Genomic DNA, 70,398 nt, shown 5'->3' on the forward strand with positions numbered 1-70,398 from the left:
CCCTTTCTCTATCCCCCCTTCCTACCACCTGTTTCCACCACCACCCAGTCCCCCATCCTCCAGGGCCCCGGGGCGGTCAGGAGCTCTCAGGCTGTTCACCCCTAGCTGACTGGCTCGTGCCCGCTGCCCTCCCGGTGCCCAGCGTGTGATTGTCCCCAAAGCCGCTGGCCGGCCGAGCGCCCTCCTCAGAGCCCCGAGTCCCCCGGCTCCTGGCAGGTAAGCGGGGCTCCAGGAGGGAGGGGGGTCCTCCGGAGGAGGGAGGCGGGCAGGCGGGCGGGCGAGGGGGACCACCGCAGTGCAGCAGTGGCGTCTGCTAACACGTCAAGCCCCGGCTGGAAGTCCCGTCATAACATCTCCTGCAGCAGCTGCAACAGTTTCCTCCCTGGACTCCCTCCGCGATCCGCACCGCAGCGCAGCGCCGGGCCGCCCACCCTTAGCGCGGCAGACAGAGGCTGGGGGCAGGGGGCATACCTGCTCCCTGCGCTCCTTCCCCCGCCCCCCAAGAGCAACAGGCACCCCCTTCTCTGTTCCTGGTCTCCTTTCTTGCGTGCCTTTTCGGAAGAAGACTTGGAGGAGGCAGAGCGCTCTTCCTCTCCTCCACGCTGGCTCGGGAGCCTGTTTCCTGGGCTCCGCTGCCTGAGCCCAGCCAGGACGCGGCAGCCGGGCAGAGGCTCAGAGGGCACAGGGAACCCCAGGCCTCCTGCTCAGGGTGGAGGGCAGAGGGCACGGAGGCTCCCTTGGTTAGCTGGACAGGAGGGGGTGTCACTGAGTGCTTGGAAAGTGTCGGGCATGTGTGTGTAGGGGTGTGTCCCCGGAGGTGGTGACATGCATGGAGTGAGCCACATGAGATGGTAAGGAGGACATGTGTGAATGTACCGACATGTTTAGGGGTGCCTGTGTGGGATGCCCTGTGTCTGCGCCCATGTGAGCGCACACATGCACCTCTGCAGGCCATTGTAGATTGAACTTGACCTGGAGGTGGCTGGGCAGGCTCCCCAGGGCCTGGCGTGGCAGTTGCATGCAGTCCCCTCGTCGCCCAGCCTCGGATGGCTTCTCTCTCCAGGGACAGTGCTTTGGCTCTTTCCAATCCCGTCCCGCCCCGTGATGATCTCGGGCCCAAGGTGAGGTGGGTACTGTGCCCTGAGGAGTGGCCCGCAGACGCACTGCTTTTCTGTCGTGAGATAGGCCGAGGCTCCTGGGCTGGTGGCTGGGGTTCTGAGCATCCTCCCAGCCCCAGGGAACTTGGGGTTTGTGGAAGACCAGCCTCCAGTCCTGGCCAGAGGAACCTCCCAGGAGGGACGCCAGCCATTGGCCAGGGGCTTGCTCCCTGGTGGAATGCACTTGCTAGTGACGATGACCTGGGCCCGGAGGGAAGAGTGGCATTTCTGTCCCTCCCGGTTTCTTTCCTTGTGTTCAGCTCGGAGCGAGCACCTGCACCGGCCGGTGGCCTCTCCTTACCACACATACTGCTGATTGCGGTTCCACAGGACAAGGGACAGTCCTGGAGGAACGGGGGCAGTGGGAGAGGCACCCAGGGGCTTTAGGTCAGCGGCTCGTCTAGGACCCTGGCCTTGGTCTCTTGCTCGGGTTCAAGTTGTCCTGTCTGCTGGGTGAATGGGTCTCTCTTAGCACTCCCCGGCTGATTGCCTCCAACTACATGTCCTGAGCAACCACTGGCCAAGCTGACTTAGCTTTCTTATGGCCACACGAGTGTCCCCAGTCCAGCCAGATTGGAAAGGGGGCTTGGGCCATGCCAAGCAGAGGCGCTGGGGCCAGCATTTCACACACAGTACCTCCCTAGTAACCCTCACGATAGCCCTGGGAGGGAAACTACCACTTTACGTGCCCATTATGCAGAGGGCAAAACTGAGTTTCAAAGGTTTTCCAATGAGAAAGTGTTCGTTACGGAGGAGGCAAGGCAGGTCCCAGGAGCAGGAATCTGCTTCCTAGTCTCATTGTGCCACTCAGTGTCCAGGAGGGCATGGTACATGGGCCTCTCTGGTTCCCTAGGAGCCCCAGTGGAAGGGAGCCCTTCTGGAAGGGAAAGGCTACAGGCTGGGTTCCACAATAGCCCTCCCTTTGCGCCATCATCCCGCCAGCTCCTCAGCAGTCAGGGAGTGGCGGGCTGGAGATGCAGACGAGGCCAAGCCACGTAGAGAACCGTTTAGTGCCTTTCAATGGGGCCACAGGGATGATGGCAGCTCAGCCGGGGGACCTCATCTGGCAAGTGTACCCCTGGAAAGGTGGGTGTAAGCTGAGCTTGTGTAAATGGAGTCCGATTTTCCCCGCGATGGGGGGCTCGTTTCTCAGGGACCCTCAGAGGGCAGAGACTCCAGCGCTGGAACCTCATTGCCCCCCAGGGAACCCACATTCGTCCACCTATCAGCCAGCACCATTTATGTTTATTTAAACCACCTTCTCCTTAATGTTATACAACAAAGTCTCTCTTCAGAAACCCTATAGACAGCCCTTAATTATCTGGAGTTTTCAAAGTTGGATGTGGCTCTTTCTCCCTCCTTCAGCGGGTCCCGACGCAGCCTCCCAGCTACCTCAGAAGCCAGGGGTGGCTTCGGCTGACTGTCCTCAATGTCCCCACTGGCCGGCCTCCAGGTGTCTCAGGCCATGTGGGCACACTAAAAACTGAGAGACCTGGGCATTTCCTGTTCTGATCATCCCCCCAGTTCCCCAGCCAAAAGGGGACTACAGCTATCGCTAGGATGGAATCCTACAGGCTTTGGGCTGAAATAGAGGCATTTTGTCCATTACTAGATTCTTTAACTGAACCCACAGCCAAGGCCTATTCCCATCCCTGACACATCCCATCCTATTCATTCCTCCATTCACCAACTCATCCATTCATTCAGCAAGTGAGCCCCTGCCGCTCACCCATTCAGTTCATTGTTGAGCACGAGCTATGGACCAGACAGCGGAGAAACAGAGCTCTGGTCTGGAGTTCTAGGAGTGGACAGCCTAGCTGGGTGGTGGGGAATAGGACCAACACAAGGCCTCAGGGCAGGGTCCTTGTCCCTCTGTTGACCTCTGTGGCCCGGCCTAACAAGTGTCTGGCACACAGTAGGTGCCCCATATACTGTTGAATGGACATACCACACATGGATAATGAGATGGCTGACCTCAGAGATGCCAACTGTGCTAGTGGGGGCAATCGTACCTAGCACGGGACTCTGAGAAGGCTCCAAGGAGTTGGTGGCATTTGAGCTAGGCCTTGAAGGATGGAAAAGAGCTCCTCCAGAGAGGGGTTTTGGGGTGGGGGTGGCATTCCTGGCAGAGCCAGCAGCATCAAAAGAGATATGGAAGCAGGGAAGCCAGGCTTGTCTAGAGAAAAAACAAGTGGTCTTGGCTGGCTGGAGCATGGGGTCGGGGGGTGTCAGGAACATGGATTTGTTAGCTATATCAGCTGGGTATGGGCCCAAGGGGAAGAGCTGTGGAAGAAGGAACCAGAATGTGAGAACTTCAGGATTCTAGAAGCCTAGAACAATCGGACCATCAGACCGGATCCAGAGATCCTGCCCCCATTTTAATGGGGGTGCTGGTACAGGTCAGTGAGTGAATGGTCCTTGGAGAACAGGCTCCCAGTGGGGGCGTGATAGCATGGACTTCCAGTAGGGTCGGCGACAGGGAAAAGGATGAGGACCCCTAGCCCAAGGTAAGAGGGCAAAGCATCAGAGTAAATGAGCCAGAATTGCTTGGTGGGCTCAGTCTGCATCTGGTCCAGGCCTGGCTGAGCCCACTCAGCCCCTCAACTCTATGGAATCAATCTGGGGGGATCTGGACAGGATGAGGGTGAGAGGTCTCCAGTGGAGGGAGGAGGTCTGCCATACTGTCTCTTGGACAACATTGAACTGGGGATGAAAGAGGACGAGGCAGCTTCCATCTCCAAGGGCAGAATCAGAGGGTTACTGATATGGACACTTCGGAAGAGAACCAAGGATCTTCCCAGCTCTGCTGACCTGGCAGCCTGCACAGGGGTCACGCAGCCCAGGAAGGCAGGGCTTATGGAAGAAGGCAGAGAAGAGAAGCCCTCAGCCCATCAGGATCCGCCCGGCTCCTGCCCACTCACTCAATAGGCGTTCTCGCCTTTATCCTCTCAGTTTCCTAGGAACTGGGCACCGTCTTGGTCCCATTTTACAGATGCAGAAGCCAAGGCACAGAGGTTAAGTAACTTGCTCAAGGTCACACAATATGCAAGTGGCAGAGCCCAGCCAAATAATTGACCCAAGGCCACCAGGAAGTGGCCATCGGGGACTCTGACGCCAGGCAGTACTCTAGATACAGGGACCAGGCCAGTTTACCCCTTTCCAATCTCTTTCTGAAGCAAATATTCCCTGGCAAGTGGGGAGAGGGAGGCCTTCTTCTTGACCCCAGAAGCCCTGATGCGGGCATTCCCCGCCGCCAGCATGACGACTAAAGAGAGGCAGGGCCCCAGCACTCGGTTTCCCCTGCTCCCTTTCCTGCATGTCCTTTATTGCATCTAAATCGGGTCCCACCACACCTGCTGCAGGTACCTGCTGGTCCAGTCTTTGTCCTCAGCCTAGAACACTGCACCCCAGGCAGTTGCAGGGCCCAAACTGCACCCCAGACAACAGGCCTCGCCAGTGGCCTCTTCTGGAGTTGGAGAGTGGGCAGGGGCTGAATGAGCTCAGGATGCAAACAGGAAGCCCCGTGTGCCTAAGACCCACAACCCCAGTTCGCCAGGCTCCTGGTTCTCCCACCACCTCATCTCCCTCCCCTCTCCTCTCCTCCCCTCCATCACTCTCTCCTGTGCTCAGCATAGACTGGGAAGCACCTGGGGAGGGCCAAGGACAAGCTTTGGAGGAAGCTGCTTCCTGTCTCATCGAGTCTGACTACTCACCAGCTGTGTAATACTGGGTGCTGGACTTCTCTGCATGTCAGTTGCCCCACCTGAAAAGTGAAAGTGGGCATGAGCATTGGCGATGACTGTAAAACATTAGAATCCGGAAGGTGCCCCCATTAAGGGTCCCTCCTCCGAGCTGCGCCCTGTTCAGGACGCTGGGATATGGGCCAAGAAGAAGGGGATGGGCCTGCTGTCCTCACGGAGCCAACAGCCCTGGGCAGTGGGGGAGACAAGCTGTTGTAGAAGGGCGGTTACGGAGCTTCATGATGTGGGATGTGACAGACAAGTGCTCATGGGCTGTGGAAGCCCTAGGAGGGTGTGTCTGATGGACTGGGGGATCAGGGGAGGCTTCATGGAGGAAGTGACAGTGGAACTGGGCCTTGAATGGTGAACAGGACTTTGTACAGTAGAGGAAGGCAACCATCATCCCGTAAAAGGCTCAAGGATGGGGAAGAACCTGACCTGTTCAGGGAGGTTGCTGACATCCATTCCTTTTTTATTTCACTTTATAAATATTTATTGAGCACCTACTACATGGCAGGCACTGTGCTGGGTAGTTTACACATTTAATTCAATTTAGTCTTCACAGTGCCTGTGAGATGGAAGCCAGTGGCCCCTGCCCTCACCCAGTTTTATAGATGAGGGGACTGGCATTCAGGAATTAAATGACTCAAGGTGAGTGAGTGAGGCAGTAAGTTATCCACCAGCATTTAAATCTGAGTTTGGGTCCCAAGAGGCCTGTCTGAAGGACAGCGATCATTTGGGATTTACAAGTTCTAGTCCATTAGGGAACAGTCTTGGTATTTAACATGGAACCTCCTAGAACCTGTGTAGCTCTCAGGGCTCAGGCTCAGCACAACATTTCATCCAAAGAAACACAGTCCGACACCCCACATCATTCAAAGCTTTCTTTTTGGCTCTTAACGAGTATTGAATGGGGCCCAATCTGTAAATCAGGCACCTCTTCCAAAGAATCCTCTTTTCTCCCCAGTTCTCCCCGTGGCTGCTCTAAGGCCTCTAGTGGCCCCTCCATCCCCATGGCCTTTCCCCTCCTTCCTCCCAACCCATTCAGTCCCCTTTCTGTTTTCTCTCTTCCTTCTAGCCCATTTTCCAGATTCAGCATCACATAAGTCAAGGACCTGGGTGAAGACAGGTTGGTGTGGCAGATTAGGGGAAGAAGGTGGGGAGGGGAACATGTTGGTCCTGACGCACTAAACTCAGTCCATATCACCACGTCGGACCCGCTCACACCATTCCTGAGGCTGAGCCCTCGCTTTTCACACTGTCCTGGACACAACGTCGGTGGTTTCTTCCCTGTCAAGTCTCTCCCAGGTGTTTCCTGTGGTCTGGTGCCCACTGGAGGCCCAGCTTGGGATGGTTGGAGGGTGGATGTTCCGCATTATTTGCTCTGGTCCCCATCTGTCACAGGGATGGCCCTGGGGGATCCTCCCAGGAGAAAGCCCTACACAAGCGCCCATTGTACCCCTATGTCCTTCAGACACCCCAAATTCATGTGCAAGCCAAACACATCTCTTTTGAGGCCTCAGTATCTTCATCTACAAGATAATACTGCACCTAAGATTGGTGTGGAGATTAAATGAGATAATATATGTGCCTGACAAGTTTTTAATGGTCAACAAAGTTCAGCTGCTCTTACAATTCTTCCCCCACTCCACAATCTCCTCTGCAGCTAGACTGTAAGCTCCTTAAGGACAGAGTTGTGGCAAATTTAGGGCCTGGAAGGTAGTCAGTGCTTATCAATGCTGGACGGATTGATGAAAATATGCATGAATTAGGCCCCAAAGAATTTCAAGTTTACTCTTCCCAAGAGGGCTGATATTGTTAAGGGGCCGGTTCCCAGGGCCTTCTCCCTGTATTATCGACATCGCTCATCCAAGCACCACTCCCCAGCTCAGGGACGCCCCCAGGAAGCCTGGGGTGGGCACCAGGCGTAGGAGGAGAAGACTGGGTTGGATAAGTTGCCCTTGGCAACACTCCACCCCAAGATGGACTGAACCTTATGTCCAAGTTCGCCCCACACCTGGGTGCTCGTTGCCTGCAGCTGCATTCCCCAATCAGCATCAGGGCCAGGAGTGAAGCAGGAGGAGGGAGGAGGGTGGGAGTGTGGGTGGCCCGAGGTGAGATTCAGGAAATGAACTCCACCCTCTTGTTCTGACCCTGCCAATAGCCAGGCTTTGCTGAGGCTACCAAGACAGAGAACCCCCAGAGAAGGCAGCTGGGGATCCAGCAGCTCCCCTGTCTGCTCCTTATCTACCTCCTGTTGTCAGTCAGCCTGCGGGAGATAAGCCAGGGCTGAGAGCTGTCTGGGCCTGAGCCACAAAGGAGAACATAATTAAAAAGACACTGCCGGCGTGGCAGAGGGGGGCGAGGATCCTGGTGGGACGTGAGGGGGGCCTGGAGGGAAGAGTTCCGTCTTTGAGAAAAGGCAGAGCAGTCAGCACTCATTGAACAGCCTTGCAAATAGGCTACCAGCCCATGGTAGCTTCACCTGGCTCAGAGAAGAAAACCCAGAGAGAGCCTGCCCTCCGATGTATATTCCACACCCTTTGTTTGACTTCACTTCCCACTCCCACCCACCCCTCAAGGGGCAGTGGTCATCCAGGGGGGCGGTCTCAGGAGCCCAACAGAGAATGGATACACCGCCCTACGAAGTGCTCGGAAGTCTTTCATGTTGGAATGAGGACGGTCATCCATTCTCTCATTCCTTTAAGCAGCACTGAGGACACAGTGGGTAGATTTACTGAAATCAGAGGAGCAGGGGCTTGATGAGCTATTCCATCCCCTCCTTTTGCAAAGGAAGCATCTACAGCTCAGAGGCTATGGGGCTGACAGAGGGTGGGTCAGGCCAGGAGGGCACTGAATGCTGGGAGAATTCCAGGCTGGTCGGGGCTCTGATGGGCTCCAGCCCTACCTGTGCACCAGCCCACGGAGCAAATCTAGGCGGGTCCCCTGTCTTCAGGCCTCAGTTTCTCCACTGTGAAATGGAAAGAAGCAGAGTCACCACTTCTCTGCTAGTTCAGCATTATCGGGGGTCACCAACGGGGAAGTGCTTGGGGAAAAGGAAGAGAATGAGGCTCCGACTGCCTGTGGGTCTAAAGTGAGAGAACTGGGTTGGTGGGGGGTGGGGGGATGGGAGCCCCTCTCACTTCCTGTGCTTCCTGTCTCCCGCAGACCCTGAAGGCTGAGTAGCCAGCGGGATGCCCGGTCTGCTGAACCAGATGACAGGGGCAGCCCTGCCCCTCACTGCTTCTGATGTCACCTCCTTCGTCAGTGGTTATGCCCTGGGTCTGACTGCATCCCTCACCTATGGCAACCTGGAAGCCCAGTCTTTCCAGGGTAAGGACCCCTCCTCCATATTGAATCCCCACCCCAACAGGTTAGCCGATGGACCTTGGGCAAGGCCTGGGCCCTCTCCGAGTCTCAGTTTCCTCACCTGTAAAATGGGGGTACCATTTCCACCCAGTAGGCCTCAAAGCTGGTAGCAAGTCAGGTCGGGATTTGAGGCCAGGTTTGGGCTCAGCCCTGCCAGCTGGCCCAGCGCTGTTTAGGTCCCACAAGGCATGCCCACCTGCGTCCAATGGCCAGCCTCCACTTCCTCCGGGAGCCTCACGGTGGGAGGGGCCTGAGACTCAGTGGAAGCCAGGAGTTGCCAGCCCCAGGTGTGGCTCTGGTCCCTGTGACTCTGGAGAAGCCACTCTCTTCTCAGAAGCAGGATGCCCCTTTGCCTGTCCGGAGGGGTGTGGGAGGAGCAGATGAGGTCTAGAGTGCAGAAGAACAGCGTGGAATAAAAACAGCCTGCGAATTAGAATCATTGGGTGGGGCAGCCAGGACTGCGGACAGATGTCTGCCTGGAGGAGTCATTTGTAAATCAGACGCCTCTCTTTCCACTTCAGGAAGGGGGTTACCGGAGGGCCCTGTGTGGTGGCTTGTCCAGGATAAGATTCCCTCTCACCCACAGTTGATCCCCTCCGAAATCTCCTGGGCAGACAGTGACCCTGTTGAGGAAATCCTGGAGAGGGTGGCTTAAAAGGGGACCCACTGGGGACCCGGGAGACTACTGAATAACTTGGGGACAGCCCCTTGGCTTTCTACATGCAAAAAGACCCAGTCCCCCATTTTATAGATGAGAAAACTGAGGCGCAGGGGGATGGGAAGCAGGGGTTAGGGAAGGGCTCACTATGGGCCCAGCATTGTGCCGCCCCCGTGTTGGTGGGCAGATTAAATGAGATACAACCTTGATCGTCCCTGACGTCCCCACGCCATGGAGCCATCCACATCGCTCAGGAGCTGGTTAAAATGCAGATCTAGGCCCCACCCCAGAACTACTGAGTCAAAATCTGTATTTTTGACAAGACACACCCCCTCACCTGTGATTTATGCGCTCTTCAAGGCTGAGAAGCACTAAGGTACAAAAATGTGGGCACATAGCTTAATAAATGGCTATTTTTTCCATTTTCATGATGACCCTACGAGTTGGGCTCTATTATCCCCATTTTACAGATGGGGCTGTGTGGCTTAGAGAAACTAAACATCTTGTCCAAGGTCACCAGCCTAGGAGAGGCAGCAGGGCCCAGATTCAAACCCTAGTTTACTTCCTCCAACGCCCCAGCTCCTGGGAGCCAAGAATAGCAAATTCACTGCGCACATGTGTGTTATTTGGCCCACACAACAGGTCACATAAAATCCAGATTTTTACTCTCTCTCGAAAAGTCAGAAGCCCCGGCCACCCTGGCCTCACATGCCTACAGAGTAAGAGTTGGCTGGGGAGCTGCTGTCCCTTTTCCAGTAGCCCCTGTGCTCACACAGTGCCAGGCCTGAGTGCAGAGCCGTGAGGTCCCAGCCCAAGTCCTCTCTGGCATCCTCTAAATGGCAGTGAGCACCAACCTAGGCTTGGGTTCCTTCCCAGGGGAGGGGCGTGCAGGGTGGGGCCGGGGCACCCCGTGACGCTTGGTCCTGCTCCGGCAGGCCTCTTCGTGTACCCGCTGGATGAGTACACCACGGTGATCGGCTTCGAGGCAGTCATTGCTGACCGGGTTGTAACGGTACAGATCAAGGACAAAGCCAAGATGGAGGGTGGCCACTTCAATGCCACCCACCTTCGAGCCACAACTGTCACAGGTAAGGAGGCCAGAAGGGCTATGGCAGGATCTGGGCCCGGCTGAAGTCTCAGGCAGGCTGAAAGGGTAGCAATGGCATAGGGTAGAGAGAGCATTAAAGTAGGAGTCAGGAATCCCGTGTGTCACTGACCCTCTCTGAACCTCACCTTACTGTCTGTTAATAGAGGCAATCTCTCCTCTTCTCGTCTAGAAAGCTTGGTGAGAATCAGAGGATTCAACAACAGGTTCTACAGCTCTCTCTACAGAACAGAAAACATGTCATTTAAGCTCAGAGGTTGTGGAATGAGTCACACCAAGGTTTGACTCCCTGTTCTGGTCCTTGCAAGGGGTGTGAGCTCAGATAAAAAATAAAAATTATCCATAAAATGAAGCTAATACTTATACATACCAAAGCTCAACAGAGAGCATGTATGCAGAGCACGCACCGCAGTCCCTGGTACAGACTAAGTACTCAAATTGCTATTGAGGATGCTGAGGCTCAGAGAGAGTCAGTGATTGGTCCAAGGCCACACAGCCCGTCATATATATATTTGTTGCTGTTGACAGTATTATAGATGTCTCCCATTCCTTCCCTCCTTTGCTCCCCTCCACATGTTTGAGACAGGGCTAGAATCCAGACCAAGCATCATATGATGTAAGAGATCGTTATCATGGCATCTATGATCGAAGTGATGTTTGTTCATCTGATCATTAAGACATTCAAGAATATTTTAATGAGCACTTACCATGTGTAAGATGCAAAGTTTGGGAGGATAGCTAGGATGTGCTTATCAGTGACCATGAGAGCAGGTGGAAGGTGGCTGTGCCCAAAGAGGTCTGGATAATGTCAGAGGGAAAGAGGGGTACAGATTGGGGGCCAGAGAGGTGTTCATGGAGGGTTTCCTGGAGGGGTTGGATAGATGGGCAAGACTGGAGAAGTGGGGGTGGGGAGATGGGCCTTACAACTGAGAGGACAGTGTAAGAACAAAAGCATGGATCCCAAGGTGGGGCATGCTTGAATGTGGTTTCTTGGGGATGTAGAGTCTGCGGATGCAGACGTGACCCTCTGTGGGGGTTTTGTGGGTCCAAGTCTCCCAATCCCAGCAGGATACAAGTACACGGGCCTGGTGTCAGACCCATGCAGGTTCAGATCCTGGTTCAACGAGTTAGTAATTTGCTGAGGAACTTGGCCAAGTCACATCCCTACGCTGAGCCTGTTCCCCATCAGCAAAATGGGCTACTCAGACCTACCGCACAGCAAGCGTAGGGGGCAGTAGCGATAATGTATGCAGCGGCTGACTCCCGGCCTGGCGCTTAGGAAACATCCTGCGAGAGGGGGTTTCCGTCGCCCCTCCTCCCTGCACACTGGGAAAGGTGGCTTTGGATGAGGATTTGGAGCGGATCCTCTTCGTGGTCAACCTGGGGACCATCACCCCGATGGAGAATGTCAAGGTCTTCATCAGCACCTCCTCAGAGCTCCCGACGCTGCCCAGCGGGGCCATGCGGGTCCTGCTGCCTGCTGTCTGCGCCCCGACTGTGCCCCAGTTCTGCACAGAGAGCGGTGACCCCTCCGGCCAACAGGCCCAAGGGTAAGGAGCCCCTGCCCGGACAAGGGCAGAAGGATCAGAGTCTCAGGTGGGCAGGGGGAGTCTGTCAGGGTGTGCAGGGCGGTGGAGATGGAGTTGAAGGTGAGGCTCAGCGCTAGAGGCCACCCCCGCAACAATGGCTCCTGCCCCGCTCACTTTTAGAGCATTGGGATCTCCCTGATGCCTTGGAATGGTACTGGCCCGATGTTCTGGAATTTGGACACTTTGGGATTAGAATTTCCAGGCTTTATTCTTTCATGCACTTAAGACACTGAGTTGAGTGTTAGGGATCCAAAATCATCACAGATCCTGCCTTTTTAGAACTTGGTGGGAGAAATCATTATCCAATGAATAACACCACTAATGTGGAACCACTGATGCACTTGCATGCATAATTAATTATGTGAAAAGTACAATGAAAGAGACATTCATTAGGCTAAGAGTATAAAAGAGGGACCCGCCCTAGCTGGTTTGGCTCAGTGGACAGAAGGGTCTGTGGACTGAAGGGTCCCAAGTTTGATTCTGGTCAAGGACATGCACCTCGGTTGCAGGCTCCTCTCCGGCCCGGGCCCTGGTTGGGGCACGTGCAGGAGGCAACCAATCATTGTGTTCCTCTCACATCAGTATTTCTCTCTGTCTTTCCCTCTCTCTTCTGCTCTCTCTAAAAATCAATGGAAAAATATCCTTGAGTGAGGATTAATCTAGATCAGTGATGGGCAACCTTTTGAGCTTGGTGTGTCAAACTTCGCCAAAAAACTGAGCATAACTCGGGTAGTGCGTCACTTTGAGGAAAAAACATTATTTCGCAAATGTTTCATCCTCAGGAGCAGCAAATGTTTCATCCTTGGCATGCGGCCACCTCAGCGGCCGCGTGTCATCAGAAATGGCTACGTGTGTCAGTGCTGACACGCGTGTCATAGGTTCGCCATCACTGATCTAGATAGATAGATAGATAGATAGATAGATAGATAGATAGATAGATAGAAGAGCGAACCAACCCAGGGGTCCTGGGCCAGGCCAAGCTTCTCTGAGGAGTGATGTTTCAGCTGAGACCTGCGATGTGAGGGGGATGTAGGCACAGATCGAGCATTCCTGCAGGGGAGAACAGCAGAGGCAAAGGCCCTGGGGCAGCAGGCTTGATGTGTGTGAGGAGCGGTGGGCAGGCTAGTATAGCTGTAGCAGGTGGGAGAGTGAAGGAGAGAGGTCAGAGGGCTGATGTGGAGTCAGATCGTGTAGGACCTTGAAGCCGAGGGTGAGGACACTTATGCCACAGCAGAGAAGCTGTAGGCACAAGCCAGTCTCAGCCCAGGGGACACCAGGTTGTACGTTACCTTTGTAAGTACTGCCATAGGCGCCAAGCTTTGTGGATTTAAGAGGCAGGACCTGGGACAGCCAAGACTTTGGCAGGTCAAGGAACAAGAGGCCCCTGAGGTGGCCCCAGGAAGCATGTTCCTGCTCATCCCAGCAGGTAGAGTTAGCAGAGGTGCTCGTGGGAAAGGTCTGCATCAAATCCTGATGAGCCTCAAAGTTGCTCAGAGAGAGAAAAATAGATAATACCCAGTGTTGGCGAGGATGAGGCGAGAAGGAGACATGTTCAGTGCTGGTGAAAGTGGAATCTGGAACAGCACCATGGAGAGCTCTTGGAACACTCCGTGTGTGCCCTTTGACCCAGGGATCCCAGAGAAATCCTTTCATAAGTTCAAAAAGGGGACACAGATGAGGGTCCTCATGGTGGTGGTGCCCATAGACATGAGGTAGAAGCAGGAGCAAATAAGTACAATATAAAGTACTCACATGATATAATAGGTGCCCCGATGTATATGACAGGTACCATGTCGGCAGCAATGACTTTGGTTGACACACTTGGACAGAGCTTAGAAACAGTGTTGAGTGGGGGGAAAAAAAGCGGGGGGTGGGGGGCGTAATGGCCAGGCTGGTCTGGCTCAGTGGATTGAGTGCCATCCCATGGACCAAGAGGTCCCGGGTTCGATTCCTGGTCAGGGCATATGCCCCGTTTGCTGGCTCGATCACCAGTAGGGGGTGTGCAGGGGCCAGCTGATGGATGTGTCTCTCTCATTGATGTTTCTATCTCTCTCTCCCTCTCCCTTCCTCTCTATCTAAAAATCAATAAAAACGTATTTTTTAAAAAAATTAAATAATAAGGGAAGTAATGAGTAAGATTCATAATAGAATATAATCTTTTCAGTTTAAAGTGCATTCACAACCAAACGCCACCACGTATATGTGCCCTTAAGGACATACATCAAAGACCTTAGAGGGTGTGCCCATGGGGAGGGCAGGAGAGGGACCAGGATCACAGACAGGGTGAGAGACAACACAGAAAGAGAGCCAGAAACTTGAGCGCTCAGCAGGGGACAGACACTCATGAAAAACAACTATGTCATTATTATCCCCATTTAATGGATGAGAAAACCAAGGCTTTTTCGAGGGCTCCCAGCTCCCAGACACAGAGCAGGGATTTGAGAAGGGTTGTGATATAGTCAGACAGGAGCCGGGCAGACTGAGTGAGGATGCTCACTCTGCCAAGTCCCGACTGTGGGAATGTTGGGGCTAGTTGCCTCATCTTGCTGAGCCTCCGTTTCCCCGTGTGGGAGATGGGGGAGATGGGCGCTGAGTGGCTTTTTTCAGAGGATTCTGGTAAAAACAATGTGTGCTGATGCTGTGGAGCACTGAGCCTGGCCCCTGGCCCAGCCCTCCAGGGTCTCGGTGCCTGTGTCTGAATCCAGGCTCTCCCCGGGATCAGGTTGAATGGGAGAGTAAGGGTCTGGGGTGGGAGGAAGCTCCTCAGCCCCCTTTCGGGCTGGGCTGCAGGGGAGCCAGGGCTGCCTGAGACTCACCGTCCTCTCGACGTCCTCTCACGATGCACCCCCCTCCCCTTCTGCCTTGGTCCTTGCTGCCTGCCTCCTCCTCCACTTCCTCCTCCTCCACTCGGTCCCCTTCCCAGCAAAGACAGGCATTGCTTTGGCGGCCGGGCCCTGGACTCCTGGAACAAGCTGTGCCTGGCAACTCTTCTGGACATGGATGTGTCCAACCCCATGGAATATGAGTTCAACTTCCAGCTGGAGATCCGTGGGCCATGCCTGCTTGCAGGTGAGAGGGAGCTGCCCAGACCCAGGTAGGCGCCAGGAAGACGTGAGGCCCCAGGCTGGGGAGGACTTTAGGCCCAAAGCTGCCCAGGACAGAGAGTAAGGGGAGGGTGGTGAATGTGACAGGCCCGGATGGAGGACATCCTGAAGTCCATGGAGCTGTACGGATTCCCATTTCCTGCTCCCCAGCATACAGCCAAAGACAGGCCCCTCCCAATGAGCCTTCAAGGCTGCCCACCCCACCGCCATGGCTTCCCGGGGATGTGCATGGAGCGGGTGGTTCTTGGTCCCCTCCCTGCAGTTCAGCCATAGAGCCGCTTCCTGCTTCTCACCTTGCACAGCGGAATCACCAGGGACCTTCCAGAATCCTGCCACCCATCTCCCGCCCGAGCTTCGGGGGCCCCTGGTCTGGGCTATGTCTTGGGTATTGGCTATTTAGAAGGTCCCAGGCCATTCCAACATGCAGCCAGAGTTGGGAGCCATTGTTCTGACAGTTTCCCTCTCCAACCCACTCAAGGCTTTAGGACGTGGTTTCTTGTCAACAAGTGTGTTATCAGAGCAGCATGACATTCCAGCCTGAGAGGTGTTTATGGAGTGCCCACCGATCGAGCGATCAAGCGCTGAGCATCTTCTATCTTTTTTTTTTTTTTAATATATTTTATTGATTTTTTACAGAGAGGAAGAGAGAGGTATAGAGAGTTAGAAACATCGATGAGAGAGAAACATCGATCAGCTGCCTCTTGCACACCCCCGACTGGGGATGTGCCCTCAACCAAGGTACATGCCCTTGACCGGAATTGAACCTGGGACCTTTCAGTCCACAGGCCGACGCTCTATCCACTGAGCCAAACCGGTTTCGGCCATCTTCTATCTTTGTGTGCCTCCATGAGAGGCAATTCCTTTGACTCCCCGCCACTGGGTCCCCACTTTGCAGATGGGGAAATTGAGGAGACCTGTCCATGGCTACCCAGCAGGTCAGGCGCCCCTGATAGGCAGGAGTGTCATCTCTGGCTTGCATCTTAGTGTCCCCCACAAAGGCCCTGTCTCTCTCAGGGCTCCTGAGCCTATCCCGCCTTTCTGTGCCACTCAGGGGTAGAGAGTCCCACCCACGAGATTCGAGCTGACGCCGCCCCGTCCGCACGCTCGGCCAAGAGCATAATCATCACCTTGGCCAACAGGCACACCTTCGACCGGCCCGTGGAGATCCTCATCCACCCCAGCGGTACCGTGCCCCAGGGGGGACCCCTGGGAAGCCTGTGGGAGGGAGGAGGTGCTGAGCCAATGGGGCACAGACAGGTGGCCCCTCGCCCAGTGGTCAGCCAGGGAAAGGGTAGGGGTGTGTGGCAGAGGAGAGGAGACCAGCCTCCTAGGAAACTTGGCTCCAGCTGGTGGAATTGAGTGTCTCCTGCCCCAATCCTAGCCCCAGAGGCTCCAGGGTCTCGTGCACCCACTGGGGCACTTTGTCCACAGGCCAGGTGAGCAGAGGATCTTTGAAACCCAAGCTCAGGGAAGCCCTGGAAGCTCTGACCTCTCAGGGAACAACTCTTCTGTCTCTAAGAATTCATTAGAATGTCAGGACCTGAAAATATCAGAGCAACCAGTCTCTCTCCCATTTTACAGATGGATAAACTGAGGCCCAGAGAGGGGCCAGGGGTCAGCCGTGGCCACCAGGCACTTCTGCCTCCCAGCTAAGGAGTCTTCCCATGGCCCCACCCTGCTTCAGGCAGCCAGGGCTTCTGTACCCCTCTTCCTTCTAGGAGTCCTCCCCACTATGAGGATTCCACCCCTAAGCTGAGGCCCCTGGCATCACCCTCACACTCGGGCACGTGCCAAGAGTTGATCTCATCTCTGCAGAGCCCCACATGCCACATGTCCTGATGGAGAAAGGGGACATGACCGTGGGAGAATTTGAGCAGCACCTGAAGGGAAGAGCAGATTTCATTAAAGGGATGAAGAAGGACAGCAGTGCAGAGCGAAAGGTGAGGGTGACTGAAGGAGAGAGCCAGGGGTGGCAGAGCCGGGGTGGCACTGGGGACTTGGACTTCACTGAGGAGAATGAGCTGGGTCAGGGACCTGCCTGAGGTCACGCAGCAGTCTGGTGGCAGGTCCTTGTCAGTGTTTCCCTTGGGTCAGGGGGCAGCAAAGGGCCGGGGCACTGCGGGGCAGAGGCAAATGGCTCTCAGATGTAGCAGTCACCCGGTGCTGTCCTCACGCTGCCTGCCAGGTCACCATCTAGTGCCTAAGCCAAGTACATAAGGTACCAAGGTACCTAAGCCAGGTAAAATTCTCAGCTGATGCTTCCCCAGCTCTTACCCCCCAGGGGCACCCTACAGCCGGCGCACTCCCAGCTCTTTCTGTACTCCTGGGCCTCTGTTTTCCCACCTGTTGAATGGGTCTCTTGCTGTTCCTTCCTCTGGGTCCTTGGTAGCTATTACATAGACAGTAAAGACAGGGAAGGGAAAGCCTAACAAAGATCGTGCCCCTCTGCCTGCCCTCTCCTCCATGAAGCCGAAAGACAAGAGACCCTACGCTGAGGGGTTGCGTGGGGAAGAAATGCTAACAGGCTCAGCGATGGCCACAAATTGTACCGGCAGTCGCCCTCCTGTTCATGACCCTGCACACCAAGCTGGGTCCTCAAGGCCAAGATACCTTTAAGAATGGTGGCCCACTTCTTTTTATTCTCTTTGCTTGTCGGATGAAAAAACTGAGGTGTAGCACCCCAAAATAACTATGAGCTGGGAAATGGGGAAGACCATTCCCTTGGGATTTGACTTTGATGGCAACGAAGCTAAGGACTTAGACTCAATCCTAGGGGCATAGATTTAGGAGCCCTTCCCATTCTTGCTGGCCTGGCTGGCAGAGGATGAGGCAGCTGAGGAGTGTACAAAAACACATGTAGACAGCTTACTGCTCACCCCGACTGTTAGAGGTCCCACTGGAAGCACCTGCTTGGTGGGGGTGGGGAGGATGACAAAGGGAAGGTGTAGATGGCTCAGTGCCCATCACATCACTGCCACGTTAGCGACCCCACTGGAAATACCTCTCCCAGAAGTGCCCCCTCACCCAGATGAGTCAGTAGGGAGAAGAGGCTAAGCCAGGTTCTCAGAGTGGGGGTGGCAATGCCAGCTGTGCACTGAGCTCTGAGAACTACAGCATGTGGACAACGTGGTTGGGGGGAGCAATGGGCCTCCCAGGCTGGGGCTGGGTACCCCGCCTACCAAACCTTAAATCAATTAGCTCTGGGACCACTGAAGCGAATGAGAATTAGTTTGCCACCTTGGGTTGGTTATGCAAATACCCTGTATTCTCATGAGCTCCAGGAATGACAGCCACCAGCCTGAAGCTGCTCAGAAATGATGAGTTTATTATAATTAGATAATGGCAGCTTGAGGAGCCATTAGAGAATCCTGAGCCAGGGGCCCCCACTCTCTGAGAGGCTGATGTGGCTGTTACTGCCTTGGGCTCTGTCATCGAAAGAGCCAGGCTGGTCGTGGCTCTGGCAAAGGAGCTCCATGCGGGACAGAGAACGTGATCCTTTGCCAAGGAGGGAGGCGGGCAGCCAGAAGGCAAATGTCAATCAGGAAGAGTGGGAGGGACAAGCTGTCAAAACTGTGATTTAGCAAAGAGGGAGCAAATGGCACAGAAAGATAACCATGTAGGAAAGATGGCAATGCAGCGAGAAGCAGAGACAAATAGAGAAAAAACAAACTTACACACAGAGGTCAATGGTAGACAGACTCACACCGATTCATTCTCTCATTTATTCAGTCAACAAACACTACGTGTCCAATAGATGCCAGGCTCCATTCTAGGCATTGGGGAGGCCACACTGAAAAATGACACATCCTTGTCCTCATGGAGCTTACCTTCTAGCACAGGGAGATAGACAAGAAGTAACCAAATGAGCACAGTCAGTTTGAAGAGGGCTGGGGACCAGAGAGAAATAAAACAGGATGATGTGGGAATGAGTGACAAGCACTGGCTGCTGTTCAGCCCGGTGTCTAGAAAAAGCCTGCCTGAGATTGAGACCTGGTGGACGGTGAAGAACTGGAAGCAGAATAATGGTGACACGTTTGGGAAACAGGCAGCTGTGTGGGTGAAATGGGGGGGAGTGGGCAAAGATGAGGTGGACAGATGGGCCGGTTAGGCCCTGGGGGCTTCATAAGCCATGACACAGGGTATGAGGGGAAGCCATTGCTTAGGCAAGAGAATGGCGAGAATGATCTCGCTGCCTGCTCTACATAGAATGGACCACCGGGAAGTAAAAGTGGAGGAAAGGGGCCAGTAAGAGGCGATGGCAAGGACCCAGGCAAGAGATGGTGGTGTCCTGAACTTGGGTGGTGGCAGTGGAGACAGAAAAGGGCACGCGTTCAGGATGTGTTTTAGCCGCAGAAGTAGCAATCCTTTGCTGAAGGAGCAAGAGAGGAAGCAACGACAAGTCCTCCATCTTCGGTTTGAACACTTGGATGGGTGATGGTGTCATCTACTGAGTTGGGGGACGGGATTCAAAGAGACCAAAACTGAAAAACAGACACAAAGGGACATGTCTACCCAGAGGCAGCCAGATCAAGAGACAGAGAGAGGCAGCCGGGATGGAGCGAGAGGGAGGAAATGAGATTTGGTACAGAGTGAGTGGGAGCGTCAAGGAGGAAGGCTCAGCACCACGTCAGCCAAGAGAACACACAAAAGGTCAAGAACTATGGTGCTGTTCTCCCTTTGTTTACGAGCCCACCTCTGCACCAAGCTCTGTGTTAAGCCCTAGAGATAAAAAAAGAAGCTCAGGCATGGCCTACCTTCAAGTAACACACAAGCTAGAGGGGAGGCAGAGATATGAGCACAAAGCTGCATGTGAGCAATGCCTGAGCCCACGACAAACTGAAACAGGGATGATGGCTACCATTTAGCCGATGACTGCCGGGCAGCGGGCTTCACAAGCATTGCGTTTATTGGTACAACTTGGCGAGGCACGTACTCTTGTCCTTAGTTCATAGATGAAGAAACCAAGTAATTGAGTACACCTGGAAGATGGGGGCAGGCTTTCCAAAAAGTAAAATTTAGAGAAAGAGTAGAAAGTTATCAGTGAGAGAGAATCAGTAAACCAGAGAAACCAAGGTCACAGCCAAGATAAGCCAGAGAGTAGCTCAGACACTGAGTGTGAAAGAGAAAGAAACTGCTACTCAACCGAAGGCCTGCACGTGTGCCGGGGCCTCCCATCTGTGTGCCAGCTCAGTTCGTCCTCATAACCACCCTGAGAAGGGAACATCATGTGCCTCGTTTTTAAAATTAAAGAAACAGGCCCAGAGGAGGGACTTGTTCAAGATCACACAGCTAGACGGTGACAGAGCTGGGATTCAAACCCAGGTCTTCTGCCTCCAAAGTCCATGCTTGCTGTTGCAACCAGTGAAAAGCTAGCAAATAGAGAGCCAGATGCAGTCACCCTGGAAGTCTCTCATGCAGAATATGAGCGGGATCTTGACAATACTTGAGTAATGGGAGACCACGTGAGTAGCGCTGGACCCCTTGAATACCAAGTGAGAGGTTTTTCTTTCTCCTCCAGACAGAAATCATCCGGAAACGCCTCCACAAGGACATTCCCCACCATTCTGTCATCATGCTCAACTTCTGTCCTGACCTCCAGTCGGTCCAGCCGAACCTGAGAAAGACCCATGGCGAGTTTATCTTCCTCGTTGACAGGAGCGGCAGCATGAGTGGGACCAATATCCACCGTGTCAAGGTACCTGTTAGAGGACCCCTCCCCAGGGTCTTGTGCTCCAGGGTAAATCAGCGGTGCTCCCCCAAACCAGCTCCATCAGCACTTTTGGTTCCAAGATGCCCCCCCTTCCACACCTGAACCACCTCCCTAAATGGCTCTCCATGCCTAAAAGGAACAACTTTTTAAAATCAGTTTGAACAGAGACACCCAAACTCAATGTGCTCCCGAAAGAAAACCCTGAAGTGGTATGAGCAGAGGCAGAACTATTGTCCACTTACAAGGGATGACGTTATCAACATCTTCCCTCGACATTCTACAACCTGAGTGATACTCGGGCTAACACCCCTCAGTAGGTACTGAGTGGACAAGGGTACAGGTGGGTGTTGAATCCAGCTAATAATCCTGAGGTTAGGGCTATGGTCTCCATTTGCCAAAGTGGAAAGCCCATCCTGAGAGTTTCAATAACCTACCCAAGGTCACACAGCCAGTGCGGTCTAATACCAAACCCATGTCTGTCTGTCCCTACGACCTGGTATCAGAAATTCACTGGAGATGGCCCCTGTCATCAAATAATGTGTAGAATCCAGTAGAAAAAAAAACTTGGTTCTTTTTTTTTTTTCTTGAAATGCCTAATATAGGCAAAATTTTGTGGTTGGCCATCTGAAAAGACAGCAGGTTGTAAACTCATTGTCTGCCCTCAAACCAGTCATGTATGGAGCATGGTCTCACTGCTGTGGAGACTTCTGATGAGTGAGGAAGACAGAGTAATCACCTTGCCCCCAACGTCCAGAGGCATTTCCTCTCCCTCAGGAGATTATTTACCTCGGTTTCGGCATTATCCCCCTCTCCCTTGTATTTCTAGTTGTGCAGATCTGTCTCATTTGGAGTTATGGGAAACTCATTAAGGGAAAGGACCAGATCTTTGCTCATCTCTCTCTCCCCATGGGGCCTTGCTCTATATTTAGGCATAAAAAGCCCCCAGTCATGGTTCATTGAACTGGGTAAAGGATCACAGTTCAAGAAAACAAGGCATGAGGGAAGGAGAAGGGAAAGGGCTCAGTTGTCACCTGAAATGTCACTCCTTTCCCAGTTTGTGCCTGGAGCAAACTCTTGTTCCCAGGGCAACAGGATAAGCAAGGAGTGGAGAGGTTAGTTGGGTCTGTGAGGCCAGCTAACTCCTCAGTCATGCTCTGACTGGGTTTTGTCTTGAAGCATGAGAGAGCCTCCTATATGGAACCCAAGTTCCTGTTTGAGGCCTCTTGACACTGGGATGTAGGACTGGTTGGTACCTTCTCCCCGCCCCTGCCCGCCATCAAAAACAAATACTGGAATGGGGAGCTGTCCACCGTGCTGGAGTGCTGAAGCACAGTCCAGTGCCCGTGTGTATCCCATTCCACAGCTGGACCAATTTGTAAGATGTCTCCACAGTTACTCTAAGTATCATGGGATCATGAAACATCCCTTAGAGAGCATTTAATCCACCTTCCCTGCCCATTTCCAGGTAAGGAAACTGAGTCCCGGAGAGGCTGTTTTTTCCAACATCACAGTGCTAGTGAGGGAGCCTAAGCTTTCTATATCCTGGCTCAGTGCTCATTTGCCTCACCTTTCTGATAGGGAATGATACATACTCCCCCTTTAAGAAAAGCTCTCTTTTCTAATTATGTCTTTTCTGCTGCATGACTTAGTAAAAGAGAAATGCCTGGGTTCCAGGATCCAGTCTGCCACTGGCTGGCTATGTGGCTTTGGACCAATTGATTCTCAACTCTGGGCTTCATTTATACGGTCTGTAAAATGAGAAGGAAGGATTAATACAGGGAGGGCAAACATATGTCCTATATCCCTTTGTTCCCTTCTCCCAAGCCCAGGCAGACATCAGCAATTGACCATGACATTCTTTACCACGCTGAGTCTGGACTCAGTCTCTATATGTTTCTCATCAAGGTGCTCCAGGCCATTACTACCAGTTGAATGGAGTTGGTTCATGAGTGGAAATCCATTTCCTGAACTAAAGACCCTTTCCGACCTTGACATTCCAGAATTCTCTAATGGCGACTTCCGCCAGGGCTCCTCTCACAGTTCCTTCCCCCTTGCAGTCTTTCTTGCTTGCTTTTCCAGCTCAGCTCCCTGGCCTCAAGGTTACCTTTCACAAATGGTTTTGCATCAGCACAATCCATTCTGCTACATATGCCTGCCCCTTTTAGAAAAAGACATAGAAATTACTCAGGCCACACACCCCTCCCCCCATTGATAATGAGGTCATTGGGGGGTTGCTTGCATCATTAACTGTGGCCGGTTCTGTTGAAGTTTTAGGAAAAACTGGAATTAGGGAGGTAGGAGAGAATAGAAATCCAAACAGCCACGCGGAAGGGGAAAGTTCAACCAATTTAATTTCCTGCAGCTGGTCTCATTCTTCAGCTGCCACTTGCTGCCAAAAACACGGCTTTGAAAATTCTAATAGGTGTGAGCAGAGACAATCTGTATGGATCAGCAACGTCTCCTGCTAGCAGGAATATACACTAGTGGCTAATGAAAAAATAAGCAGATCTGGACTTCTTTCATAAAGAAATAAAATGTATTGACACAAGCAACAAAGAGAACATTAATGTTAATGTTTACAGAGTGGGTGGGAGGGGGGCTGCAGGTCCTTATGGTGTGGAAGTTGCCAGGATCCACTTACAGCTGTTTACTTCTAAATTCTGGGGTGGAACAGCTTGTTTCCCTGAAGCCATGCTGAGATCCCTGGGCTGCCATCAATAAACTATATGGGGGTGAGGGAGAGCCCTTCCCCCAATTCCTGAGTTCTGTGCCAAGGCAGAGCCAACATGAATGAAGATTTCAGAGCTGTGTTGTTGTTTTTTAAAGCTTCACTTTTTAAAGATTTTTTAAAATGTTTAAATTGATTTCTAGAGAGAGGAAGGGAGAAAGAGGGAGAGAAAAAAAACACATGGATGTGAAAGAGAAACATTGTTCGGCTTCCTCCTGCATGCCCCCTACTGGGGTTCAAGCCCCCAACCCAGACATGTGCCCTGGCCAAGAATCGATCCAGCAACTCTTTGGTACACAGGATGATGTCCAACCAACTGAGCCACACCAACCAGGGCTCAGAGCTGTGTTTTGAAAGCTTCAGTCCTATCTTTAGGTTTTGTGATCCAGTACAATTCCTAAATGCTCTAAGCCTCAGTCTTCTTCTCTGTAAAACAGAGGTATTAATATTGGTATGCATCTTGTTGGGGTGATAATAATAACCACTTGCTGACTGATTACTATGTGCCAGGCTGAGACTCAGAGGAGTGACATAACTAGCCCAAGGTCAAGTTAGCAATAGTAAAGGTACAATTTAAACCCTGATATGTTTAACATCAAAGTGCACCTTCTTAACCACTCTTTTAGAGACTAAATGAGGTAATATAAAGAGTGTATCACAGTGCTTGATATGTAGTAATTGCTTGATACTTATTGCCTCATCATCAATATCATCCTTTTTCCCTCTTGTCATCTCCACTTTTCTTTTTTGGCATCGTCTTTTCCAATATACCTTTACCCTGGTCTCCTGATGTTGCATAGTTAAAGTAGGTTAAGATTCTAATGTTTACAGACTTTGGAGGCAAAGCGACTTGTGTCTGAGTCCTGGCTCCATTATTTACTATCTGAATGCTCACCAACAAGTTGCTCTCCTCTCTGTACCTCAGTGTTCTCTCCTATAAAATGGGGATACTGTTGTGCCTGCTTCAAGGGTTATTGTGAAGATTATATGAGGTAATGTAGGTAAAGTACATCCTGGGCATTCAACAAATATGACCTAAAGAGACTGTCCCAAAGCAATTCATCCCTAGTCAATGATAATTGGGTGAATTCTGCTGCAAAAGGCCCTGGATGAGAGCCAGGAGCCTATCCCATCACCAGGGTGACCCAGACCAGGCCGCATGCCTCCCTTAGACATCAATTTTGTTTTGGCAGAAAGAAATGAGTGCTCCCTGCTCTCCCTACCTCTCAGGGTCAGCAGGAGGTGAGATGGAACTGGCAACCATAATAGAATGGCTTTGAAAAGTCAGACTTGCTACCCGAGTGAGAAATTTCATGAGATGGCTTTGGTCCAGCCTCCACTCAGCATCAGCAGATTTCTTGATCTGGGGGAAAGGGGGATGTTGGGTGCAGGCAGGGGGGCGGGGGGGGCGGAAGGCCTGTGTGGAGACAGATTCCTGCTGGGATAATAATACCGGTGTGAAGCAGCAGAAGTCATAACTCCTTCCCGAATCCTGAAAACCCTTTTCTTGCCTGCCAGGATGCCATGCTGGTGGCTCTTAAGAGCCTCATGCCAGCCTGCCTCTTCAATGTCATTGGGTTTGGATCCACATTTAAGACCCTCTTCCCTTCCAGTCAGACCTACAATGAGGTAAGGAAGGACAAGGCTGGGACTAGGAAGGGCGGGTGGTGAGGAGCAAAGGACAGAAAAAGAGAGAGGAGGCCTGCTCAAAGGCTGTCCACACGTATAGGACCAGGATGATACCCAGGAGCCAAGCAGGAAAGAGAGGCTAACTCTGCTCAGGCAGTTTTCTGACATCTCACACCCTTCTCTTTAAAATAAAGAATATGTTGGGCAAAGTGTGGGTGTGCGCAGACAGGGGTCCAGGGAGGGGTAGAAAGGATGCATAGGCCTGCCACTCACTGAAGCCTCTGCCTTAAGAGGACAGTAGATCCGCGCAAGGTTTAGCCAAAGAAGTGAACAGGAAGGGATGGCCGAGTGAATAGGTGGGTAAGTGGGCTGAGATGGGACTCACGAGACTCAAGCTACAATTTTAAATAACAGGACTGTGGCCCCAGCAGCACGTTCAAAATTGCAGGCCTAGGAATGGGAGGGAGGGAGGGAGGGAGGGAGGGAGGGTGGGGGGAGGGAGGGAGGGAGGGAGGGAGGGAGAAGGAAAGGAGGGAGGGAGGGAGGGGGGAGGGAGGGAGGGAGGACTTAGGAGCCACTTGTCAATTAAAAGTAGTTTATGGGTTTTTTTAATACAATAATAATATATATTGATTATCCCACAGCCTTTGAAACTAGATAAAATCAAAAAGAAACGCAAATCTCGCATGATCACGTCAGAAAAATAAAAGGAAAAACAACATTAAGAGCTTAGAGTAAATCCCTCCAGACCTTGTTCTACGAATTACCCACAGTTTAAATAAAGATAGGATTAGGCCTTCCAGAAACTACTTTTCGAACACAACAGCCTGTCAGGAGCACATTTTATGCCACTCAGCATAGATCTGCAGCGTAATTCTAATGGCTGCCTAGTGTTTTGCTGCACGGACAGGCGTGACTTATTTAACTAAACCCCTGCAGTTGGGCACTGAAGTTGTTTCCATTTTTTTTTTTGCTTATCATCTTTGTATCGAAGGCTTAACATACCTCCTTCATGATTCCCTTGGAATAAATTTCTAGTCTTTCTGGCTCAAAGGTACATTGTACACTTTAAGACTTTTGACGTGTGCGGTCACTCCAAGCATGGATGTTGGAAGAGCATCTTCCTGAGACAGGAGCAGAAGGACATCGGATGTCCAGTGAGCATCTGTCCTTGCTGTAGTGACATTCATCCGAGGCCAATAATCCTGGGCCAGAAAGGACGATGATAAGTTAATATAACACCACGAATGGTAGCATGGCAGGCGCTGGTGGGGGTGTGATTGGGCAGAACCATGCCAAATACCATTAAGTGTCCACCTATTCTTCCAGGATGTGGGAGAGGTGAGATGGGGAACAGGACTCAACTCTAGTGAGGTTGAACTATTATCTAGGGCAGCGATTTTCAACTGGTGAGCTGCAAGGCTTTCTAAGACATGCAATACCTATCTATTTAGTCGGGGGCAATCTTTTCCCTTAGATTGTCACACACACAAATGACAGCAGCCAACACATTAGCCATCTGATGTGAATGAATCAAAAGTATACCATTATTTTTGTTAGATCGGCAACAAATATATATTTTTATGTAATTTTAGTAATTAGTTTATGTTGGGGGGGGGGGGGGGAAGGTTGAAAATTGCTGACCTAGGGAAACAAAAGGACTCCTCCCTCAAGAGGCTCAGAGTCTCCGCACCATACGGTGACCCTGGGAATTATCTCCCCTGCCTATGCCTTTCCTACAGGAGACCTTGGCCATGGCCTGTGAAAACATTCAGAGAATGCGGGCTGACATGGGCGGCACCAACATCCTCTCCCCGCTCAAGTGGGTCATCCGGCAGCCAGTGCACCGAGGCCACCCGCGACTTCTGTTCGTGGTCACAGACGGGGCGGTCAACAACACCGGGAAGGTGCTGGAGCTGGTGCGAAACCACGCCTTCTCCACCAGGTGGGCACGAGCTGAAGGTCTAGGACATGGCTGTCCTGGGCTGCCCTGGACTGGGGTTTCCAGAACCCGGGCCACGTGGGGAAAATGCCAGAAGACGAGGAAAAAACCTTTCAGAGCTTTGCCTCCAAGGTGGTGTGGCTGACCTCAAAGTTTGCCTTTCCCCCTCCCAGTTCAGGAGGGATGAGATGCCCACACCTCTGCATCCAGCTCCCAACCAAAGGAAGCTCCCAACCGAAGCCCTTCCTGCTGCTTAGACTCTGAGCTGGGGCGGAAGCCATGGGCTTTACGTGTGAATGTAAATGCCCATGGATGGCCCTCTTCCCCGGCCCTCTGCCTAAAGCTGGGCCAGCTGTGAGAGCGTCCGCCTGGACCATGCTCCCCATCAGGAGACAAAGATGGCAGAGAGGATGGGAAGTAGCAGCCTTTCTCCTCCCCTCCCCAGGTGCTATAGCTTTGGAATTGGACCCAACGTCTGCCACAGGCTAGTGAAGGGGCTGGCAACCGTGTCCAGGGGCAGTGCTGAGTTCCTGACGGAGGGGGAGCGGCTGCAGCCCAAGGTAGGTGGACGGGCCCCCGTCCCTCTGCTGCTGGACCCTGAGTTTAACACATGGGGAAAAGGAGGCCCAGGAAAGCAGATCCACGGGCTCACGATCACCATCTGGTTCATGTTTTTGACACAAAGTTTCTGTGTGCCCTGGACTAGTCACAACCCTCCTCTGAGGCTTGGGTTTTCTCATTTATTAAATGCTAAGCTTAGAGAAGACGACAGCAAAAATTTGCTCCAACTCCGACATTGCAGGAGCCTAAGAAGTGGCCTGTTCACTGGCAGGCAAGCCACCCCACGGCCTCTTGTCACTTCTTCCCGGCTCACGTCCCCGCATGGTCATACCCACCTGGGCTTCGTGCATCTGGACATACCCGCCCCGCTCACACATCTCCCCAACCGGTGTTGTGATTCCGCCCAACAGATGGTCAAATCCCTGAAGAAGGCCATGGCCCCCGTCCTGAGCGATGTGACTGTGGAGTGGGTCTTCCCTGAGACCACCGAAGTGCTGGTCTCCCCCGTGAGCACCAGCACCCTCTTCCCTGGGGAACGGCTGGTGGGATACGGCATCGTGTGTGATGCCTCCTTATACACCTCCAATTCCAGATCTGTAAGTATCTTAGAAATGCCGGGGGTCAGTGGGGGCCCGGAAACATGCAGGAAAGACTGTTCCTGGCAGGAAGGGAAGAATTGGATCTGGGCTTATAGTTGCCAGGCCATGGAACACAATCTACAAATAACTAATGAAATTAGAAAGACATAACTTTTCAACCTAGACATCCCTTCGAAAGATCTAACAGAAATAAAGTGATATAATGGAGTTATGTCCAAGGATTCATTGTAGCATTTTTTGTGATGGCAAAAACTATGGCCACATATTAATGCTGCTCCTCTCAAAATGTCGCTTGATGTTACACGAAGCAGGGAAATATTGTGAAGGACATGATTACAAATGATTTTATAGCAAGAATATGAATTTCTCATCAAATAAACTTAATCATTGAGAGAGGACAACAATTTGTACAACTGAACTGGTCAATTAGATTTCTAATTTTCTCTTGTAAATTCCAGGACTTCATAAACTTCTTTTTCTAGTCCAAAGGTATTCATACCCTCCCCAGAGCTCCCAAACTATTATCTAGTAGATCAACAATAATAGGAACCATAAGACACTATGGTCTCACATACTTATTTTAATTGAACTGATTTTTTAAGGTGATTTTCTACTCATTTGTTCCTTTTCTACGCTGTCCTCTTTCCTACACCAGGTGATTTATACTTTGCTTGTCTGATCAGGCCCGACTTACTGTTGAAGGAATGAAGGTTAACAGCATTTTCTATTTGTGTTTTTTGTATCCTCTGTCACCACCTTTTATTCATCAATGGATGACATGTTGACTTTTTGACTGATAAAATATTAAATGTAAATATAAATACAGCCACAAAGTGAATGCTTAACCATAGGGGTGGTAGAATATTGCACAATCTAATGTTGAAAAGAACAGTTGACATGCAGGATTTCCAAAATGCTTAAAGTGCAAAGTTCAAGATACTGCTAAATATAAAGTAATATGGTCCAGTTTTTGTAAAACAAAAATGATCCCCAAAAGCCTTTGTGTTTTATATGTATGTGTATACTGTGGAGAATGGAATGGGAGGAACAGACGGTTCGTTCTGTGCATTTCGTTAACCTATTTGGAGACAGCAGTGGCATTTAGAATTACCTTTTTAAAAAAATGTAATAAAGAATATAATTTAAAATATAAACAATGTAAGTGATAGGAAGTAATTTTCATTCACCACCTCATGAACAGAAGTCTGCCTAAATTCTCCAAGCTAGCAAGACACTTTCTTTATTATTCCAGTTCTGACATGGACTCTGCACCACCGTGTCTCACACTGCTTGCTGCTCCGTGGATGTCCTGCCTGCCAGCTAGCCTAATTCCCAGCCTTCCTTCTCTCCCTTCCTCCAGGACAAGAGGAGACGGTACAGCATGCTGCAGTCTCAGGAGTCCAGCAGCTCCGTCTTCTACCATTCACAGGATGAGGGGCCCGGCTCAGACAATGCAAATTGTGCCAAGAGCTTGGGGGAGCCGCTCAACCTGAGGCAAGCCACGGATGCCCGGCCATCCAGCGGCGACCCCACCACCACTCCTGGTAAATCTGCCACTCTTTGTGCCTCGCTCACTTCTCCAGAAGCTATGATTGCTACATTTTACTGAGCACTTACTATGTGCTAACCGCTTTATACAAACAACCGCGTTGAATAGTTAGCAGCTGCAGAGGTGGCTACCGCCTATTCTACAGATGAGGAAACTGAGACAGGGAACTTCAGTCACTTGGCTGCGCCCGTGGAACTGGAAAGAGGTCGCGTACAGATAGAGAGAGTAGACCTGTCTGCCTCCAAAGCCACTTTATGGTTTTAGTGTCCACTCAGAGGGTATTTACTGATCACCTACCCCGGCTTAGTACTGAGCACAGTGGGAGCAGCAAAGGTGACTCCAACGTGGCACCTGTTCTTCAGAAGCTCTCCATCTGGTGAGAGGGATACAATTGGACTTAGTTCTGAGGGGAAGCAGAGTGACAGGGGCCACAGGAGGTTCTGGGCAGCAGACATTGCCTGAGCAAAGGTGTGGAGGTGTGACACCTAGAAAATACATCCACAGCTGGTTCCTCAGCTACTATGCTTGGAGCACATGGAACCCTGAAAAGGGAACAGAAAGGAGAGTCGCTGGGTGATAGATCAGGGCCCGGGTAGGCCGGGCTTTCAATGCCAGGTGAGGTGAGGCACCCAAACGTATTTCAGTAGGTGAGCAGTGGAAAGCTCGAGACGTTTCCAAGCATGAAAGGGTATGCAAGCCCCTCCCTCTTTGCCCGCTGTCCTCTTCTTGCACTCTGGTGGCTCCCCTATCACCACCCCTGTCCAGGTGTGGGCCTCTCCCAGCGACGGCGGGCATATAGCACCAACCAGATCACCATCCACAAGCCCTCCCCGAGGGCCACCACGGTCAGCGACCCCACGATGGCTGCCAGGAGATACCCGCTGCGGAAAGCCAAGCTGCAGGACCTCATCAACCAGGCCAGCCCAGATGCCCCGCCAAGACAGATTGATTTGCAGGTACCCGGGCGGGACAGGGTGGAGTTGAGGGAGGCTATGGGTAGGGGCGAGCTGTGTCTCCTGCTTCAACCGGAAGGATGGAGCCTGCCTACAACTGACTGAGAAGCGAGTCACCTCTCCCTTCATCTGCCTGACCCTCAGTGACCCCTCCTTACAATGATACCCATTGGCCAATGACATCCCCAGTTCTCTGCACACAGCACTTCCCAGTTGTCAAGGAGCCTCCCCGTCTATTCTCTCATTTGATTTTATAGCACCCCTGGGAAAGGAGGGGGTGTGGAAATTAAGGGTTAAAGGTCACACAGCTTGTCAGGAGACTAAAACCCATGGCCCACTTCCTGCAAAGCTCTTGCTCCCCTCTCCATCACACACTGCGCCTTCTGCAAATACCAAGGGTGGTGCATCCACCCAGGGCAGGGATGATCTCAGCGCTACAGCCACAGCAGGGCCAGTTGCCCCCTGTCCAGCTAGACCAGTTTCTCGGCCTCAGCACCTTGGACGTGATAGTTCTTTGTTGTGGGGCGATTTTGTGTAGAAATTGTAGAAATTTGACAGCATCCCTGGCCTCTATCAAATGAATGCCAGTTACATCCCGCCCCCCCCCCCCAGTGATGACAACTAAAAACGTCTGTAGACATGGCCAAATGTCCCTGGGGGAGGGCGGCAAAATCACCAGTTTGAGAAACACTGTCCTAAACCAAACTGGGGTCTGGTATTATCTGCACGCCTTACCCCATTTTCTCAAGAATGGGCTTTATGTAGCTTCGTCAGGGTGAGTCTGTGGTTCCAGAGAAGCAGCCTTTCGTTCCCCATGCCCACCCACAACCTCCATCCATCCCCGCCTCCACAGACACATAAGCCCCCACGCTCCCCAGGGGCAGAGACACTGCCACCTTGTCCCTGAGGTCCTTCTCTGTCCTTAGCCAGGGATGCAGTTGGAAAACACTGACCTTGGAGTCAGGCAGACTCTGCTCCTCAAACATGTTACCTAACCTCTCTGAGCCCCCATTTCTTCATCTATGAAATGGGGAGAATAGCTTGTGCGGGTGGTTGAGCTCACAGCCATCAACAGATATGTACTGAGAGCCAACTGTAAGTGGAGGACTCTTCCAGGCATCGGGTGATTAAGAGATCAAATGCCTGGTGCAGCGCCTGGCACACAGTAGGTGTCCTTTAAATGCAGGTCTGATTAGTGAGAGCTCTGAGCAGTGTGGCTTCTCTTCTCTCCTACTTGCTTTTGGCCATCTTTGCTCATCTCTGCCCCATCCCCTGCTTGGCTTCTTCCCCAATCTGATTCTCCCCAACACAACATGTGCACACATGTATACACTCCCTACAGCCTTTGGCTGGCTGAAGGGCTGAAATATGAGACTAGTCTACTGCCATGGAAACTGTAGCAGCTTGTTTCTCAATGTGGCGGTGATGGTGGGGCAAAGGTGAGAGGAATCCTAGTCTCTGATGAGGGAGGAGAATTTAGGGACCCGCGGGGACGCAGCAGCCCTGGCTGGGTACCAGCTCCCACTGAGGCCATCCCAGAAGTGACCAGTCCCAGTCTTCTCCCACACCCTTGTACCATCCCAGGACCTCAGGTCCAGAGGAGACAGGAAGGAGCACCTCAGCCCCTGCCCCAAGGAGCCCCCATCTAATGGGGAGCACAGTCCCTTCCCAATAAACACTTGATCGTGATGAAAAAGACCACCCCGTTAGCTGCTGGCCTAAAAGACTAAGAAACACTTTTTCTCTCTGTTACACCTAGTAAGTGCCCTTGCGCCCTCATCTCCTATCAGGCAATGCAAATGTTGCCAGAGACACAAAATTCATTTTTAATTAATTTAGTATTCTTTAATTACAAACATATTCAGAGTGTGCAAATCACACCCTCAAACAGTTCAGCTGGTATAAAGTAAAAAGAAAGGTACCCCGACCCACTTGGTTTTAAGTGTTTCCTTCCAGAAATACCACACACACACACACACACACACACACACACACACGTACACAACATATGTAGATGTTTTAAATAATCACATATACAAACTTCCCTCCAAATTACTTTTCTAATATCTTTTTTTTATTGTCTGAAGTTTTATATGTCTCCTTTTTCCCCGACTGACCCCCCTCCAGCCATTCCCCACCCCAGGCAAGCCCCCACCACTCCAGTGTCTGTATCCATTGGTTATGCTAATATGCATGCATATAAGTCCTTTGGTTGCTCACTAACCGCCCTCTCCCCTGCCATTTGTCTCTGGATCTATTCTTGTTCATCAAATTATGTTGATCATTATATCCCACATATGAGTGAGATCATGTGATATTTATCTTTCTCTGACTGGCTTATTTCGATTAGCATAATGCTCTCCAGTTCCATCCATGCTGTTGCAAATGGTAAAAGTTCCTTCTTTTTTATAGCGGTGTAGTATTCCATTGTGTAGATGTACCACAGTTTTCTAATCCACTCATCTGCTGATGGACACTTAGGCTGTTTCCAAATCTTAGCTACTGTAAATTGTGCTGCTATGAACATAGGAGTACATAATATCCTTTCTGATTGGTGATTCTGGTTTCTTGGGATATATTCCTAGAAGTGGGATTACTGGGTCAAATGGGAGTTCCATTTTTAGTTTTTTGAGGAAACTCCATACTGTGTTCCACAGTGGCTGCACCAGTCTGCATTCCCATCAGCAGTGCACGAGGGTTCCTTTTTCTCCACATCCTCGCCAGCACTTGTCATTTGTTGATTTGTTGATGATAGCCATTCTGACAGGTGTGAGATGGTATCTCATTGTTGTTTTGATTTGCATCTCTTGGATGATTAGTGACTTTGAGTATGTTTTCATATGTCTCTCAGCCTTCTATATGTCCTCTTTCAAAAAGTGTCTATTTAAGTCCTTTGCCCATTTTTTGATTGGATCGTTTATCATCCTTTTGTTAAGTTGTATGAGTTCCCTGTAAATTTTGCAGATTAAACCCTTATCTGATATAACATTGGCAAATATGTCCTCCCATGCAGTGGGCCTTCTCGTTGTTTTGTTGATGGTTTCTTTTGCTGTGCAGAAGCTTTTTATTTTGATGTAGTCCCATTTGTTTATTTTCTCCTTAGTCTCCATTGCCCTGGGAGCTGTGTCGGTAAAGATATTGCTACGACATATGTCTGCTATTTTGCTGCCTATGGAGTCTTGTAGGGTTTTTATGGTTTCCCATCTTACATTTAAGTCCTTTAGTCATTTTGAGTTTGTTTTTGTGTATGGTGATCTGATTTCATTTTTTTTCTAATATCTTAATTCACTTTTATATAGACAGTAAAATTACTCTTTTTGGTGTATGAGTTGTGACAAATGAATAGTCATGTAACCATTTCCATGATCAGAATACAGAAGAGTTGCAAATTTTTTAGTGTTTCCTCTTAGACATCTTCCCAAATTAGTTTTTAAGAAGCTGCCTGTCTTATTGCAGTGCTGTGTGGCGTTCCCACACATGGACGTACCATAACTTACTTGCCAATCTTACTGAAGTACATTCAGAGAGTTTCCAGATATTCACAAAATCTTTTTTTTTAACAAACAATACTGCAACAAAGATACAGTACCTGTACATAGATATTTGCAACCTTGTGTATTTCCACAGGATTCAGTTCCTAAAGGTGGATTCGCTGGGTCCAGGGAGCGTGGGCCTTGTTAATGTTGACAGCTAGCACGGGGCTGCCTCGTTCTCCACAAGCACACGTCATGCACACTCCCACCAACAGTCCATGGGGGACCCCCATCTCCCCATTGACCACATTGCGTGTCACCAGACATTTACATATTTTCTAGTCTGGAAAATGAGGGAAATCATAATTCATTTCATTTCATTGTTTTATCCTCACCCGAGGATATATTGTTATTGGTTTAAGAAAGGGAGAGAAACATCGATGTGAGAGAGAAACATTGATCCGTTACCCCCCCCCCCATATGCACCCCAACTGGAGATCGAACCCATAACCTAGGTATGTGCCCTGACTGGGAATCGAACCCTTGAATGATGCTCCAACCAACTGAGCCACCTGGCCAGGACTGTAATTCATTTTCATTTAGAGCAACACTCAAGCAGCTGGGCATGTTTTCATGGGTTTATTGGATACTTTTCCTGTAAACTGGCTGTAAATGCCCTTAATCCATTATTTTATCGAGTGTCTCTCCACCCCCACCAGTGATTTATAAGAGCATTTTCTTGAAAATGAGCTTTGTCATGCATGTTGCAAATATACTTCCCAGTTTACCCCTGGCCTTTTGATGTTTTCTTTTTGTACCAGCACAAGAATAGACAGATTAAGTCCGCAAAACAGAACAGAAAGCCCAGAAAGAACACCAAATGTGCATGAGAGCTTTGTCGGCGTAGAGGTGGGGAACGGATAAACCCTAGAGACTCCATAAATGAACCGTATTCAATAAGCGGAGCTAGGATTCAAAAGACCAACGAAAAGGCTGGTTCCCATTTCCTTACACGAAAATAAATTTCATGTGAATCAAAGATTTAAGCAAACAAACAAATATCACAAAAATTCTACAGGAATTTTTTATTTTTTTTTTTTAGTGGGAAAGACCTTTTAAACATGACCTATGAGAAGACCTAAGGAAAGGGTTAATTTTAAACACGCGCAAACGTTTTAAACTTTATGGCAAAAATAAGTGAGTGTAGATTATCCATGGTATGTGATTTTCCATGGTCTTCCGGGGTTTGGACTTCATCCATGGTTTGGGATTATTCATGTTGACATTTCTCATGGGTAGTGGAGAGTTTGTCCTTGGCTACTCCAGGGGGAGCTGGGATGCCCCCGGAGAGAGCTGTGGCTGGGGTGGAGGGGAGGGGCCCAGCCTCCTCATCTTCCTCTTGCCTTCCTAGCCCTTCCTGAACAATGGCTGGGACCTGTGCCAGGGCCCCAAACTCCGGGGCCCCGGGGCCCGCAGGCCCTCTCTGCTGCCCCAAGGCTGCCAGCCCTTCGTGCCCTCTGACCAGGAGACCCAGGCCTGGAGCCCCATGAGGGAGCTGGATCTTGGGTACAGCCTGAAGCCTGCCTCGGACAGCCTCAGCCCCGGGGACCTGGGTAAGTGTCCTCAGGGTCCCGGGCCTGACTGGGAACAGGGAGGACGCCTTGGCTATGGCCTGACTTCCGATGGCAGGCCCACAGGACAGATGCCTGTGCCCCTTGGGGGCTGGGGGGCGTCTGCTGTGGCCCCTTCTCTCCCTGAGGACCTCACTAACCCCACTCTTTCCCAGTCAACCTGGCCCTTGGGCTGCCTGTCCCCCACCACGCGTCTCCCTGAGGAGTGCCTCACCCCATCCTACCTGACCCCCCAGGTCCTGGCTTCCTGGGAGGTGCGTCTGCCCCACTCTTGGGGACAAGCCCATGCCGCCCCACCTGTTCTCAGAAAGGAGTTTCCAGATCCCTGGGAGGGGGGGTGGGGTGCTGTGCTGTATTTGCTTAGGGGTGTTTGTGCCCTGGAAACGGATGATGTCCCCTGGGGGGCTGGCTCCCTGTCCCCCAGTTCAGAGCACTGTCTTGTCCCTCCGCCCACAGAGCCGTTCCATCAACCCTCCTCCTTCGAGACCCAGACCTCCCCGGCCTGGGAGCCGCAGGCCAGCACCGGCAGGCTAGCCACCCCAGACCCCGTGCTGGGCAAGGCCGTGGTCAAGGGCCTGCGCGACAGCCAGCGTTTACAGTGGGAGGTGAGCTTCGAGCTGGAGCCCCCGGGCCACGAGCCGGGCAGCGAGCGCGACGCCGACCTGTGGAGGGAGACCTTCCACCACCTGGCGGCCCGCGCCATCATCCGGGACTTCGAGCAGCTGGCGGAGCGCGAGGGCGAGATAGAGCAAGGTGAGCGCCCGCCTCCTGGCCTCCGAGCCCCGCCCCCTCCGCAAGCCCCGCCCAGCGCCCCGCCCACTAACCCCACCCCCATGATCCGCTCACCCCCGCCCCCCCTCCGGCTCCAGCTCCAGCGTGTCCCTTCTCCCCACAGACCTGCCACCGCCCAATGCTCCAACTCCCCAAAGCATCGCAGCTTCCAGGTGCCTCCTGGCCCCCAGCACGTGTGTACACACACACACACGCACACACACACACATGCACACACACACACACACACACACACACGCACCCCAGGGCTCCATCCCTTTCGGTATCTGCCCCCATCCCCCTGCCTCCGGGAGCCTGTCTCCTCCCACCAGCCCTGGGCTCCTCCAGCCCTCCCACCCTCACCCTATGATCTGTCTTCTCTCCTCCCTCCGTGCCCTCTGCTACTAGTCCTCCACCCCTCCTCACTTCCCAACCTTCTCCCCGCAGCGCCCTCTAAGGCAGAGCCCTATTCCACCTGCTCTGCCCCTCTGGGACCACACCTACCTTCCCACAGAACCCACTAGACCAGCGGTTCCCAACCTTTTTTTGGCCATGCCCCGCCTAAGCATCTTTAAAATCCTGATCCCCCTCCCAACCCCATGACATGTAATTCTTATTATTCAAAAAGTGAACTCCTATTCACGTGGAGGAAGCCTAAAAGGCCATTAACTTGGTCTAAACAAGCTTCCAAAGAACATGGCATCCATGAAAGAGACGAATAAAAGACTGAAAGGATGGTTGAAGTACTGAGGAAGAAATCACTAAGAAATTGTTTAAAAAAAAAAGTAATAATAATAATAATAATAATAATAGGAAGTGATATGAAAAAAATAGCAAATAAAGTTTCAAAACATACTAGAGAACTGAAATGCATAAACATGTCACAATATATACTTATATACTGTATATGAGGCCCCTAGAACCATAAGAAATGCAAAAAATTCACTGTTAATAACTCATTCTCGAATTGCCCCCCTTAAAAATCAAATTGCCTCCCTGTGGGGGGGGTGCCCCACATTGGGAACCACTGCCCTAGACCTACTCGGCCCACTCACTCATCAAGGCCCCTTCCGGGGCCAGCCCTGGGGCTGAGCACAGTGACCAGGGCATCCCTGCCCTTACCAGTGTTGACACAGACTAGCAGGAGAGGCAGCGTTAATCAAACAAGTATAGACACAATTAATACCGCATTTGTCCTAAGTGCTATTAAGAAGAAATACAGGGATACAAGAGATTGTATAACCAGGGTGGTGGGGGAGCTCATTTAGCTCAGGAATTGGGGCAAACTTTTCTTAAAAAGTGAGTCCTGGGATCCTGATGGAGTCCACTTGAAGACGAGACAGAGATATAAATAGAAAATATTTATATTATTTGTTATAATTTATGCTTTATTTACATAATATGATTTATATTTTATATTATTTGTATTGTTGTGAATACTTCAGAAATAACAGGAGTAAAACCAATGAATCACTGAAGTAGTCATTAGTAAAAACTTATTGCACACACACCGAAAAGACAGTTTGCAAATCAAGAGCACCCAAACCAACACAAGGAATGAAGCTCAGGGGTATCTATACTAATAAAAGGGTAATATGCTAATTAGACCGGGAGACCTTCCGGACGTCCTTACAGACAAAGCCATGGAGGCAGAGGCGGTTAGGGGTGATCAGGCCAGGAGGGGAGGGCAGTTGGGGGTGATCAGGCCGGCGGGGGGGCGGGGGGAATGGCAGCAGTTGGGGGTGGGCAGTTGGGGGTGAGAAGGCTGGCAGGCAGAGTGGTTAGGGGCAATCAGGCAGGCAGGCAGGTGAGCGGTTAGGAGCCAGTGATCCTGGCAAGAGGGATGTCTGAAACCGGCAGTCGGACATCCCCTGAGGGGTCCCAGATTGGAGAGGGTGCAGGCCAGGCTGAGGGACACCCCCCCCCCCCCCCACCGTGCACAAATTTCGTGCACCGGGCCACTAGTATTATCATAAAGCAGCTTATAGAATGATGAAGCAGTGACAGTTAATTCTTCATGGTGATTGGTTATAAAGTTGAAATTTTCAGCAGTTACCTTACATTAACCTTGGGAAACAGTTCAAGTCTCAGAGGCACAAGCAAGAAATGACCCAGGTCACGTTAGTCTTGCAAAATGAGCTAAATTAAACTTTGTTTGTATAATGAAACTGGTTTTGTCTGCTCAGGGAATTTTCAAGGCTGAGCTCTGTTTGGTTTTTATTTTAACATTGTATAATATGTTACTTTTTCCCCATGAGCACTTCACCTTACAGTTTACAAAACGTGTCCATTCTGCATGTCCTTGGCTCCTCACACAGCCTTTTGGAGGTGGCAAGCCACCGAGACTGCTAACTTGCTGAGTGGAAAGAGCTTGGGCTTCGGGGACAGACCACCACTCAGTCCCGATCTCGACCCATTACTACCTCGCTGTGTGACCCCGTGCTTGCCGCTCTCCCTCTCTGGTTTCCAACCTTCTGTGCAAAATTGCCCAATGGGCCAGACCAGTGGCCCCCACTCAGCCAGGATGCTATGAAGTCCTGCAGCAAGAGTCTCAGCAGACAGCTACGAACTGAACATAGGAAATGCAGACAACACAGATGGCTTTGATTGTTTTTAATAACACTAGTTATTTAGGGCAGTAATGTCTTTTTCATTCTTAGGTGTCTTACCTCTTTTACATTAAAACACCCTTATTTTATGAAGTGATAATGGAGGATAACAATCTTGGGGGTTTTTTATGTTCTTCATCGGCAAGTTGGAAACCCCTTGGTTTGAAGGGCTTATTTCATCCTAAAGATGGGACCACTGGTCCAGCCTTCCCTCTGGCTTCCGGAGCTTCTTCTGTGTGGGAGAGAATGTTCTGCGTCCACAGAGTGACCCCAGCTTCTCCCTCCGCAGGATCCAGCCGCCGCTACCAGGTGAACGCCGTGCACACCAGCAAGGCCTGCAACATCATCAGCAAGTACACCGCCTACGTGCCTGTGGACGTGAGCCAGAGGCTGTACCTGCCCACCGTGGTGGCCTACCCCAGCTCCGGTAAGGCAGGGGCGTGGCCAGGCAGCCCCCGGGGGCTGGAGGAGGTGGCTGGGACCTAAAGGGGCAGAGCTGCAGGGTAGGGTGCACAGAAGGGCCTAGAAGCATAAAGACCCCAAAAGCAGGTGGTGTAGCCACCACTGGGCACAGAGCCTGTGAAACCATCCCACTCCCTCATTCCCACCAAAGAAGCATGGCTTCACGGAATGTTCCCAGTTCGGACAATGTATGTGCTCACTGTAGAAAATTCCAAAATGTAGAAAGTCAGAAAATAAATAGAAGTGACTAGAAGTGACAGGCATCCAGAGATGAGTTCTGATTACCTCCTTGGTGACCACCCTTCCAGGCTTCTCTCTATGGATATCTCCATAGAGAAATAAAAAGAAACATAATTCTGCATGAATTGGATCATATCAATATGTGCTGTACCTTATGAAATATGGGTGTGAAGGTGAATCAGTGTTTCCTCCTGTGGAAAGATACTAATCATAATAGTCAATTTGACAGGAATGGATGGATATATAGATATGGGATGGATGGATATATGGATGTGTATATACTAGTGGCCCAGTGCATGAAATTCGTGCATGGGGGAGGGATGTCCCTGAGCCTGGCCTGCACCCTCTCCAATCTGGGATCCCTCAGGGGATGTCCGACTGCCAGTTTAGGCCCAATCCCACAGTCAAACATCCCTCTCGCAATCTGGGACCGCTGGCTCCTGACCACTCACCTGCCTGCCGGCCTGCTCACCCCCAACTCCCCCCGCCCCCTGCCGGCCTTCTCACCCCCAACTGCCCACCTTTCCAGCCTGATTACCACCAACTGCCCCTGCTGCCGGCCTGCTCACCCCCAACTGCCCTCCCCCCTGGCCTGGTCACCCCTAACTGCCTCTGCCTCGGCCCATGGCTTTGTCTGGAAGGACATCCGGAAGGTCTCCCAGTCTAATTAGCATGTTACCCTTTTATTAGTATAGATAGAGTCCTGGTCCACATGTGGGGGCTGGCTGGTCTGCCCTGAAGGGAGTCCCAGATCAGGGTGGGGGTCCCCTTGGGGGGCGGGGCTGGCCTGGGCAAGGAGGCCTGGGGCAGTTTGCAGGTTGGCCATGCCTCCATCGGGGTGGGAGGTCCCTGCTGGGGGGCGAGGGGCTGATGGCCGTTTGCAGGCTGGCCACGCCCCCATGGGGTGAGGGTTCCCACTGGGGGGCGTGGCCAGCCTGGGTAAGGGGCTGAGGGCTGTTTTCAGGCTGGCGACACCCGCTTCAGGGTGAGGGTCTCCGATAGGGGGCGTGACCAGCCTGGGTGAGGGGCTGAGGGCCATTTGGGGACAGTTTGCAGGCCAGCCAAGCCCCCGGCTTTGTCCGGAAGGACATCCGGAAGGTCTCCAGAAAATCTCCCGGTCTAATTAGCATATTACTCTTTTATTAGTGTAGATAATCATTTAAACCTCAGACCAACTCTGCAAGGTAGATACTATTACCCCCATTTTAAAGATGGGGAAACAGAGGCAGAGGGGGTTAATTAAGTAACTTGTCCAAGGTCACATGGCAGTAAGGGCAGAAGCAGGCTTTGAACCCCAGGGATCTGGCTCCAGAGTCTCTGCTCACCCCGCTCCTCTCCAACTGCCTCTAAAGGTTTATCAGAACCTACTGAACCAGCCCATCATTATTAGACCTTCCGTTTATTCCCTTTGCGATTATTGTAAATGATGCTGCAAAGAACATCTTTGTGCACCTGTCTGGTTATCTGTTCAGGGTTAATTAACTCTCAGAAGTCAGATTGCATATCAAGATTGCCCATTTACAACTGTGCTGGATGTTACCAAACCCGCCCAGCCCCAAAAGTTATTCCGATGCCAACTGTGACTGTTGTTTCTCTTTCTAAACCCTGCCAGTCTGATAGTGAGGAAAGACTCTCTTTGGGGAATTTCTTTAGTTTTTAGTTTTTGTGTGAGATGCTTTTCACGTTTGTGAACTATTTGTTCTCTTCATCTCCTGGATTACTTTTTCCTGTCCTTTGTGGTTTCTTTTTTTTTTTTTTTAGCAGACCTCCTGAAAGAATTGTGTTTGGAAACAAAATGTGCCTTTCCTCGTTCCTCCTGTGCCCTGCACCCCTTTCATTTATAGTCATTGTTCTCGGCTCAGGCTCTGGCCAGCAGCCAGCTGTGGCTCCACTGGCCATTCTTATTCACTGGGCCTTGTCATTCTGAATGACATGCTTATTCAAGATGTCTGTCCCTCCCACCCACCTCTGACCATCCTCCTGGCATCTGTAGCCACAGTCTGGGAGGTATGGAGACCATCCCGCCATCCCCAAAGGTCTGATCAGCACTTCCCAAAGTTGTGATCCAGGAAACTAGAACCCTAGTTCCCCATCCCATCAATGGCCATTCAGCACAAAAACAGGAAATACCAGCCCTGGCCAGTGTGGCCCAGTTGGTTGGACATTATCCCATGCACTGAAAGGTTGCCAGTTTGAGTCCCAGTCAGGGTACATGCCCAGGTTGTGGGCTCAAACCCCAGTAGGGGTTTGCTCTCACATTGATGTTTCACTCTCTTTCTCCTTCTGCCTTCCTCTCTCTCTATAAATCAATTTTTTAAAAATATTTTAATAAAAAATACCAGATCAGGAAGAAACTGAACTAAATACCAGTTCAGGAAACACTGAACTGAATAAAGCTCAAAAGCTTTCTTCACAGCAGAGCCTCTTGGAGCCTTTGGGATGTTAATATACATCAGGAGGCTCAGAGAATGGACCATAGTATGCAGCTTCTTCAATATGCATTGCCCAATAGAACTCTTGTAGTTTTTTTAAAGAATAACTTACAGACTAGTGTTCTCATAGAGTGGGTTCCCCAAAACACACGTGGGTGGTGTAGCTTCATCTCTCTTCCATCCATCCCCCATTGGTGATGCCCTGGGACTGCAGGGACCTGCCTGTGGCAGGGGGCATGGGACCTGGGTCTCTGAGACAGCAAACTGGGAGTGAAAGGAAATGGGGTGTTCGTGAGAAAGCCAGCCTTTAGACTAACTAGAAAGCATTGCTGCTTTCTGAACATTATCTCTCAGCAGTAGTATTTACCTAGCAAGGTCGGTATTATTGTCCCCATTTTCCAGATCTGGAAATTGAGGCTCAGAGTGGTTAGCACCCCATCTAGCTACTAAAAGATGGGGCTGGGGTTCAAACCCAGGTCATTCTGGCTCCAAAGCTCCTGGTCTCACCTTGTACAATGCCTCCTCTGTCTTTGGATAATTGACAGACTAAAGCCAGAATCCTTCCTGCCAGCTTGGGAAGGAGGCAAAGGACTGGCACAATTGTACCCACCTGACCCCTTCTCCTGTCCTCACGAAGGTGCTGCACTGCGGATGGCCAGCTCCCGGGCCCTGAACCAACAGTGGAGGGGCAGCTCGGCTGGCTTCAGTCGGTCCCAGACCATGCTCAGGGAAGACTCGGCAGCAGGACCTGGCAAATTTCAGAACCTAAGTAAGAGCCACCTGGGGCGGGTTCTGGATCCTGAGCTCCTGAGTCATGGGATAATGTCCTCATGTCCAAGACTCTGGAGGCCTCACTCAGAGTCTGCACTTTGGGCCCTTGCAGGACCAGGGTGAGGCCAGGCCTCCCAGGCTCTCTGAGGCCTGAGCTGGGCAGAGGGCTGCAGCATGCCCCAAGCACGCTGCCTTAACACAGCGCTGCTGAGAGAGCCTCTCGGAGCCGGGAGCAGCATGGCCTCCCTGCCCGCGTGCCCACACCATCCCTTCACCTGTCCCCTCTGAAGGTCCGCCAACCCCGGTGACTGTTCCCTGCCTTCAACCTCTGAGTCCTCCCAGGCATCAAATGCCAGAAAACCTGATAAACAGGGGGACGTGGGGAGCAAAGAGGCAGGTCCATCCGTTTGGGTCCTACCATCTGCCTCGTTCAGGATTCCCAAAAGCTTCCTTCCCGCCTTCGCCTGATTGTGTTGTGCCTGCAGCTTGGTCCTTGAAGGTCCGTGATTTGGCCTTTTTGTGACTTTGCACTCATTCGCAGGAGGCTTCAGCCCTCTGCGTCCTGAATGCCTGCCTGTCTTCCTGTCCCTCTACAGACAGCCTGGCGGCTGCACTAGTCCTAACCCCTCTCTTCACGCCCTCGGGTGTGCAGTGAAGACCTCCTGCTCTGTGCACAGGGAGGAGGACAGGGGAGGGCCCGCCTGGCCACAAGCCTGGACGCCCAGATCATAATTTATGTTTAGCCTGAGGGTTAGAAAGTTCACGGACATTGGCGGGTTAAAAAGGGAACAGTGGGTGAGGGGGTGGAGGAGCTCTTTAGAATTAAAGAGATCTGCCAACTCTGGTTCCTTCAGTGCCTCCAAAACCGGGAACCTGCTCTTCCCTGAGCCATGCTGAGCCTCCAGTCTAGAGGAAATGTCTTCCTTCCTCCATAGTGGTGGCCCATGACTTCCATCAAAATCACAACTCCCTTCTCTTCTTTTCTTTTTTTTAAACGTTTTTTTATTATTATTTCAGAGAGGAAGGGAGTGACAGAGAGAGATAGAAACATCAATGATGACTGGAGAGAATCACCAATCAGCTGCCTCCTGCACACCCCACACTGGGGATCGAGCCCACAACCCAGGCATGTGCCCTGACCTGAAATCGAACTGTGACCTCCTGGTTCATAGGTCAATGCTCAACCACTGGGCCACGCCAGCTGGGCGAAAATCCCTTTTTTTCAATTGTCCTCTGATTCAGATCCAAGTGTCTATGGTTTCTAGGCTGTTCCTCTATCCCAAGCACTTTCCGTCCCCAAGGGTAACAATCGCTAACACGTACTAAGAGTTTCCTGTGTGCTGAGCACTGTCCCAGTTATCCATGGCTCCTCATAATCATCTGAGTTGGTTTCTTTTATTGTCCCCATTAAGAGATGAGAAAACTGAGACTCAGAGAGGTTAAGTGACTTACTCAAGATCACACAGCTGATATAAGGTAGAGCCAAGACTTGAACTCCGGCATTGTCTGGCCCCAGAACCCAGGAGTTTAACCACCAGGCTAATTGCCTCCTGGTTGCCTCAGTCACTAGTTCAGTCCCATGCTGCCCCACTCCACCCGAGCACCCAGTGATAAACAGAGCTCCTTGGCCCTCATGGAGTCCTGACAGTCTCATAGGGGACCAGAGGCTCTGATGAACACATTTGTGCATGAAGCTTTTCCCATAATTTGGTTTATTCTTTTATAGTATACGAGAGGCCCAAATTCGTGCAAGGGGCTCGTCCCTCGCAGCCCCGGCTGCCTCAGCTGGCTCTCGCAGCCCTGGCTGGCCCTCGCAGGCCCTCACAGCCCCGGCTTCATCCGGAAGGTCGTCCAGACGGTCATTCTGCTGTTTGGTCGAATTAGCACATTAGCTCTTTATTATATAGGATTGCCCATCACTCTCCATCTCTTGAAATAATGATCCTAAGACTAACCACCCTGATTACACATTTTGAACAAACTATGTATAATTATCACCCCCATTTTACAGATGGGGAAACTGAGGCTCAGAGCCATGTTCTGGTGCCTCCTAGAGAGCTGGCATGAGATCCTCCTCAATGAGACATAGGCCTGGTGCTTCATGCCTTCTTCTCCCAAAAACCCCCAACTCCTACCCTCAGCCCCTGACCTGCTCCCTGCTTCCCTGATGGGTCTGTAGCTCAGGGTTTTATTGAGCACTTACTACGAGCCAAGCACTAAGCACTATCTGTGCATTATCTCACGGAATCCTTATAATACTGTGGGACAGATACTATTACCCCTAATTTGCAATCAAAACTTATGAAGGAAGTCCCTTTGCCAGGGTCACACAGCTAGTCAATGGGGGAGTTGGGATTGGAACCCCAGCATTCTGACTCTTACGGCAGAGAAATGGTGGTACCTTGAAGACAAAGGCCCATCCAACTAGGGATGGAACACTTAACCTTGCTCTCCAGCCCACCCCCAGGTTCTGTGAATTCAGCCATCACTCTCCTGGCAGGGGTGGGAGAGGAGAAGGGGAGAGCCAGGGGCTCAGGCCTCACTGGCTTCCCTCTGTTGCAGATGGGGAAGAAAGCCCCGCTGTGCCCTCCAGCAACGCCACATCCCCGGGCGGAGAGAAGTACGCTGCTTCTGAGGGTATGTGGACATCACCCGGCTCTCCCCTTAATGAAGATAGCGATCGTGGTTGAACCTCGGGCCAAGAGAGTGTCTTAGCCCAACAAAGTCCTCAGTGGCTCATTTATTCCTCAGTGCAACCCTGTGCAAGATAAATAGGAATATCCCCAACTTAAAGGCTAGGAAACTGAGACTCAGAGAAGTAAAGTGACTTGCCCAAGGTCACACAGCAAGTCAGTGATGAAGCCAGGCCTAACTGACCATTCCAACACCTCACTCTGCTCAGAATCCTCTAGCAGTGTGCCGGGGAAGGAAAATCAATGTCCCCATCCGGGGACAAGAGGGTTTAACATGAGGCTGTCACTGCCCCAACAGGGAACCTTCCGGAAGATGCCAGGGGCCACCAGCCAAGGGCACTTGGAGGCCTGTTTCACACACATGGGCCCATATATTTCACCCCTCCCCTTACCTGCTGGGTCATAAACCGAAAGCAGCCTAACGTTCACCTAGATCCCTAGGGACGCAGGCAAGCCCCTGCCCCTCTCTGGGCCTCAGTTTCCCCTGCTGGGCAGTGAGCGGTTGGACAGGGTCCTCTGTCAGGCAACAACTGTCACTGTGTGGCTCTCCAGGTCCCCTGCACGGTCTGGCCACCAACACCCTTTCTTCCTTGAAGGCCTCTGAGACCCTGTTTGGAACCAGGTACGTGGGATTTCCATTGGGGTACACTCTCCCACCCCCCGTCTTCCAGGGGCTGTCCCTGGCTTGGAAGGCCAAAGGCAGGCCCAGCCTGACATGTAGACAAAAATGAACCATCCAAACCATGCCAGTCCAGGGATATCACTGTCCTCCAGGTATCCCACTGCAGAAAACCCCACCTTTGTGGCTCAGCTCCCACCATGTGGTCTCTCTGCAAGTACAACCCCCTGGGAGGGCCAGCCTGAGACGCGCTAACCGCTGGGCTAAAAGACGTCCTAAAAACAAATAGCCTAGTCCTCATCCAGGTTGTTACTCACTCACGGAGGGCCTCGGGGAAAATGCACCCCCCAGGCCTCAGTTTCTCCAGCTGTCAAATGAGGAGCTTGGAGGAAGCCGCCTATCAGATCCCTTCTGGCCTGACTTTCAGAGGCTGCTGAGTGAGCACTGGGGGTGGGATGACCAGGGACACCAGTGGGGGGGGGGGGGGGGGAGCTGTAGCCACTCTTCCCTGGCTCCACCCACACAGGCTGACTCTCAAGAAGTCCAGGCTGCTGACGAAAGCAGCCAGGGGCTTCCTGGGCAAGCCGCTGACCAAGACGCCAGAGTCGACGACGCCGGGGAGCCAGAGCTTCGACTACGTCCCGCTGGTGAGTGCCCCAGACGCCCGCTGCTCCACAGAGGGCCTTCCCAGGAGCCCCCTTCCAGCCCTCCCCCTCCCCCTCCCAAGGGAAGAAAACCCAGACCTCGCACCCACGTAGTCAGCAGGGCAGAGGGGTCTGCATGGGACGCCCACCCAGGGTCTAGGAGTGTTGCTAAAAGCTAGCGGCAGCAGCATCTTTGCAATCCGCTGCCTTTTGAAAAATTCCCGGGAATTGTACATTCTGCCCCACCATCTACACGTGTCTGATTTTCAATGCATAAACAGAAGCCTTGAAAGGACGCTCAGGTGAGTAAAACTCACACCCCACGGACAGGCACTGTGTTTGGCAAGTGGCTTTGCAGACGCCGCAGCACGCTGTGCAGGGTGGGAAGCCCAGGTGTGGCGTGGACAGCTCTGAATTGAGGAGCAAGGGAGCATGGCCTGCCACCTCCGGGCCGGGGCGTGGGGAGCTGCGGTGCTGGAGGGAGGGACGTGTTGGAGTTCCACTGTGCAGCCCCAGGCCCTGCACACCCGAGCGCACGGAGCCTTTCCAACCATCCAGGGCAGCAGGGCGCTGTGCGTGGGTTCACTCCACAAGGACTCGTTGAGCCAGGCGCAGTGCTAGGCCCTGGGAGACCGCCTTGCACTCGATGAGCATAGTCCCTGAGCTCGTGGCACTGTCGTGGGGACACAGACAAGGAGCCAGGCAGTTCTGCTCCTTGGGCGCTGCGGTAGGAGAGCCGGGTTGGTGGGGCAGCGCAAGGCCGGGTGGGGCGCCTTCTCCAGGCTTGCGGTCGGGGAGGAATGACGCATGGCTTACTGAGGAGCATAAAGGTCAAGCCGAGACGTGGAGGCCGAGGAGTGATAGCTGGCAGCCTAGAGAGGAGAGAGAGAGCGGTGGCTGGAGAAAGGGGCTTGAGGAGGAAAAGTCAAGGGCGAACCAGTGATTTGGAAATCATGGTTGGGACTTATTCTAAGAGAAAACTGACGCCACTGAACTGACGGCCTCCAGAGAGTGACATGATCTGTGCTTTACAAAGACCCCTCGGGGCGCTGGAAAGATGAGGGGGTGGGGACAGAGGAAGAAAGTAGAGGCAGAGACAACACGGGGAGGCGGATGGTGGGCTCCAGAGATGTTTAGAAAGCAGACCTGTTGGCACTTGGAAACTGATTGGCTTGGAGGGTGGAAGAGGGCGGTGAGCTGCCCAGCGCCGGCTTGATGGCCGAGGACGGTCTCAGTGGCCGTGATGGGCCCGAGGCAGGATAGGAGTGAAGGCGTTGCGTTGGGCTTGGAGAGGGATCTGTTTGGAGTGCCTGAGGGATAAAGGAGGGAGCTGCTAAGTGGGCCTGGGTGCCCCGCAGATCCCCCAGGAAGGGGGGTCAAGCTGGAGAAGATGAATGGTGGGCTGTGTGGACCCAGACTTTTGCATGGCCTGGGGCTCCACCGGCTAAAAACTTTGAGGCCCACTGAGGGGCTCCCCCACCCACAGGTGTCTCTGCAGCTGGCCTCCGGAGCCTTCCTGATGAACCAAGCCCTCTGCGAGGCCATCCACATCCCTATGGAGAAGCTCAAGTGGACCTCGCCCTTCACCTGCCACCGAATGTCCCTCACAGCCCGCCAGCCCGAGTCTAAGAGCAGCCCCTCGTCTCGGCACCCCTCTTGTGACACCTTCTCCGAGGAGCCTCTGGCAGGGGACAAGGCAGGCTGGGAGCTCAGAGCGGTGACAGAACACACAGGGAAGCTGTGGGCCACGGTGGTGGCCCTGGCGTGGCTGGAGCACAGCTCGGCGTCCTACTTCGTTGAGTGGGAGCTGGTGGCCGCCAAGGCCAGCGCGTGGCTGGAGCAGCAGGAGGTGCCCGAGGGCCGCACGCGGGGCACGCTCAAGGCCGCCGCCCTGCAGCTGTTCGTGCTCCTGCGGCACTGGGACGAGAGCCTGGAGTTCAACATGCTCTGCTATAACCCGAATTATGTGTAGGGGGGCTGGGGCAGGGAAGGGCGGGGAGGGGACCGTGTGGGCCTTGGGGGGGGAGCTTTGGAAGCTGTAATATATTGGTTGCTAGAAAGAACCCTGGACTAGCAATCAGGAGGCCTGAATTCAATCCCAACTTTGCTACCACCCAGCTGTGCAACTGAAGGCCAGACCGTGCCCCCTGTCTGGGCCTCAGTTTCCCCCCCTGTAAGATCAGTGGGTGAGGTGAGGTTGGACTAGATATCTAGAAGGGTCAAAGGTTCCTTTCTGCCTGGACTGTGGGCTGCTGTGGGGTTACAGCCGCTGGGGGTGGAGAGGGAGCACAACTTAAACCTGGGTCCCCCCAAGAGGAGGAGCACGTGGCCAGTGTCCCCTCAAATAAAAGGGTGAATGAGCAAACCCCAAAACTGCAAGTAACCAGATTTACAAGCTTATAGGCTAGGCAGGAGAGACCACCTCTGCCGGCTGCATTGTGGGATAGGCACTCGTCTCCATGGTGACAGCCCAGGACCCCTAAATCACGCTTACAAACCCACTGGAGGACCATCCTCCCCAACACTGGATAGAAGAGTCACCGGGGCCTTTTCCTCTGGCCTGGAAGCCCTTGGTATATTTTAGTATTGATGTGTGACTTCCTAGCTAAGAAGAGCAGGTGAGCAGGACACAGGGAGACACCCTGCCAGCTGGGGTGTTAGAATTAAGCGGTTGTCTGTGCAAAAACAGTCCCAAAAGAATAGATGTAGTCACAGAAGTCAGTGGAGAGACCAGACAGCACTTTACGTAACTTACACACTTTCAGGAAGTACATAATGCACTCTACCCATTCGTGCTGAGGGGCTAGAGAGGCACCCTGTGTCCGCTGCATTCTGGGACGGGGGGGGGGGGGGCGGGCGCTGTCCAGCCGTGTCACACTGTGGGGGACAGGGGCCTTCTTTGCAACAGGGAACCATGCTTGGCTGCAGTGCATTTGGGGCAGCAGCTCCAGCCAGGAGCCGTGATCTATTCAGTGAAATGAAGGACTCCTGAAGCTCCCAGGCAGAGAGGCCCTGAGGACTTCCTCTCAGGCCCCTGGTGATGCCATGTGGTGACATCCGCGTTGCAGCCTCAGATTCCCTCCTGGCTGCTGCCCAGCGATCTCAGCCCCACAGACTCCCCTGGAGGCAGATCTGGACCTCACCAAGGAAGCCCACCAGCTTGGGGCCCTGGGCTGAGTCCACACCCCCCACACGCACACCCCTCTCCAAGGCCTTAATCTCGCCTCATCGAGTGGCCCCGCCAGGCCCCACGGCCCTGGCACAAGCTTCCCGCTTCCTGGAGACCCAGAGGGCCCCACGCAGACCTGTGGAGCACGTGGACTCTGGCATCATCTCAGCCTCGGGAAGACTCAGAAATGCCGTGTCTTCAGCAGGAGCTGAGGGAGCCCAGGGGTCCAGCCTACACCCACTAGGCTGGAGAAAAGGCAGCCCCAACAGGAAGTGGTACCCCCACCCCCAGGAAGAGCCCTCCCTGACCTCCTGCTGAGCTGCAACATCTCCCAGGCGCCTCTCTGCACCAGCCCCTTGAGGCCCTCACATAAAGCTGGGATCCATCCCCAAGGGAGGGGGCGGGGCTGGAGGCTTAATATAAATCCTGCCAGCTGCTTGGCTCACTGTTCCGTTCTCACCCTCTGGGCAGTCACTAACCCAGTGGCTACCTCCACCCTAGGCGGGACATGATGCCAGAAGGGGAGGTTGGCTCAATGTCAGCACCACCCAGACGGGTAAGGGCTGTAGGCTGTCTTGCTCAAGGCCTTGAGCAGGTGTGAGGACAGCATTGTCATCGCCCGCCACCCCCCTCCTCCCCCCTGACCGCCATCACCAAAATAACACTCTGCAGCTGTGCAGCAGCAGCCCCAGCCCCGGCGTGGCATTCATTAATGGAAAGATTGTCAGGCGGATGGTTAACGAACCTGGCACTAGTTTGGGCAAGTGGCATCTCTGGGTGCCCTGGAGCTGGGGCTTCCCCCTCCTCTGACTTTCCCAGATTCTGGGCCTCTGAGTTCTTTTCCTCTTAGTGACCATGGACTTGCTCTAACTGTCTGGGTGACCTTGAACAAGTCACATCTGCTTTCTGGGCCTCTTTCCTCCTCTAACACGACCAGGTTGGACCGGGCTGTCCAGCCTCCCGATTAACCTGATTCTGGTGTCGGGGGCTCAGTGTGGACAGTGGCTGGGGGCTCAGGATGGCCCGGCACCTGCCCAGTGTGGAATGAGACACCTGGAAGGAGTAACCGAGAAACCCAGCAAGGCCGAGGGCACGCCACCCCCTTCACAGGGAGCATCCTCAGACCCTGCCCCGGTGGCAGCAGCTGGAGGGCTGGACACCTTTGATGCACAAGCAAGTTGCTGACCTCCGGACTCCCTGGCTCTCCCTCCCAGCACCCCGGCACCCGCCTTTGCCTAGCCCAGATGCTGCCTCTCACTACAGCATATTGGACCATCTCTGAGTGGCTCCCAGACCCAAGTGCATTCCACAACCTGAGAGCCCTGGGAAGGCGAAGAGAAGGGCAGTGCTACCCAGGGAATGAGCCGTGTGTTCATTGCCATGGCATCTGGGAGGTGGTTTCCCCACTTCTCTAGCAGGGTCTAGAGAAATCAACAAAAATAGAATGGGCGCCTTCCGGGGCTGTAGCACGCTCTGCAGGGCCCATGTACAAATCAGCGGGCAGGGGTGTGGGCGCCCTTTGCAGCTGGGTAATCTGTTCGCTTAGCAGAGGTGTCTCCTGAGGTCAGGAGCTCAGCAGCATCTCCTGGCCAGGCCCCAGCCCCTACCGTGGGGCTCCCTGAACCCCGTACTCGGCCGGCCCCAGCCCGGTGACCTAAGCCTCGGAGCAGCGCCGTCTCCTGGGTTCCCTGACGAAGCAGGCTTTCTCCTGTTCATGCTGCAAACCTCCTCGGCTGGAACCGGCCGTCTCGAGCTTCTCGCCGCGTCCCCGCGTCCCAAGGCAAAGCGCCTCGTCTCCATGTGGCCGCCTGCGGGGACACACGCAGTGCAGGTTCTTTATTTGCCCAGGTGGCTTTGGCTCAAGTGGCATGGCCGGTGCTTGTCCCCTCGGAGCCTCAAGTGCCTACAATGTGCTGCCCCGTCCCCTGGCCTGCTCACCCGTAATGTCCCCCGCCCCGTGCCTGTGACACTTGTTCTTGGAATACACCTCGCCTTTCTGCCCGGTAGCCAGTTAGGTGGGCGTCGTGGAAGTCCTGCCCATCAGCCACCTAATGTCCACCGATAACTGGCAAATCGCATCCCGGGCCGTGTGAGTGTGTCTGTTCTCAGAGGAATGGCTTATCTGCAAGTGGTGGCTACTGTTCTCCTATAGGCTTTTAGCTCATAAAAACTGTTGAACGTGACGACGTGACAAACTTACACGTGTGTCTGCTCTTCTGTTCTCAGAGCTCGGGCTTGACTTTAGACGCGTGGTCCAGCCATCAGCTTGCCCAGGTGGTCACACCTGACTTGGTTTGGATTTCCCCAGGGCGACCAACTGTCCCACTCTGTCTGGGACTGGGGTAAGGAGGTCCCAGGAGGTGGCGCTTTCCAGTTTTAAAACTGGGGTGATCCGGGGGAAATGGGGACTAGTTGGTCACAGTTGTTCCCCTGGAAGCAGAGCCCGAGATAAGGACTCGGTGCAGATGGTGTGTTGTGTGACCCAGGAGACACCCCAAGGCAAGTGAGGCAGTGGCACAGCGACAGGAGCGACACCGATGAAGGGCGTGTCACTAGCAAGTCACCACAGGGGTGTGCACATCCATCCCTGGGGAGCTCCCTGGGAAGGAATGGGGGTGGGGAGTGCCCATTCCACTCAGTCACTGGGTGAGGGTCACCCAGGCCATTCATTCCAGGGCGCTCCGGCCTGCCACCGGCGGCGCAGCAGCCGAGCTAGCCCCTGAGTTAGAGAAAGCCCCTGGCAGAGACACACAGGGACTGGCAGGTGGCCAGCCCACGTGCAGAGGGGAAATGAGCTGGGGCGGGGGGCGGGGGGGAGTGTGGCAAGGCCCTGGCAGCACGTGCTCCAGTGTCTTGGCGGAGCTGCTTCCCACGGTTCGGATTTTTCTCAGAAGCAATTAGTGATCACAAAGTACGTTTATGTGCAAATCATCACCAGTCCCCAGTTTGCCTCCGCGCCCACGCACGCTGATCCCAAAATCAAACACAAGGCTCATCTGGAAATCCTTCAGCAGCTTACCTTATTTCCTCCAAATCAATCATCACTTTGCAGCCTTCGGGGAGAACAGCTGGCTGAGACAGGAATTCCCCACAGGCCGAGAGCATTGCCCCGGTGTGCTCCCAGCCCCGCTAGGAAGCCTTCGGGCAGCCAGGAGGCTGACTAACAGGTCACAGTGAGATGCTGGTCGCAGGCATGGCCCTCGTGGGTGATCTTCGCGGGTGATGGCTTTCACTGAGATGGACAAGTCCTTTCTCTGACCCCGCCCCCCCGGCTGAGGGCTGCTGGAGGACCTGAGGTCCTTTCAACACCTCACTGACGTACATGAGCTGGTACTACCTCCACTTTTGTAAGAAACTCGCTTCTTTGTTCTCTTCTCCCATTGTGCATCCTGTAAAAGCCGTGTGCGTGTGTGTGTGTGTGTGTGTGTGTGTGTGTGTCCTGCTGGGATGGCAATAAAGGTCTCCTAGGCCTTCACACTATGCAAAACATACTCAGAAAAGCAGGGACTCTGCACTGGAAACTCTATAGAAGGAGCGAATGGAGTGATCCCGGTGGTTTGGGTCTCTGAGTCTCTGGGCCTCTGTCCGGTGGTGGTCAGTCCCCTCCAAGTCACAGCTGGCCCCCTGGGAAACCGGGGCTCCCTTGGCTCAATTAATCTTTACCCTGGTCTGAAATGGGGAGCTGAGTCCAGCCTCACTCTGCGGCTCTCTGGGTCTGCCACCCAGCAGCAGTTGTCCTCGTCCCCCCCTGAGCATCACTGGAATCTGCCAACCATGAATCCTTCCCGGAAGCATCCAGACCACCCACCCAAAGTCCAGCCACCCCAGGTCCAGGGTTGGAGGAAGAAAGGGAAATGTGTCTCCCATGACATAATGAGACACAGGTAATCTGCTGGGAGGCATCCTCTCCTAGCCTGGGGGTGGGGGGCCTGGGGACTCAGGATGTCGTTACCCCAGCTCCTAAGACCCCGATCATATCTGGGGGGAGGGAAGTTGTCTATGATGGATGGCTCCCTCAGCTACCCCAAGCAGAACTAACTATCCCCTACACTACCCGTAAGCTCCAAGATCCTCCAGGTTGCAGATACGAACCCTGCAGGCACTGACCAGGTTCCTGTATGGCTGCAGCATCTGGGGCTTCCTCAGAGCAGGAAACCAGGGGCTGTTTGCACAAATGCCCTGACACACAGACCCTCCAGTGCTGTTCTGATATCGTCCAGCAGAGAGCGCTGTGGGCATGCATTGCCTTCCAGGCCCAGGGCTGGCTGAGACATTTGGGGAAAGAGGGGCAGCAGGAATGAAGGGAGGCTTTAGAAGCTATTCCTGTTCCCTGGCAACAGTCTTTTTTCTCGGCTAAAAGTGGGTAATTCGTGATGGCTAGTTAGCCCACTGAAAGGCTGTGCTGGTCACGTATTCACCTGTGTGTCTGGACACCGAGCCAGCTCACCTGGGACTGGAAAGGAGAGGGTGACTACTTAGTCCTTTTCCTGCTCTGCCCACTCCTCCTCCCCTCCAACATATCAGAACCCGCTCCTTCTCCAAGCTTCCTGCAAGCCCACTTCCTAAGGAAGCTTTCCTAGGCCTCTCATTAGCAGCACCTTCTTATAGGAGCTCCCAGTCATACATGGGGTCTCTCCCAAGCCACAGATCTTATCTCCTCCACTAGACCAGGGTGACCCCAAAGAGGGCTGTGTCTCCTCCACCCGACTATGCGCTCTGCGGCAACTGTTGGGTCGCTCCATTACACCTGTTTTAGGACTCTGTCCACAGACAGTGAGCAGTTTGGAGACAGCCCTCTTTCCCACACCCCCAAGGGGGGATCTGAGAGGCCCCCTAAAGTCCCATGAGCTTTGCACATCGGGCAAGAGAAAGATGGGATTTGATCAGGCAAATGAGCAAAGGATCAGGCCAAAGGTCCTTGGGAAAGAAGACCAGAAAGGCCGCAGGTGAGACTTGGAGATTGAAAACACCAGACCCCCTCGTCTGCACCACACCTTCGCCCTCCCTGCAGGTCCCCCACTACGCCTGCACTGTCACCCAAGAGGTGGCCCCCATCGCTGCCCACGTGTACAACAGTTCAATGCTGCCCTATTCTCCCTGCCTCCAGGTCGGCCTCTTTGCGTCCAGCCTGGGCAATGAGGCCAGAGGAAGCCTTCTAGATCACCTTCAGTGGCTCCCCATCGCCTATGCAGGGCAAGGCCAACTCACCCTGACACTCAAGGCCCTTCACCATCTCGCTCCTTTTCCCCTCACTGCCTTCACTTCCTGCACGTCACAGGCAAAGTTCATTCATTCAAGAACTATGAACTGTGCTACCTACTACATGCTGGGCCCTAGACTGGAAATACAAAAAAGAAAAAGAAAAAGCCTGTTCCTTTTCAGCTTGCTCAGGCTGCCCTAACAAAGTACCACAGACCAGGAGCTTAAACAACAGTAATTTATTGTCTCACAGTTGTGGAGGCTGGAAGTTCAAGATGAGGGTGTCAGTAGGGCTGGTTCCTTCCGAGGGCTGTGAGGGAGGATCTGTGCCAAGCCTCTCCCCAGCTCCCGGTGGTTCCTCGGCTCACGGCAGCATCACCGCAATCTGCACATGGCATTCCCCCAGTGCCTGTGTCTGTCTGTCTTCTAATTTCCCGTCTTCCTAAGGACACCAGTCATATTGGATCAGGTTCAAATGGCCTCACTTTAACATGCTTACCTCTGTAAAGATCCTTTCTCCCAAATGGTCACATCCTGGGGTGCTGGGGGTTAGGACTTCAACATACGAATTTGGCAGGAGACACGAAGCTATGACACTGCACTCGTGGGGCTGATGTCCTGGTAGAGAGAGCTAGACAAGAAACACAAAATCAAGTAACTATATATTAGGACAAGAGGTGACAGGGCAGCAAAATGGAGCAATGTTGGGGGGAGGGAGTAACAGGACGAAGAGGATGCTGTTTGTGCCTGGGCAGTTAGAGAAGACTGCTCGACTGGACTCCCAGTGTCCCCCAAGCAAGCCGCTCATGTCCTTGCCATGTTTTCTCTGTCCGTGATGGATGTTTACCCAGGGAAACTCCTCCTCCAGGAAGCCTTCCCTGACCTGCAGCCCAGGCAGAGAGGGCCTTTCCCACAGCCCTTTGTGCTCTCGGTAACGGCTGTTATGAGCTCTCTTGGTGATATTTCAAGGCTGTGTGTCCATCAAACTATAAGCAACCTGAGAGAAGAGACTGGGCCTCAGCAGTGCTTGGCACATCCCAGCTGCTCAGTAAATGTGTGCTGAAGTGCAAGGTTAGAGGGTGACCCAATCATTCTATGTTTAGTGCAAATAATCAGAAGTTATAATTTAGGGAGTCCTAAATGTCAGACATGATTCTAGGTCTTTCCATTGATTCACCTCGTTTGCCCCTCACAACTCTATGACGTACCATTTTAGTGTTACAGATGAGGAAACCGAAGTTCAGAGGCATTAAGTAATCTGCTTAAGGTCACCCAGCCAAAAACTGGTGGGGGCAGGATCCAAACCTAGGTGTGCCCAACTCTTGGGCCAGGTCTCTTAATTTCAAGACATTCATTCATTCATTCATTCATTCATTCATTTGTTCACTGTGACTTCTACCATATGTAGGTACCCAGGCCAAGTTAACTGGGCCAAGTCCAGAAAGGGGAGGAGAAGGAAAGAGAGAAAGGGAGGGGAGAGGAAGTAGGGAAGGGAGGGGAGGGAGCATTTATTCCTGAGCTTTCCATGCTCAGCCATGGCACAGCTGGCTCACTGTCCCCTTGCCCACTAAGTCCCCTCCTCACCACATCACCCCCCGAAGGTAAATGTAGCCCAACTCTTCCTGTCCCTCCCCAGGAAGACAGCCAGGGACTAAAGACACAGGAGAAGAATCTGTGACAAATCCTCCTGCCGGTCCCTGCACATCACATGCCACACAATGGACCCACAGCTGTTTGCTTTTCTCCACTGTGCTTTCCCGTTACCTGCTCCTACTCCTGCCCCGAGGAGGGAAGCAGCAGACGGCCCTGGCCTGGGGACCCAAGTCCCAGCTGCTCCTACTGGCAGTCTCAAGATGTCAGGGCTGGACACGGTGCTGAGAAACCTCCAAATGTCCAGCTCACCCCCTTACAGTAGGGATACTGAGGCCCAGGGAGGCATAGGGCCTGGACCAATGTCACCCATTGTATCTCATGAATCAGAGGAAAGGCTGTAGAATCATGTCTGGCATTTACTGGACCAAGGTCACTCGGGTCCCTGAAAACCAGCCCTCGTTGTATCTAAAGGTCCCATGTTAGGGCTACTCTAAGGCAATGTCCTCAGAAAGGCTCCTATGAAAATACCCTTTGTGGGTGAAGGCTAGAGACGGGGGACTGCAAAGGGGTGATACTCATAAGCTAGATACTTGGGCTGGGGGAAGCCAGGTTCTAGGGTGGCAGAGAGCACTAGGGAGAGGGGAGCCAGAGCCGGAGCAAGGCTGGGACAACTGGAAATGAATCTCGCTGTCCTCCCCATTTTGTAGTAAAACCCAGATTCCCTGATGCTGCGGGGAGCCCTCCCGACAATCATTCAGCAGAGGCACAGGTCATTTCGGGTGTGTAGTCTGTGCGCCCCCAGGCAAGTTCCTTCCCCTCTCCGGGCCTCAGTTTCCCCATTCATTAAAGGGGAGAGGTGGACTGGATCACTGCCAAGGTTCCCTCCAGCTCTGAGGGGGGTAAGTTTAACATCCTCATTCCAGACCATTCCAGGATGACCACGGGTTGCCCACACTCCAGCCTCAGCCCCCATGAGGCTGTGCTAGCTCTCCTGGAGACACGGACTCTCCCCTTGGGCCATAGGCATTGACAGGGCAGATTCCAGCATGGCCGCACCTGGTCCCGGGTGGATAAATGAGCTCTGGGGCCCGGGAGCACACAGAGCAGACAGCAAGCCTGGAGCCTCCGGCAGCCACCAACCAGGCAGATCTGCAGGATTCCGTTCCAGAAAGCTCCAAGGCCACCACCACTGTGGCCCCTGGGGCCGGAGGCCTGATGAAATTACAGCCGCCATCAATCAGAGGTTTGGCCCTGGGCAGTGGAAAAAGTGTGAGTTTCTGGGCTGGCCTCTCCCTCCCTCGTCTGCCTGTCACTAGCTGGGCGAGTCACTTCACCTCCCCAGCCCTGGTTTGCCCAGCCGGCAAATCACCAGGCCTACCTCAGGGTGCTCACAGTTAGACGCACACTAGGCCAGGCAGCTCAGAAGAGGGACCCAAGAGGCCCCTGCAGCCCAGGGGTCAATGAGTCTTTATTGGGGGGGGGGCGGGGGGGGCACAGTTCCCGGGTTTTATTAAATTGCAATTCCCAGTAGAGAGAGAACTTTCAGAGTGACACCAACAAGGCCTGGGAGCAGTGGACACTGTGCCCACCGTACCAGCAATAACATTAAATGACTAACAGTCCCCAGGTCGGCCCCTTCTGGAAACCCAGCCTGCAGCTGGGACGGGCTGTGCTAATGACAGGAGGAGGGGAGGCGCCCACCTGGCAGTGGGCAGAAGCCCCACCGGCCGGACCCCTCTCCCCACTGTCTCTCCAGCCTTCCTCTCCCTCTGCTTTTGCGCAGCTGTATTTCCGGTCCCTCTTCATCCCTCTTCATCGGCTGCTCTCTGCCAGTCATCGCCCACCCCTGCCTTTGTCTCGGCCTCCAGGGGCGCCCAGCCCGGTTCTCTCCGTCTGTTTCCCGGCTCCCCTCCCCATTCAGACCAGCACCCGCCCTCCGCCCCCGCGCGCCCCGCCTCCAAACCCAGCGAAGCCACATCTGTCCTAACCCAAATCCTGCCAATTAAGCCGCTCCCTCCGCTCCCCGCTCCTTGCGGCAGCTGCTGACGTGGGGAGAGACGAGCGACGGCCACCGCCTACGCGGGTGGGGCGGGCGGGGCGGGGTGGGGAGAGGCGGCGGCCCCCTCCCGGGGCCAGGCCGCTTCCGTCTGTCCACCCACAGCCGGCGAGACGCGCGAGGCCCGCGCGCGGCGGTCCGAACCTTACTCCCACAGGCCTCGCGCTTGGGGTCCCCCACCTGCTCAAAGACCCCCCACCTTCGTCTCCCTGCACCGACCCTCGCGCGCGGATATCCCCGCCTGGGTCCAAGATTCCAAATTGCCCTCCAGGCACCGGCCTGGCGCTCTGGTTCCCCCAGGCAGTTCCGAGACCCCCAGGAAGCTTCTCAGACCGCCCCTCGCACTGGGGGATCCCCTTAGCGCTCCAAGACTCCAAATGGCGCACCTGGCACGCCTCTCCATTCCCTAATTCCGCGACCCTCATCCCGCGCTCCTGGCATCCCCAACTGGACAAGTACTCGCTCCCAGCCCCCTCTGCGCCTCCACCGCGCACTCCCCGCGCCCCCGCGCCCCCGCCCACGCGGCAACCCGCGCTCCCGGCACCCTCCACGCTCTGGGTCCTCGGTCTCCCCGTCCTGAAAGGCGCGGATCCGCCTCCACGAAGGCATAGCGGTGGGAACCGGGAGGGGGCACTTAAGAGCAATTAGCTCGCTCACAACTGGCAGCAATACCTTAATAAATAATAGTCTGAAAAGCATGTAAATAAATATTAGAGCGCATTACGTGGGCTGGAAGCGCGGCCGCCCCTTCCCCCGCTGGTTTGAAATGCGGGGAGATTGGCAAGTGCCTGCGGCCCCCTGGGAGATTCCCTGCGCCCCCGAGGCTGAGCTGGGGGCGTGGAGGGAGAGGCCCGGAGAAGGAGCCTAGGACTCAGTGGTCGGCAAACTCATTAGCCAACAGAGCCAAATATCAACAGTACAACGATTGAAATTTCTTTTGAGAGCCAAATTTTTTAAACTTAAACGTCTTCTAACGCCACTTCTTCAAAATAGACTCGCTCAGGCCGTGGTATTTTGTGGAAGAGCCACACTCAAGGGGCCAAAGAGCCGCATGTGGCTCGCGAGCCACAGTTTGCCGACCACGGGCCGATGTTGAGAGACTCAGAGAAACACAGACAGACGTGGTAGGGAAAGGTTGAAAAAGAGGTGGAGAGGAGGATGGAGAAGGACTAGGCCCTCGGAGGGGAGCTGAACCGGGAGCAAGGACAGGGGAGAGGAGCAGAAGAGGCAGGATCTAATGCCCCGGGGGTTACAGAGTTCCCTCCGGCCTCTCTCATTGCTCCTCAGTCTTCCTTGCTGCCTTCTCCTCAGGCCCCTGGCCCCACCTCGGACTGTGAGCCTTCCCTCACCTGTCCTCACTCACTGGATGACACATCAGTCTGGATGCTTTGAATGTCATCCCTGTGTGGAGGGCCGGCACATACACACTCCAGCCAGCCAGACGGGTCTCCTCTGGACCACAGACTAACACAACTCTTGGAGATCTAAACCCACTTTAACAAATACCTGCCTCCCCACCCACCCCCCCCGCCCGCACCAACACACACACACACACACACACACACACACACACACACACCAAGTCTGCTTCACCCACAGTCTTCCCAGTTCAGCAAGTGGCAGCTTCCTCCTTGCAGTTATTGAAGCCAAAACCCCTGGAGTCATTCCTGCTGCCTCTCTCACACCTCATCACTACCCACCAGCAGTCCTGTCCTCTCTACCTTGAAAATGCGTCTGGAATCCTTCATTCCTCCCGACTCCATGGCCCCACGGCAGCCTACTACACCCCCATCATTTCTCACCTGGATTGTTGCGACAGCTCCTCCTCATGGGGCTCCCTCACCCCAACCCCACCTCCACAGTCTATCGGATTAGGCCACTCCTCGCTGAAATGTTTCCTTCAGAGGAAAAACCAACATCCTTAAAATGGCCCTCCAGGCCCTAGCAATCTACACTCCACCCCTCCTCCCCTTGGGCTGATGTTCTCCTCACTCCTCTCCCCTCCCTCCTTCCCTCTGCTCCAACCATCCTAGCCTCACACTGCTCACACTCGGAGCCTGTTCCCACCTTAGGGTTGTCACACTCACTGTTTCCTCTTTCTGGTACATTCTTTTCCCATAATCATCCTAGTTTTAGCCCATTCCCTCTTTCAAAGGTCTGTTCAAGTGTCCCATTCTCCAAGAGGTCAACCATGGCCATCCTGTTAAAACTGTGGATTTCTCTCACCCCACCCAAAAGAAACTGCTTCATCTTAATCACCCTGCTTTTATTCCTCCGTAGCACTCAGCCCTTCTAATATGCTTTGTCACTTCTCTATTTTGTTCTTTGTCTCTCTCTCTCAAAGAGGAAGTAAGCTCCGTGAAAGCTTGGATTTTGTCCTCCCTGCCCCCAAAGCACCATAGCTCCAGTACCCAGAGCAGTGCCAGGAACATAAAAGAAAATCAAAACTATTAAGGGAAGAGGGGCGGGGAGTTGGTTGGAGGAAAGAGGAATAAGAGGAGGAGAAGGAGAGTCCCAGGAGGAGGGACCAGCATGGGCAGAGGCTGGTGGTGTGGGCAAGCATCACAGGTGGGGAGTACTTGGAAGGGTTGGAGCTTGGAGTGGCCCTGGGCCTGGCATGTGTACTCCACCAGCCTGGTACTCTTACTGAAGGAGCACCGGGTGGGAGATGCAGCAGTCCCATCTCTACCGAGCCCCCCAACCCCATGGCAGGGAGCCCCAGTTTCATCTCAGGCCCCAGCTGGGCATTGGACCCCAGGGCTACAGGCAGTACTGCATGGGTAGGCCCCTGCTAACAGGCACAGTAATTACTGGTTGTATGCGATTAGGGGATAATTATGCTTAATAAGTCCAAAAGTAATTACCATGCAGGCTGCTTGCTGCTTTGGAAAACAGAAGCCCCGGTGAGCAGGAGCCAGGGAATAGAGAAGGAGGAGAGTGGGCACCAAGGACCGTCAGCGGCGCTGGTCCGTCCCTCCAGCCGAAGCCTGAATCCTCTCAGTGCACCCCCACCCAGGCTTGCTCACCTCCAGGGACGAGGAGCTCCCTCTCACACAGGCAGCTCCTCCCCTCATTGGAAGTCTGCACATACAATTGTGGACACAGTGTGGGCTAGTCCTGGCCATACTGGAATAGCCGTATTCCATGTTCTCGCCCTTCACTTTCTGGCTCAACATCTTAGCATGTGCACAGACACAGAACTAAAGTCTCGTTTGTAAAAGGAGCGAAGCGTGTCATATGTATTGCCACTGGCTCTTATCGACTCACATCACTGAGGTGGCGTTTCCCGCTAGTCCCACTACACAGGTGAAGAGACTGAGCCTCCAGGAGGCCAAGCTCATAGGCGTGGTGAATGGCGGAGTCAGAACTCATATTTCAGCCTGTCTGGTGCCAACATCTACACTCCTAACATCTAAGCTTTGTGGCTTCCCCCTAGGGCCACACGAAACCAATCCAATCCATCTTTCCAGAAACGAACCCATGTCCCCTTGAGTTTTTTCTTTTTTTACTCTAGACAGAAGCAGTGGAATCAGGAAGGAATATGCATCCTCAGAATTCCAGAGTGGAGAACAATCACTACTGCTGTAAAAAATAATGGACCGCCAAGCTGCTCCATTAATGGGAAACATATAAAATAACATTTCTTTTCAGTGACAGTGTCAAAATTACAATTTTTTCAGAAAATATCACTGAAAAACAACGACCCATTGGAGAAGTGGGCTAGGATTGGGATACACAAATGCGCCCCAAGGTAGTGGGGTCCTGAACCATCCCTCAGAAGATTTACAAAAGTATGGAGGCCGGGCACTGACGTCAGGAGATCGGATTCAGTGGGTGAGAGGCAACATCGGGGAATCACAGTTGGATGAACTCTCCCCAGGAGATTCGGCCAAGTCTGGACTTGGGGACCACTGCCCAGGCGCCAGGGCATGTTTCAGCACCAGGGACAGGGGCAGAGGCTTTGGCTCTCTCAATGCCTGCTCACTCTGCTTGTGGGGAATTCAGCTCTTTTGCCTTTTTTCGGTGGAAAGAGAAGAGTGGGAACTTCTCACCTCCTCCCTCTGACTGGTTGGGAGGAAGGCTACATTCTTTGTGGCCACTGTGGTTCAAGCTTTGCAGAGCATGAAACGCCAGTGAGGGAGGAGGGGTCTCACATGAGTCTCAAAGATGAACACCCTTCCCTCCCCACAAAATAGACCTCCTGTTTTTACTTCTCCAAGAGGTTGGACAGGTAAGGGAAGTGGAAGAGTCCAGGCCTGGGAGTCCTGCATTAGTCTTGAGTCTCCCCCAGCTAACTATACGGCCTTGGGCAAGCCACTTCTTGGGTCCTGTGGCTGGTAGAGTGAAGCTGGGGTTTGACCCCAGGTTTTGGTGATGACTCAGATAATGCTTTCTCCCTCTACCTCTGTCACCATGGCCTGGAAACGATGAGTAATCCCAAACCGGCATTTCTCCAACTGTGACCCTCAAAAGTGTGACACACTCCTAAGAGACAGGTGTTTAGTGCCTATGAAGCAGGGAGGTGGAGAATTATAGTAAAAATAAGTTCAAGAATTGCAAGGTCACCAAAAGTCAAACAGATATTTTAGCAGTAGGACTTCTGGGCCTTATAGTGGTTATTTCCAAGATGTTACTCAGTGTTTCTCAAACTTCCTTGCATGGAACACCTATAGACATAGCTAACAGTTACATAGCACTTACTACATGCCAAGTGCTGTGCTAAGATCTTTCCATTTTAAGGCATTTAATCTTCATAACAACCTATGAGGTAGGTGGTTATGACAAGACGGTATTATTACCATTTTGCAGAAAGGGAAACTGAGGCACCGAGGAATAAAGCACTTACCCAAGGTCACATGGCTAGTGTGTTCCAGAGCAGGGGTTGGGACCCGGAAGCCGAGCTCTAGAGTCTGTGCTTTAACCACATCCCTGACCTGCATCTCCCACTGTGAGGACCGGAGCTCCTAGGCCACAGTAGGAAACGCCGTCCCTGATGCTCATCCGTGTGGCTCTGGAGAGTTTTAGCAGTAGGTTTTCCTTGTCAATTTTGTTTGCTTTGGGCTGGTGTTTCCATTCCCCGAACAGTGGCAGGCCCAGAGGATGGCTGGGGCCGGGGAGGAGAGAAAGAGCCCAATGTGGTTTGGTTTTTAATCAGCATCTCTATCTATTTTTCTATTTATCAAATGAGATTGGCTTTGCAGATGGGGGACGGGGGGTTGCTGAGGACTCATGTCTGGTCACCTGATGGGGACAGGAGAAAGGAGGGAGGGGAGTGGCTAGAGGAAAGAGGGAAGAAGAGAAGAGGTCAGAGAGGAAGAGAGGGGCTGAGGACAAAGGAGGGGGCGAGAGAGGAGGAAGGAAATAGCAGAGGAGGGGAGGGGAGAGGGACACTGCCAGGAGGAAAGAGGGGAACAGAAAAGGGGCTGAGGAGAGCAGGAAGCTGAAGAAGTCCTCTCCTCCTGCACCCTACTTCCCCTGGACCCCCACTCTTCCTCTTCCTCCTCCTCCGAAGCCCAGCCCAGGAGAGGGCCCTGTCTGGACAGTGCTCGCAGGACACCTGTAGGATTTGAGGCTGGTCCCGCCTGTGAGCCTCAGGACTGCGTCTTGGGAGCCCTCTCTATCCCCAGAACCCCATTCTGGGCCTCGCCCTCTCTCCAGGCACTTCTGTGTCGCTTCCCCCAAATAAACCAATGCCTGTCACCCACCACCGCCGCCACCGGACAAGCTTTCTCTCCAGTGGCTCCTCCGTGCTTAGGCAGCTCAGTCTGCTCCAAGACTCGGCTGTGCCGCTCATCTTTCTGTCTTAAAAAAACAACCTGGACCTTGGATCCTGCTGCTGTCTTCACCGGGAGCATCAGCACCAAATTGGAGCATCGTTGGTGACAGTCCCTGCTCTGGGCCCAACCCTGGGGCTTCCTTGAGGGCATCAGGATGATGTCACCCCATTGGCTTGAGACACAGCAGACTTCAGCCCCATCCAGGTCAAGCCCCACCCCAGCCTGAGGCCTCTCACAGCCCAAGCCTCACTCCCAGAACCTCTGGGAGGAAATCTGGGGCCAATGTTGCCATGGTAACCATGATACCAGCAATTGTTATTCATTGTTCTCGGGGTATGGAATTCTGTGACCTGCAATCAAGATGAGAAGCAGCTCCAGTCGGTGGTGGAAAGAGCACTAGACTGGGAGTCAAGGGGACTGCGTCCGGCCCCAGCAAAGTCACTATCAAGCAGAGTGACTCCAAGTTCCCTGTCTTTCCTGGGACTCAGCTGCCCCGCCTGCCAAATGCATACCTGTGTGATGTGGGGACGGTTGGGTGAGCTGATCCTCCAGTAGCTGGGTGACTACACGAAAGTCCCCTCAATACCTACCCACCAGCGCCTGGGAGAGGCTGAAGACATAGTCCAAAGGGCATCATCAAAATTTCTTGTTTGGGTCTAACTCCCGTGGCCAGGAGTCAGAAACCTGTTAGTCCAAAGGAAGCCACCTCCCTCGTGAGCTTGTCTCCGTCATAAAGAAGCCACCTCCTCGGGGTGGACTGCCAGGAACCTTGGACCTCTTCCCATCTGCCCACCCCCAAGCAGCCCTTCCTTTGGTCCAGTAATTCCCCTTCCAGAAATCTCTGCTCAGGAAGGCGCCTGAAGTTTAGAAAATGCTTGAACACAAAGAAATGCAGCAGGGTTGCTAATAACAGGAAAAACATGGAGTCATCCAAACAAACATAGAGGAATGGCTGAAAAATGGGGGAACCCCTCCCCAACCAGAACATTGTGACAGCCAGTAACAGTAATACTTGCTGCGAGTGTTTACAAGCGCAGGAAACCGCTTATGCGCGAATGTCACGCAGGACAAACAAGGTGGCAACAGGAGTATGCTGTGTGGTTTCTTTTAATGGCATGGAAAAGAATGCTTGTGTTAGGGTAAACTCTGTTTTCTTTCTCGAACTCTATTTCCAAAGTTTCAACAGCTAGCACCTATTATTATACTCTGGAAAGATGAATAAATCATTTTTTAAAGTGGGCCTCGAAGGAGACATAACAGGATTTGACAGTCCTTGACTGACATTTCCAGCCATGGGCTTGACGGCTTCCTCCACCGGTCCATGCAACCGTTTCTAACATGGGGATGGGGATGCTACCCAGGCCAGAGGCTGCTGTGGGGCTGGAATGAGACAAGGTCCCTAGAGCACCTAGCATGGGACCTGGCACGTAGTAGGCGCACAGGAAACACCAGCTATTAGCTGGATTCTGTGTGGCCATCTTCTCAGACCTGGGCTGGCCGAGGTCTCAGCAGCCTTTTTGAAGCGTGGCCTCTGTCTCTCAGCCTGCAGTCTTAACTCTCTCATGCTCTCCCAGCCCTGTCTCCAGCCCCATTTGGAAAGTCTGTCCCCTGCCCATGTCCGTCCAGCCCATACCCATCCCAAGCTACCAGCCACCCTAAATCCTACTCAAGGAGTTGCCCAGAGGATTCAGGATGCCTAGCTGAGTTTGCACACCCCCCTCAGCCTGGGTGCACCACTTCTCAGGCTCCCTCCAGCACCCCGAGCTGGGGTCTGCCCCCGGCCAAGGATTCTTTGACCCCAGTTACTTTAAAATAAATTCTCCAGCCCCAGGGACGGACATAGCATTTTCCTAGCCTTTGCCACTTTCTCTGGCTTCCAGGGAAAGAGACAGTGGGCCTAGGTGGGCCTCTGCACCTGAGCCCAGAGAGGAGCATTTTTCTATGAATCAGCCACCATGCCTGGTGACAGACATGTTTTACCTCTGATAATGCCATCGTTTTGGCACCTAACAGGCAGGGAGAGACGGAGCAGAGCAGGCAAGAGAATAATGAATATTTTGCCGGGCAACTGAGTGGCAGGCAGAGAGGAGCAGGCAGGGGAGAGGGGACAGGCTCTGGGTGTCAGCCCTGTGGGTGGAGGGAAGAAGGGCCCCCTAGGGACACAGCCTGACACCCATCCTCCCTCTCTGCCTTTTCCCTCACATTTATTTTTCCCTACTGTTTTCTTCCCTCCTACCCTTCCTTCCCCTTTTCCTTCACTTTTCCCCCTCCTCCCTTCTTTCCATCATTCCTCCTTTTGCTCATTAACTCATTCCTATTTTAAATTCTTCTTCCATCTATTTGTTTAAGCGATATCCCCTTTGCTCTTGCTCTGTACTAAGCCCTGTGCTGGGCACAACGTAGATCCTTGAGCACACACTTTGCTCCAAAAACCCATCACTCTTAGCATGATGGGGGCCTAAGGAACCAGGATTGACCGGCACTCTGGGGATTCTGGGAAGGCTTCCCTGAGGAGGTGCCCACCATGCAGAAGGATGAGGCCTTGTCCAAGGGGTGAGGCAGCGTAAGGCATCAGGGCAGAGAATTGTGTCGTGGGGGAGGAAGCAGCCAGGAGTGGCCGGAGGAAGGGAGGGGCCAGGTGGTGAGATGATGCCTCTGCGTGACTTATGGTGGCCAGACACTTTGATCAGCACTCTCCCTTGTACACATAGGGAAACTGAGGCTCAGAGCGTTCCATGACTGTCTAACATCACACAGCCAGTCAGTGGTTGAGCTGGGACGTGAATCCAGACCTGGGTGGTTCTAAAGACCATGATCTTGCCCCTTAACCATGATAAACCTCAGCACAGCAGGTCTCAGAGGTGCAGACACCTCGACAGGTGATTGCTGAAGCCCACTCCTGCAGCCTCAGGGCACACGGGTGCTTCTCTGCTGCCCCCCGAGGCAAGGCGCCTGTCTGTGGGCAGGAGGCCTCGCGCTGCCGTGTGCCACTGGGTCCTTTAGGCTGCTCTGTGCTAATTATGTGGCCAGTCTCCCTCGGAGAGCTGTGAAGACCCCCGTGGTCAGGAAGCGCGCTTGTTCCTGTGTCCCTGGTAATGGCAGGTGTGGTTTCCTATGTGCCGATGGACACTCATTAAATGTCTGCTGACAGGAGTTTAAAAATCTGACTGCACAACCTGCTGGCTCTGTGATGGGCAAGTTTCTTAGTCTCTCTAGCTTCAGTTTTCTCATCTGCAAGATGAGAATAAAAAATGTACCTACCTGTAGGGTCATGTTGAGGATTAAATAAAGTTATGCACATGAAACACTTAGCTCTATGTCTATAACAGATAAAGCTCTTCCAATGTTAACAGTATTATTAATTATGGTAGTGGTGGTGGTGGCTGTGTGGATGGCACTGTGATCATGGCAAAATTGGTGATACTGGTGGTGATGGTTATGGTGACTGTGGAGATGGTGGTGGTGGTGATGGTTGTTATGGTGGTGGTGGTGATGGTTGTTATTAAGGTGATGTTGGTTTTGATGGTGGTGGTGGTGGTGGTGGTGGTGATGGCGATGGTGGCAGTGATGATTATGGTGGGATGGTATGATAATGGTGGTGATGGTGGTGGTGGTGGTGGTGGTGGTGGTGATGGTGGTGGTGGCAGTGTTAGTGATGAAGATAATGGTGATGTGATGGTGATAACAGCCCTGCCCAGGTCAGCTCCAGTTAACCCAGAATCAGCTTCCCCACTGGCCCTCGGAGCCCAGCTAATCCTGGGCAAAGCAGGCACTTGGAACCCTGACAAGGGATTTTGGCCTCAAATGCTGCCATCGAGTTGGAAGCAGAAAGCACACACCCACATGCAATAGGAGTTGAGTTTTCCATATGGCATGTTCTGCCAGCAAAAGGTGAAGGTGATAATTTTGAAAGGAATGTTTGTGCACTTGAGTGGCTGAACAGCCATTTAAGACACTGCTCAGCAGGGAAGGTTAGGCACGTGGGCAGTGAGAAATATGTATCCATTACACCCAGGAGGGCGGCTGATACGTGTGGGGCTCAGAGGCTGGGATCCTCTGGCTTGAAGAAATCAGCCACAAACCTTTTTAAAAAATATATATTTTATTGATTTTTTTACAGAGAAAAAGGGAGAGGGAAAGAGAGTTAGAAATATCGATGAGAGAGAAACATGGATCAGCTGCCTCCTGCACACCTCCTACTGGGGATGTGCCCGCAACCAAGGTACATGCCCTGGACCGGAATCGAACCTGGGACCCTTCAGTTGGCAGACCGATGCTCTATCCACTGAGCCAAACCAGTCAGGGCCAGCCCCAAACCTTTGTTGAGCACCTACTGTGTGCAGGCCTGGCTCTGGGAAGGGCACAACTGTGCGTGAAACCCAGCTGTTACCTTGAAAAGCTAGGTGCAGAGAAGGGAAGCAAAATGCATGGAGTAAAGGCACTGGTCTCTGTCCTTCGTTCAGCAAAGGCCCACTAAGCACCTTGTAGGTATCAGGCCTGCGGGAGATACTGGAAACACTCAATTAGAAGAAAGGCTCTGTCCTCCAGGAGCTCCCAGCCTTGGGGGGCGGGGGACAAGGGGGGGAGTCGGGAGGACAGATGGATAAGTAAATTCTCGCCAAAGAGTGGGCCCCAAGCCATACAGCGAGCATCGCTCCTTAAGGGCTCCCTGTGTGCCAGGCACTGGGCCAAGGGTGTTACGTCTGTCATCTCATTAAGTTAATCTGACCACAAGCCCATGAAGTCAGGGCTATTACGATCCACTTTGCAGAGAAGCTGAGGTTAAGTAAGTTGCTCTAAGTCACAGAGCTCCTGAGTGGAGGAGCCAGGATTTGAACCTGGCCTTGGGCTCTTAGGCACTCTCCTGGCCCAGGAGAGGAAGGACTTAACTCTGCCTGGAGAACCAGGGAGGGTACAGAGGAGCTCCCTGAGCTGGGTCACAAAAGTGGAGGAGGAGTGGGCCAGGAGTGGGAGGTGGAGGGCAAAACAAGGCATTCTGAAAGGAGTGGAGGTGGGAAGGCACGCGGCATTGCCGGGGGACAGGGACAAGAGCAATAGCACCAAGGGGCAAGTTCCTGCAGGCAAAGGGAGAGTTGAGGTGGCTGAGTGAGGGGTGAGAGCCAGGGACAGACCACTGGGTGGAGAGCAGAACTGCCGGGAACACAAAAGAGCCCACAGATGCTCTAGGCGCCTGCTGGGCTGTGCACCAGCCGAGCGACTCCTTGCCCTCTGGGCACCTGGTCCTTAAGAGAGACAAATCCTTCCTGGGCTCCAGATTAAAACTCCACTTTCAGATATGGCTGATGTGTTGGAAAGAGCACGAGCCTGGGTTAGAATTCCAGCTCCAACCCTCAGTACCTGTGCCACTCGGGGCAGGTTATCTAACCTCGCTGAGCCTCCGTTTTCTCATCTGTAAAATGGGCTGATTAAACCCTCCCTCCCTTTTGTGAGAAGCTAACGGCATGATACCATGAAAAAGGAAAAACTAGCCTCAGGTCGGGCATCCAGGAGATGTTCCTATATAATAGGTCCTCTTTTCCTTGCCCTTCCTTCCCGCTCCCTCCCCTCTGGTCCCGCCTCTCCCCCCCTCCCCGTTCCTACATAGCATGGAAATAATAGCCCGTTTTCTGAGATGGTCCTGATTTCAAGTATTCTGTCCCCTCATCCCCACACACCGTAACAAAATCCAGGAATTCTAAAGTGTTTGCATCCTGAATACACCCTCCGGAATGTGCACCGCTCAGGAACCAGCCTGGAAGTCCCTTGTGGGTGCTGACTTGGGCGGCAGAAAAGGCCACATCGTATAGGGAGGATGCGAGGTTAACACACATAATGTGGGAAGATATTTATCAGAGTCCCCAACATT

General features: G+C 52.9%; 1 protein-coding gene and 1 long non-coding RNA gene across 2 annotated transcripts; one reads left to right on the plus strand and one right to left on the minus strand.

The window, feature by feature from the left end:
• The first annotated feature begins 3,609 nt into the window (after nucleotides 1–3,609).
• On the plus strand, nucleotides 3,610–49,098 carry VWA5B1 (von Willebrand factor A domain containing 5B1). Its single transcript, XM_028155437.2, has 22 exons — nucleotides 3,610–3,664; nucleotides 8,066–8,230; nucleotides 9,860–10,012; nucleotides 11,309–11,579; nucleotides 14,542–14,687; nucleotides 15,774–15,905; nucleotides 16,538–16,662; nucleotides 20,241–20,417; nucleotides 24,679–24,789; nucleotides 26,532–26,734; nucleotides 27,177–27,291; nucleotides 27,703–27,888; nucleotides 29,252–29,435; nucleotides 30,206–30,396; nucleotides 35,278–35,479; nucleotides 35,954–36,250; nucleotides 39,167–39,304; nucleotides 42,649–42,780; nucleotides 45,345–45,419; nucleotides 46,028–46,097; nucleotides 46,621–46,741; nucleotides 48,225–49,098. Exons 2-22 carry the CDS (start codon nucleotides 8,092–8,094, stop codon nucleotides 48,708–48,710), a joined length of 3,654 nt encoding a protein of 1,217 aa, XP_028011238.2. The 5' UTR covers nucleotides 3,610–3,664; nucleotides 8,066–8,091; the 3' UTR covers nucleotides 48,711–49,098.
• A 6,260-nt stretch (nucleotides 49,099–55,358) lies between these two features.
• On the minus strand, nucleotides 55,359–64,782 carry LOC114233937 (uncharacterized). The gene is made up of 3 exons (XR_003620141.2): nucleotides 64,461–64,782; nucleotides 63,602–63,859; nucleotides 55,359–55,737 (listed from the first exon to the last, which is right to left on the minus strand). It is a non-coding gene; the product is annotated as an uncharacterized LOC114233937 (long non-coding RNA).
• Nucleotides 64,783–70,398: the final 5,616 nt, after the last annotated feature.

This window comes from Eptesicus fuscus, chromosome 9 (genome assembly GCF_027574615.1).
Source record: "Eptesicus fuscus isolate TK198812 chromosome 9, DD_ASM_mEF_20220401, whole genome shotgun sequence".
NCBI classification, from domain to species: Eukaryota; Metazoa; Chordata; class Mammalia; order Chiroptera; family Vespertilionidae; genus Eptesicus; species Eptesicus fuscus.

Excerpts from the sequence above, each read along its gene's own strand:
- VWA5B1 (XM_028155437.2), top strand. The coding sequence starts at position 8,092 with ATGCCCGGTCTGCTGAACCAGATGACAGGGGCAGCCCTGCCCCTCACT. Across the intron at positions 16,663-20,240 it reads ACAGCAGTGCAGAGCGAAAG|ACAGAAATCATCCGGAAACG; the intron begins GTGAGGGTGACT and ends TTTCTCCTCCAG. Across the intron at positions 36,251-39,166 it reads CGAGGGCGAGATAGAGCAAG|GATCCAGCCGCCGCTACCAG; the intron begins GTGAGCGCCCGC and ends CTCCCTCCGCAG.